We start from the raw sequence: 72,089 nt of genomic DNA on the forward strand, positions 1-72,089 counted from the left end.
TAAAATAGAAAATGAGAAGTAACATGTATTATAAAAGTAGTTATATAAAATAAATATAGCCACTTTTTCGTCAGGTATAAAATGGAACTTTTTGCATAATCAGTGGGAATTCAACGTACAAGTTTCCTGAGCAATTGGGGCAGAACTTTTCAATGAGACATTTAAGAGGCCACTAAAACGTGCGACTTTGAACTCTCATTGGCAAGCATCTAAAAAGAAATTCTCATTCACAAGGAATATTCAATGTTAGACCAGTCCTTCAGATAATTACGCTTGAAGTCCAAACTAATTAGCATTGATTAATCTTACATCTAGAATTTTTTGGGGGTCCATGGAATGTATATTAAAAAAATGCTCGTTTAGTACTTTTTTTTTACGGTTTTGAAAATTAACATTTTGAAAAAGAAAAAATAAAACTGTATTCAGAAAAAAAAAAAAAAGAAGAAGTGAATTTTCAAAAAATTGAGGTCAATTTAGAGATACTACTCCTATGGTATACCCTTAAAATGTAAAGTTATCTTGTGTTTTATTTTGTGATTCTTATTTACCTTGTGGTTTGTAATTTATAAGATGTTTTGCTTAAATTTAATGGAATTTAATGATGCGGTAAGTATTGGAAGCACACATAGCATAGATTGAATTTTTTAGGGGGTCTACAGTCTTATATGACACTCAACTAGCCAAGTATTTGGGAACAACAATCTCTAACAGTTTTTTCTTTCTTTTTTTTAAGAAAAAAAGATTGGAAGTTAGGAAATCTCTAACACTATTAGAAACAGTTGAAATTGATTCAAATTTAAATGAAAGATAATATTTAAACAAATGAAAGAGATATAATTAAGTCACCTAATTAGGCTAAGCAAGGAAAATGCTTTCCAGTCTCAGCTCAATCATTTTCTTTGTAGTAGGTTTCGCTATTACCCGATGGTCTTTGGGTTAGACCAAATGGGTCTTCTTAGTTGAATTGTAGCTACTTTGTTTGTTGAGCTAGGTCCACCCTTCTATTTATATAATATGAAAGAGTGGATGTATCTAGGCTAGGCTGGGTTACAAATCCAAAAAGTAGAGTATAGTTTTGTTTCCCTATCTTGCTAATGTCATTCATATAATTTAATTCCTATTTTGGAGTCCCATAAGACTTTGTTCCTCCATTATGAAAAAGTTTGCTACTGTTTCTACCACTAATTTAAACACATCCTAAGGTTGAGAAGGCCATGTTTCAGTGTGTGGACCTGATCATTTCTTTGTCACACTTTCGTCAGCTGTGGATTTTATTGCATCATTCTTTTGCATGTGATTGGTTTTATACTTAAGTGCGAACCTTTATATCTAGTATGTGCATGGTTCTAGAATTATTACAAATGGATATCAGATGTGAAAAGTGAAAACACCGGTTTAGACAACAATTTCGGCTAATAACAAAATTTAAGCAAATTTTACAAAAATCCCCAATTAGTTAATTAGCTAATTGATTAGTAGCATGGACAAACATAAGAACAACAGAACAGCGCGTGCACACCCCCCCCCCCCCCCCAAAAAACCCAAAAAAAAAAATCTCCCACATCCGAACACCGTGAAGTGTTTACGAAGAGAAAAACTCACAACAGGTAACAAAAACTCTCCAAGGCCTATAGCATCAAACAAATTCACCAAAAAAAAATAGTTGTGATATATATATTACGCATACAAACCCTCCAAAATCTAAGAGTAGATGTCTTTGAGCTCCCCATTCCTACCAGTAATTGATTTAACCAATCCTTTCTCCTTACTAGCTTGTTCTTCCCTAAGTTAAGCAGCAATCTGCAAGTCCAAGAACTTAGACACTTCAAGGCCTCTTGAAGATTTTGTGAGGATTGTTACTGTAATTCCCAATGCCAAACAATATTTTTTATATGCCCAGCTTGCTTGAAATTCATTTGATATGCCATTTTTGTTTGAGCCAAATTCCTTCTGTAGCAACTCTTCTTCCAACAACAACACCTCTCATCTCAAGTACAATACAACCCAAAAGTGTACAAAATACATGATATCAACCATAAAACAATACAATGAAATTGTCACGAAATATGCCAACAGTAACATCCTAACATCAGATTATTTGAGATTATTTGATAAATAAGTCGACTTTCTAACTTACCTTATTTTAAAGGAGGGAAATAACTTAATAATTTTCAAAAATGCTAAAATTTTCAAAAATGCTAACATTATTATAGAGTTTTAAACTAGTCAAGTATTAAAAGTTTAAAAGTATTCATTTAATATTATTTTGAATACAAGCCGAGCTCGAGCTTATCATGAAGTTAAATTACATGTCCAAACTTGATTCATTTTCTTGCTAAACAATCTTGAGCTTATTTACGAGTTACTTGATTAATTTATTCTTTTCTCATACATACTAAACTCTACAACTAAAACTTTTTACCCCTTTCACATATTTATCCTAATTATGGTCTGTTTGGATACCATTTATTGCTGAAAACTAAAAATATTGTAGCAAAATAAACTTTAAATGTGTGAATAGTACCGTAGGACCCAGTTTTAAAGTTGTTTTTTTGAAAAAAAAAAATGTATTTGCGGGTCCCATGAACAGTGCACAAGACCCATTAAAAAACGCTAGACGCGCAAAATGTGGAACGCTTGTCGCTATCCAAATATACACTTAATAACTAAATTATAGGTGAAATTATATTATTTAAGTTAATTAGATAAAATGATTTTCACTATTGAACTTATAAATATATTTTTATACATGTATACATATAAGTGTATAACATTATGTATACTTCAATTGAATCTCGTGCTTATGAGTTTGTTCTCAAACACATGATCTAACTTGAAAATCTTGTTTAATAGTCCATTTTGTGTTGTGTGTGTGTGAACATAAACAAATTAGACTCATTTGCACAATTTAGACACAAGTTTGACTCATTTTCTAAATAAACAAACATAAATAAGCTACTATTTTTATTTCAAGAATTATTTATAAAAACTCGGAGTCCTACATAATTTGTTGTAATCGGAGCAACATCTTTTTCACTTATTCCCACATTATACACACATCAAGTTATGTCAACAGTTTTGCAAAAAATTGTAGAAAGCATTGTGTCTCTTACATGTTTTCTTGATTAGATGGGTTAAAAAAAACCATCAACCTCCACCCAACCCAATCTATCAACTCAAACCCCTTAGGTTGATATGTTGGGTGCACCCCTTAAGTTAGCTAGTTTAGAAAGAATGATTTTCTTTTATGAAAATATAAAAATTAGATTTAGCAATGTGCCAAAAGCGTAACATTTAAAAAATGGTGAATATAATTATTTAATCATTATTCTAACACTCTCCATCACGTGTAAGCCTAAACTTCCTTTTAATGAAGTTAAATATATGAAATTTTTAATTTTTTAAATAGGAGGTACAATTAAGACAATGTTTAAACTCATGATCATCTGCTTTGATATATATTATGTGGGGAGTAGATTCAATTCTGGGCCGAGGCCCAAAGGGCTTGAAAGCTCATACTAGAAAGGACGGGCTAGGGCCATCCCTATGAATCATAAAGGGAAGTGTCCCCCCAGATGATTCCCGAGGAATTCTAGATATGCCACCAACATTGAAACTCTCATCCAAGGAAATAAACACGGGTGACCTCGGAGAATACAAAGGAGTGATCCCAAAGAACCAATTTCCTTTTCTTAAATCGAGGTACCATTCTCACTAAGTATACCTTGGGAAACTCCCTGAGAGGATAAGGATCACAAAGACTGTCACCTCCACATTAATAAGAGGTTCTCCACTTAATCTATGTCATATTAAATACATATAAGACAACATGAACAGTACAAACACCCCCCAAAAGTCTTGTTTCAGGATAAGAATGGAGGGAAAACCAATAGAAGAAGGGAAAATATCCTAAAAAGATCAAAGTAGGGGTAAGCCAGCTAGAGGGATAAGGGAAGGAGAATGCCTATAAAAAAAGAGGGTATGGCAACAAAGAAGGGGGCATGAGAAAAAAGTGAGACTAAGCAAGAAAGAACAAAAATAGGAGTTGAGAGATTCTTTGATCTTTAAGTCTCAGTACCACGAGAAAATAGTGTAATTGTTGTTGCTAGTAATATTAATACAATCTTGCTTCCATAAATTAGTTGTTTGAGTTTTCCATTATGGAGTTTTCACCTTATTCATTAGATAAATAAATTGTGTTACTCGGTTATCTAAGTATAAATTTTTCTTGAGGATTATCACAGCATCTTTTTGATAACTTCTGACCTCCACATATACCATAATAAATTAATGATTATTCCAACAGCTTAAATTTGGTCGCCCCCCTCTTCCCATTTTTGCTCATTAAATTTTTTTTTTTTTTTTAAAAAAGCTTAAAATTTAGGAAATATTGAATTTAATTATTATTTTTACACCACAAAATTTTCAGGAAAAATTAAATTAAAAGGTGCAAAGTTTATACCATGGTTCAAATTAGATCTCAAGTTTTTAATTTTGTCAATTATTGTCCCAAATTTATAAAATCATTAAGGCCTTGGTTTATTTCTATTATTCATTTTCCGTTATTTTGGGCAATAACAATAGAGGATAAAAAATAAAAATAAACGAATTCCATTGATTATACTCCACATTTTACCTAGGGCATGTTCATGAGTCAATTTGTCAGCCACTGAATAAATGGAGAGAGAGATCATACTTTGTTTAGACTTTAGAGTGAGAAAGTGATTGCAAGAAAATCAAATTTTATTACCTTGATAAAACTCAAAATTTTATCAACAATATTTATCTTTCCTCTACTCCATTGCTTTTTAAAATAACATGAATGAATTATGGAAACGGATATAAATTTTAAATTGAAATAATTTCATAAGTTAGAAACTTTAATCGGTAAAATTAAAAAATGAGAATCCAATCTTAAATAGTATATAAACTTTAAACTGTTTTACATAATTTTCCCAAATATTTAAAAACAAAACAAAACAAAATGGGACTATATATAGCCCGCAAGTGGAAGTCTAAAATATTGGTGTACTACAATTTTAAGGTCGGTCCGAAATGATTGGAACGTGTCCGGCTTAAAACACTTGTAGACTTTGCAGTACTGGAGTTATTAGTATTTGTACATGTGGCTATGTGTTCTTTTTTAATTGTACCCTTCAAATTTAGGAATATATTTCTGGATTTGAAAAGTCTAGCCAACAATTTTTTTTTTTTTTTTTTAGAATTATCTAGCCAACATTTGAATAGTCAAGTTTTGGAGAATCTAGACACCCTTACTAATATTTAGTTAGTTAACATACTAGTAGGCAAAAACCTCTAGCAAATATAGCTAACATCATTGAAGGAATATTTCAGCATAACTTCAGAGATTTTAGGCAGGTTGAGTCCCATGTTAGAAGACAAGGCAATCGTCTAACTCATATCTTGGCTTAGCATGCTAAGTATGTTGAATCTTATGTAACTTGGATAGAGAAAAATCTTAATGTTATTGAGTCCGCATTGGCTCAAGATGTAATATTTTTATCTTTTTCTTAATAAAGTTATGATCTTCTTATCAAAAAGGAAAAAAAAAACTTTCTTTTATATATATAATTACATAGATACATTACATATTCTCTAAAATTAAATTATTTTATAACTCCATTGGTTAGTTATTGTTAAGGGTTTTATAATTCAACTGATTTTTTTTAATATTTTCAAATTTCAAGGAAAATATTTAGAGTTTAAATTCTTATTGTAAATATCAAATTAATTAATACTTAACTCACTGCTTTTACCTGCTTCCGGTGAGGCGGTGACAACTACCACACTCTCTTATGAGTGGGAGTTTTGTTAATTGTTATAACTGTTTGATTTTGAGAGCAATTTAAAAACAGAAACAAACAAACAAAATAAACAAACAAACAAAACGTATTCAAGAGACGAACAGGGACCGATATTGTCTATATCAAAAGATAAGGTTGTTGAGGACTGTTGACTATTGAACCGTATATTTATGCATTAATAATTAGCTAATTTTTTTTTTCAGTTTGCGATCTGAATGAGAAAAATGTGTTAAAATTCCATGCTATAAGTAATTTAAAAATCAAACTTTTAAAGTTTTCAAAAAATAAAAATAAAAATTTAAAAAAAAAGTAATTTGAAAATAATTTGAGAAGTCATGACTCATGTGACAACTTAAATTAGAAAATCTAAAAAATAAAACTAAAAAAAGTCTATCACGTAACATGATTTTAACATAATAATCAGAAATAAATTTTTTAATGATGAGGTTATAAAGGTACATGTGTGGTTTATTTGTTTAAAAAGACTAAAAAAGTACAATAAATTCAAGAAATCTAGAAATAATTTGAAAATTATAGTGTGTTCCATTATATTTTTTTTTTAAATGCAAAACTCACCCTTATTTCACTAGAATTCATTTCATTTCTCTAACTTTACTTTTGTTCATTTCATTACTCTTAAGTTTTTTTTTTTTTTTTGATAGGTAAGTTTTAAGTTTGTTTGATTAAGAACTCTCCATCAAATTTTGTTAAATGTTGAAGTTAATTAATTGTCTAAATTTTTAAATTTTTTTTTTCAAATATTTTAATTTAAAAAATTAATTAATGATTGAAAAATATTTTCCAAAATTTTGTCAAAAAAATTTAAAAGAAGTTAACAAAGAGATTTTAATTAAATAAAATTTAAATTTAGAGGACTAAAATAAACAAAAACAAAATTAGAAAACTAAAATGATTTTTGATTAATCATAAATGCATTTTCTAGAAACCAACAACCTGGAATATGTCTCAACAGTTGTGGTTGCCTTATTCATTTGGTTTTTCTTTTTCTTTTTTCCCTTCTTTGTTTATGACTTGTTTTGTTTCTCTCTCTACCAAAAAAGGTTTTAATAATTTGAAAGACACATCTAACTAATAAAAAAACACCGAACAGGGGTAGGAAAAAAGAAAAAGAAATGGCGGGCTGGTCTGGTGGACATGGTCATAGGGACCATTGCTGGGGTTGGTGTTGGTCAAGCCACCGACGTCGGAGCATGCATGAGTACGAGTCTGCACGATTGAGACCTGAATAATATGTATCAGAGAACGTCAATATAGGATGACAAACTAGACCATTCTATTAGAGTACACACATAAAGTATAGGGGTACAACGACACCTACCCCAACCCCAATCAATTCATTCAATTAATTCTTACTTTTTCTATAGTCCCTCTCAACTTTCTAATCTTCCATTGATTATTGGCCAGGCATTTTGATTCTGTCATTTACCAAAATGCTAGGACTCTTGTACAGATATTACTGAGTTTTAAACTATTTTATAAACGTAAGGATGAAATTTAGAAACAGATGGATGGTTAGGTGATGTACTTTAGATTTATTAATTAAACTTTACTTTTGTGGTTTCATTATTCAAAGACTACATGATTGAATTTGAGTATTGTCAAAAAAGACGGCACTGATATAAAAATTACATAACATTTAATTCTATGGCAATATTTTCCTAATAGCATCCAACAATATGCTCTGTTTTTAATAGACTCAGCTTCTGTCTAGTGGCCAATGGTCACTGGACACGTTGGATACACGACACATGTCTAAGATTAGACACGTGTCACGTATTCAACGTGTCCAGTGGCACTGACCACTGGACAGAAACCTTGTCCGTTTTTAATATGGATCAAGTAAGTTTTCATCTTTGAGAGAAACTATGCTCTATTAGTCTATTTGGTTGGGGATAGAAAAGTAAAGAGATAGAAAATAGTCAGAAATGAAAAGACTTTGTTTCTCTCATATGTGTTTGGTTAAGAGGATAGAAAAAAAGAGAAATAGAAAACTTTTTTACTTGATTGAGAAGAAAAATGAAATGACAAAAAAATGTTATTTGTATAAATTTACTCTCATACTTCTATTAAAAAAAATTAATAGTTCATAAAAAAAATTTATTGTTCAAAAAAAAAACCCCAATGTTTGGACATGTGTGGAGGGAAGAGAGGTAGATGGGTAAACTAGTAAAGTCTCTCTTCGCCTCCAATTTTCTCCCCAGTTGGGGGAACATGATTTTGGTAGGTCAAAAAAGAAAACACTTGATCTCTACCATATTTTTTCCCATTTTCCCCTTTCAACCAAACACCCTCTTATACCATTTTCTCTCCCTCATTTTCTAACCCCCTTCCCCCAATTTTGCATCCCAATGCATTTAAAGTCAATTTTCATGGAGAAAGAAGTAGGGACTTTAACTTTCAAAATAAATAAATAAAAGAGGAATGTCCTTTAAAACAATGTTGGCTACTATCTCCAATATCCTCAACATTTATAAACCATTTTAACCTAAGAGTGCCAACCTCTTTGAGCTCCTAACTTTAGTGGGAGATTCTCGATTAAAGCTGGCTGCTACATTAATGAACTTGGAGAGAGACTCCCAACTCATGGATAGGCAAGGAAATGAAGATAAGATTGGACATCACCCTCAATCTTGCTAAATGGTCCCCCAACTCCACGTTGGATCAAAATTATTTTTTATGTAGTTATCGAAGAGTATCCTGTGGTCTTAGAAGCTGTTTGTAAAGGTTAAAAAAATAAAAATCTGTCACACCTGGACAAAACAAATCCAATCCCAAAAGGAGATTGTCTCTGAAGGGGATGCTGCCAGGCTGCCAGCATTTTACTACCCCTTAAAGACCATTCAAACCTGTCTGCTTGGACAAAATATCTCCCAAATTTTATGATAGATATTTGTTACCCATAATTTGGCTAAGTGGGCCTTCGGTTGCTTTAAATTCTTGGAGCTCCCTGAGAGTGTTGTCTTTGCAGAAGCTAGAGAAGTTTAAGGTCCAATTTTTCTTGTCACAATAAATGCATTATCGTTCAAGAAAAAAAAAATCCCCCTTTGCGGTGAAAATTGTTTTAGGTCCTCGATTCTCATTGATTTTATCTGACACTAAAATTGACTAGTCTTACTTTGTTTACATTTCTTGGGTTTATGTTAATAACCATCATATTCAGTTATGAGTACTTTTTTTTTTTTTTTGGGAGATATTCAGTTAGGACTTAGGAGTGTTTTTTATTTATTTTTTAGCTTAGTTTTATAAATCAAATATTGCTATCCCTTTTTTTTTCTTTCTTTTTTTGCTGAAGTAATAGTGCTATTTTGACATAGATAAAAAACAGATATTAAGCTATTTTGTTTAGATGAAAAATTGTGTAAAGATAGTTTTTTACGTTTTCTAGTCTTTAGTAACATCAGAAAAAATGCATTAAAGGAAAATTATTTTTTTATCAATAAAAAAAATTATATATATATATATATATGTAACCTATTTTTAAAATATTGTTTTCTACTAAAAATTTTTTGAAAAACAACTCTATCTCACAGTAAATTAAATAAAGAAAGTTGGAAATTTGTTTCTCAAATCATTTAAGGTTGCTGTCAAATATAAAAAATAAGATAATTTTATAAAAAATACTTATGGAAAAATGACTCATTTCCTAAAAAAATATTAACTCGAAACAAACAAAGCGTTATAATAGTGTAATCAAATTGATTTTTGAGAGCACTTTGAATAACAGTACATGAGCAAGTCGTCAAACTGTAATTCCCATTATTAAGGGTCTATTTGGAATCCACTTATTTTGTTGAAACTGAAAATCTTTTACTGAAAATATTGTAGATAAAAGTAAACGTTAGTTGAAATAGTACCGTGTAACCCATGAATAGTACTAAAAAATGCAGTGAGACTCATAAATAGTAGCAAAAATAAGCAAAATAGTAAAATAAGTTGGCAAAATAGGGTCTGTTTAGGATCCATTTATTTTGCTGAAACTGAAAACTTTTTACTGAAAGTACTGTAGATAAAGGTAAAAATTAGCTGAAATAATATAATAGGACCCATGAATAGTATCAAAAAGTACAGTGGGACCCATGAATAATAGCAAAAATAAGCTGAATAGTAAAATAAGTTGACAAAAATAAGTGTTGCCAAATGCACACTTCATCATGCCAAACAGACACTAAAGTATCGAAGTCCCTGATTATGATAGTGTGGTTGGAATTTTATTTGAACGTAAGAACATTTTTCTTTGAGTGATCTTCTGAAAAGTATTTGACTGCAACTAGCAAAACAAGAAATTCATTGCACGTTACTACAGTTTCTAACATTTTTCTTACCACTACCGCATGATAAATTGATAGTAGTATAGAACAATTTTGATGTTTAATTAAATTGCCTTCAACCATTTCAATTTCATTTTATATATAAGACATATTGAAAGTTCAAATAGTGTATAAAACACTATGAACGTTTAGACCCTCAATTTACAAATTACCAATTCAAGCTTAATGTTAAAAAATTAATGTGCGGAATATGAACATAAGCTTAAAACAGAATTGATAAACAATCTAAACTAAGTAAAATCACATCCACAGCAGAAATTAAATAGAAAAGATTAAGGGAAGAGAGATGCAAACACAAGGATAACACACGATGTGTTATCGAAGAGGAAACCGAAGCCCTCGGCATAAAACCTCTCCGCCACCCTCTAAACGGTAAATAATCTACAAAAGAATGTAGTTGGGATATATGAACAGCAAAAAACCCTCCAAGCCTAATCTACCCAATGTACCTAAGCCCTCCAAGCTCCTACTCCAACAAGGTTACGCTGAACTTATTTCTTCTTTAGCTTACCGGATTCCACTACTTGACCATAGCATCAACCAATATGAAATTGGTCTCTTCTTAACTGTTTCCCAAACACCAAATGGCCTTCTCACAGATATGGGTATGGTGAGAAAAGGTTTTGGTAATATACCTCTTAAGGATTCGACAATGGAGAAAAAGAGAGTAGAGGAATTTGAAGAGTCTCTATGTGAAGATTGTAGATGAATCAATCTTGTTTTTCTCTAGGGTTTTTCCCTCAAAATTCTCTCTGGAAGCTCTCAAAATACCGTGGGTATAAGGGTATATGTATAGTAGGGTGAGAAAGAATGTGAAAAGTCAGTTTTTCCCAAACATGGTGGTTTGGCGACTTGACCTCGTGACTGGACTGAGTTGCGAGTTCAAGCCGTGAGCTAACAACCTGGCCAGCCTAAGACTTTTGTCTTGTAGTGCAACAGTTAGCATGACTCTTTAGCTCCCCTACACGCTTCACACGTGTGCTGTAGTTAGCGGCTTGCCAGTCGCGAATTAGCCACGAGTCCCAACCGCGAGTCTCTGTATCCTTGCACAATTTTGAGCATTTCTTCACACTCTCTCACTTACTACCCTTACATGATTCCCACCTAAATACAAGGTTACTAATTGCTAAAATACAAGTAAATTTGGCACGAAATAAAACCAACAAGATAGTTGATAAAATTCAACCTTAAGCATATTATATATGACCCAAGTGACCTAAACCAATTGTAAACTCATGTACTTATTATCAGAGCCGGAACTACACCCAAATGTTTTTAAAATTCTTCTATATTACATAAAATTGAGAATCCCTATCCAATTTTGCAAGGGCTGGCCCCTCCAAGAATAAATTTTGGCTCGCAGTTTCAAGCTTGATTTGTAAACTTGAAGCCAATAAGTCATTACAATTTATTAAGTTGCATTTACACTTGCTTTTTTTCCACAACAAATTTATCTTCCTAGAAAGGAAAAAAAAAATAAAAATCAAGACGAAGAAAAGAAGCTCCTAAAATTTTCCACAATGAATTGTATTCTATAAAAAAAATTAAAATAAAATAAAAAATAAAAAATAAAAAAACTATTGTCAAGCATAACTTTCAAAGAAGATACCAAGTCATTGTTTAAATATTTGGTATACATGTCCATGGAAAACTACAGAACTTTTGTATACTCGGTAGAATATAGAAAGATTCAAAACTTACATTTAAGATAATATATATTAGGTGTAACTTTAATCTAACATATATATATATATATATATATATATATTATAGATAATATAGACAAAAGACACAGGGAATGGAGGAGGAAGTGGAAAGATAAGACTTACAACACTAAACACTTACAAAATGGCACACACACACACACATATATATATATATAAACAATTGTTTGAATTCAATTAAATAACTTAAAGTATAATAACTAAGAAAATGTAGATAAGTTTTAACTCGTTCGTTAGGTATTGTACCTTAGATTCCCACTTATATTTAACTATGTAATTATAATAAATCACATAATTGAATTTAATTAGTATTAGAGAAGCCTATTTTGTTGTTATTGTATTGATCAATATATCTATGTTTTGAAAATGGAAACTTATGGTGCTAGCTCACAACACCTAAGTAATTATATCTAAATTTAAATAAACAAATAAATTAAAGAGAGCAATATTTGTAAAATTCACATTGAACGGATAAGAATTACATAACATTTAATTCTATGGCAATATTTTCCTAAGCATCTAACAATATGTTCTGTTTTTAATATGGATTGAGTAAGTTTCAGTGGCGGCTCCAAGAATTTTGTTTAGGGGGGTCATTAAAAAATTTTAATAAAAAAGAACTTGAATATATCAAATTATCTACAAAATAAAATTAATACATGAAGTTTTACAATTTTCTTCTACAAGTTTTCAAATTTTAAATTGTCATTTGATAGTTCATTATGAGTATCTATGCCCAATGTGGGTAGCTTTGACTATGAGGCTATGACTATTTTATTTTGTTAAGTCTTTCTAACATTTTTATTTTTATGCAGTTGTTATTATCTATTTGTTATTGTTTTTATAAAATATTTTAAACTAAATGACTAAACTAAACCCATTAGCTTTGTATTAATTATTGAGGCACACAATCACACTCATTCATATATAAACTTATACATTTTGCGTCTACTTAACCAATCAAATGCTTGGACAATCACTGACTTTACAATTTTTTTCTTAAATTTTACTAACGTTATAAAAAACAAATTTATTATAACATGATAACAATACACACACATGTAACAAATTATCTCTATTTCCTAATTATTAAATTATATAAATTTATATTATATTTATATTGTACACACAAATGTCCACATACATCATAATTCACACAAATAGTATTATAACAAAAAATAATACACACAATCAATATTAGACACACTCACACCCATGATATAAATTTATAAAAAAAAGTGATACTTACAATTCACAAACACTGACTCTTTACTCTTAGAGTTAGAAATATTTGTGATAAGGGTGTGCAAAATTTAAATCAGGATGTGCAAAAATATTTTTAAAAATAAATTAAAGTATTAAACTAACAAATATATATAAATATATATATATATATATATATTTTTTTTTTTTTTTGAAGTCAGGGGGTTCATTTGAACCCCCTGAATATAGAATAGCGCCACCCTTGGTAAGTTTTCATCTTTGAGAGAAACTATGCTCTCTATTAGTCTATTTGGTTAGGAGATAAAAAAAGTGGAAGATAAAAAATGATCAGGAATGGAAAGATTTAGTTTCTCTCATATGTGTTTGGTTGGGAGAATAGAAAAATTGAGAAATAGAGAACACTTTTATTTTGTTGAGAACAAAAATGAAATGACAAAAAAAAAATATGTAATTTGTATAAATTTACTCTCATACCCCTATTACATAAAATAAATAAAAAAATTAATAGTTCATTAAAAATTTTATTATTCAAAAAAAAAAAAAAAAAAAACAATTTTTGGACATGTGTGGAGGGAAGAGAAGGTAGATGGGCAAAGTCCCTCTTCACCCCCAATTTTCTTCCTAATTTGGGGGGACATGATTTGGTGGGCTAAAGAAGAAAACGCCTAGACTCCACTAATTTCTCTTATATTTTCTCCTTTCAACCAAACACTCTCTCATACCATTTTCTCTCTACTTTTCTCTCCCTCATTTTCTAACCCCCCCCCCCCCCCCCTCTCCTCCCTCCAATTTTCATCCCAACCAAACACATTTAGAATTTGTTTAGGATCCACTTATTTTATTGAAACTGAAAACTTTTTTACTGAAAGTACTGTAAATAAAAGTAAATATTAGTTGAAATAGTACAATAAGACCCATGAATAATACCAAAAAGTGCAGTGGGACCCATGAATAGTAACAAAAATAAGCTGAATAGTAAAATAAGCTGGTTTTTTAATTTGGAGCCAAACGCACACTAGTGTTTGTTTGGCTAGTTTATTTTTTGCCAACTTATTTTACTATTCAGCTTATTTTTGTTACTATTCATGAGTTCCACTACACTTTTTAATATTATTCATGAGTTCTACTGTACTATTTCAACTAACATTTACCTTTATTTACAGTACTTGCAGCAAAAAATTTTCAGTAACAACAAAATAAGCGGATCTCAAACAGACCCTTAGAGTCAATTTTCATAAAGAAGAAGCCTGTCCTTCAAAACAATGTTGGCTACTATCTCCAATACCCACAACATTTATACACCATTTCAACCTAAGGAGGGCCAACCTCTTTGAGCTCCTAACTTTAGTGGAAGATTCTCAATTAAAGCCAGCTATTACATTAATCAACTTGGAGAGAGACTCCCAACTCATGGATAGGCAAGGAAATGAAGATAAGACTGGGCATCACCCTCAATCTTGCTAAATGGTCCCCCACCTCCATGTTGGATCAAAATCATTTTTGATGTAGTTATTGAAGAGTCTTCTATGGTCTTAGTAGCTGTCTATAAAGGTTAAAAAAATATGAAAATCTCTCTCACCTGGACAAAACAAATCCAATCCCAAAAGGAGATTGTCTTTGAAGGGAATTCAGCCAGCAATTTACTACTCCTTTCAGCAAAAAGTTTTCAGTTTCAGCAAAATAAGCAAATCTCAAACAAACCCTTAAAGTCAATTTTCATAAAGAAGAAGCCTGTCCTTCAAAACAATGTTGGCTACTATCTCCAATACCCACAACATTTATACACCATTTCAACCTAAGGAGGGCCAACCTCTTTGAGCTCCTAACTTTAGTGGAAGATTCTCAATTAAAGCCAGCTATTACATTAATCAACTTGGAGAGAGACTCCCAACTCATGGATAGGCAAGGAAATGAAGATAAGACTGGGCATCACCCTCAATCTTGCTAAATGGTCCCCCGCCTCCATGTTGGATCAAAATCATTTTTGATGTAGTTATTGAAGAGTCTTCTATGGTCTTAGTAGCTGTCTATAAAGGTTAAAAAAACATGAAAATCTCTCTCACCTGGACAAAACAAATCCAATCCCAAAAGGAGATTGTCTTTGAAGGGAATTCAGCCAGCAATTTACTACTCCTTTCAGCAAAAAGTTTTCAGTTTCAGCAAAATAAGCAAATCTCAAACAAACCCTTAAAGTCAATTTTCATAAAGAAGAAGCATGTCCTTTGAAACCATGTTGGCTACTATATCCAATACCCACAACATTTATACACCATTTCAACCTAAGGAGGGCCAACCTCTTTGAGCTCCTAACTTTAGTGGAAGATTCTCAATTAAAGCTGGCTATTACATTAATCAACTTGGAGATTCAGCAAAAAAAAAAATATATATATATATTTATATCAACATGGAGAGAGACTCCCAACTCATGGATAGGCAAGGAAATGAAGATAAGACTGGGCATCACCCTCAATCTTGCTAAATGGTCCCCCACCTCCATGTTGGATCAAAATTATTTTGGATGTAGTTGTTGAAGAGTCTTCTGTGGTCTTAGTAGCTATCTATAAAGGTTAAAAAAACATGAAAATCTCTCTCACCTAGACAAAACAAATCCAATCCCAAAAGGAGATTATCTTTGAAGGGAATGCAGCCAGCCATTCACTACTCCTAAAGGACCATTCAAACTTGTCTATTTGGACAATATCTCCCAAATTTGATGATAGATTTGTTATCCATAATTTGGCTAAGTGGGCCTTTGGTTCCTTTAAATTCTTGGATCTCCTTGAGAGTGTTGTCTTTGCTGAAGCTAGAGAAGTTTAAAGTGAACCAAGTTTCTCTCCAAACTAGTTTGGAAAGAAATTTTTTAAACTTCTCATATATTTCATTTTTTTAGTGTGAATTTTGATGTTAAATTTTATATTCCTTATGTTCTTAACATGCATATCAAATTTTGCTCAAATTAGATGTTATTTACTATTTGATCAATAAACTTATTTTTTATAAACAAGTTTAGATCATAAAAACTTGAAATTTTTACATTTATTTGATGACATAACAATTGATCTTTGATTTTCTTGAAATTTTGCAAGTATTAAGGATATAATAAGAACATGCATTCCTACAGTAAGATTTTCAAATTTCATATTCAATATAAAGATATATGAAGAATTTTAAGGGTTTTTCTCCAAACTAATTTGAAGAAAAACTTTGTTCGGTCCAATTTTTTTTGTCACAATAAATGCATTTTCATTAAGGGAATAAAAAATCCCCCTTTGTAGTGAAAAACGTTTTAGGTCCTCGATTCTCATTGACTTTATCTTACACTAAAATTAACTAATCTTCTTTTTTTTTTTTTTTAATGAAAGTTTTTTTTTGAGGAAATTTTTTTTAATGAAAGTTGATGATGAAGAATTGGTTTACATTTCACGGTTTTATGTTAATAACCATCATATTCAGTTAGAAGTGTTTTGTATTTTTTTGCTTAGTTTTATAAATCCAATATTGCTACCTGTTTTCTCTTTTGCTTTTTTTGCTGAAGCATTAGTGCTATCTTGACATAAATAAAAAACAGATATTAAGCTATTTTGTTTCGATGAAAAACTGTGTGAAGATAGTTATTTACGTTTTCCAATATTTAGTAATATCAGAAAAAATGAATTAAAGGAAAATTATTTTTTATCAACAAAAATTTAAAAAAAAAAAAAAAAACTATAGCTTATTTTTAAAAGATTGTTTTCCACTAATTTTTTTTTTAAAAGAGACTCTATCTACTATCTCACAGCAAACTAAATAAGGAAAGTTGGAAAAAAAAAATTAACTCATTTAAGATTGCTGCCAAACATTAAAAAATAAAAAAGGATAATTATTTAAAAAAATACTTATTAAAAAATGACTCATTTTCTAGAAAAACATTAATACGGAACAAACAAAGTGTTATAATGATATAATCAATTGATTTTTGAGAGCACTTTGAATAATAGTACATGAGCAAGTCGTCAAACTATAATTCCCAATATTAAGTTTCGATGTCCTTGATTATGATAGTGTGGTTGGAATTTTATTTGAACATAAGCACATATTTCTTTGAGTGATCATTTGAAAAGTATTCGCTATTGGGCTTTAAGGAACCTGGCTGTGTTTGATCCGGATTACGACCCGTCCCAAAATAATATTGTTATGGTTTTTAATGGGAGATTTTTTAAGGCTTAGTCCATGGAGCGGAGGCTTGGGCTAATATAAAAACTGTTGTTTTGAAGATTAGGGATTTATGTTGTTTTTTAGAGAGATAAGTTGAACTTCTGCATCTTTTTTTTTTTTTTTTTCCTAAGAATAGTGAAATCCCTGCAATTCCACGGACGTAAGTAAATTGCCAAACTATGTAGATACTATCTTATGTGTGATTTTTTTTTTTTTTGGCAGATATTTTTCTCTATTTTTGCATCTCACAAATCTGGAAATTTCATATATATTCCCATCATTCACCTGCAATTAGCAAAACATAGAATTCTTTGCACACTAGTACGGTTTCTGACATTTTTCCTTACCATTACCGCATGATAAATTGATAGTAGTATATACCAATTTTGATGTTTGATTAAATTGCCTTCAACCATTTTAATTTCATTTTATATATAAAACATATTATGACCCAAGTGGCTTAAACCAACTATAGGCTCATGTACTTATATACAAAGGCAGAACTACACCCAAATGTTTTTAAAATTCTTCTATATTACATAAAATTATGAATTCCTATCTGATTTGGTAAGGGCTGGCCCCTCCAAGAATAAATTTTGGCTTGCAATTTCAAGCTTGATTTGTAAACTTGAAGCCACACTATTTAGTCATTACAATTTATTAATGGTCTGTTTGGATGGAGGGGGGAAGGAGAAGAAGTGGAGGAGGCAGAGTAGTGTTAGCTAAAAATAAGCTAATTTTGTTTAAATCTACTGTACTCTACTCTACTGTACTCTCCCTCCCTCCCCCTCAATCCAAACAGACCATAAGTGTGCATTTGGCTCCAGCTTAAAAAGCTAGCTTATTTTACTATTCAGCTAATTTTTGCTACTATTTATGAGCCACATTGCACTTTTTGATACTATTCATAAATCTCACTGTACTATTTCAGCTAACTTTTATCTTTATCTAAAGTACTTTCAGCAAAAAGTTTTCAGTTTCAGCAAAATAAATAGATCCCAAATAAACCTTTCAGTTGCATATACACTTGCTTTTTTCCACAACAAATTTATCTTCCTAGAAAGAAAAAAAAAATCAAGAAGAAGAAAAGAAATTGCTAAAATTTTCCACGATGAATTGTATTCTATAAATAAAAATATATATATAAAAATAAAAATAAATAAAAATAAAAAAACTATTGTCAAGCATAACTTTCAAGGAAAATACCAAGTCATTGTTTAAATATTTGGTATACATGTCCATGGAAAACAACATAACGTTTGTATAATCGGTAGAATATAAAAAGATTTAAAACTTACATTTAAGATAATTTTGTAGGCATGTAAGTTTTGTTTACAACAAATATATGAGTTATGACTTAGTCGAGGAGTAAAAAATTTAACTTTTTATAAACTAATACACGAAGACATACATACATACATATATGTGTATGTGCGCTTTTTTTTTTTTTTTATTGCAAATCAATATGATGACTTAGGGTTCGTTTGGATACAGCTGAAAACTGAAAAATATTATAGCAAAATAATTTTTAAATGTGTAAATAGTACCATGGAACCCATTTTTAATGGAAAAGTTACTAAAAAGTGAAATTTGTGGGTCCGTAAATAGTATACGATGTGCACTGATTGGCTGAAAAAAGTTAGAAAAGTCCAACTTTGCAGCTATTGTTCATTGAACAGTGCATGAACAGTAGCCGCAAGTCTCAAAAATGCGTGAAAAAAAAAAAAGTGAAAAACGCAGACACAAACGCACTGGTTTTCAGCCCAATCCAAACTAAGCCTTAGTCTCGGGCTCCAATCAAGAATTCCTAGTTTCGCCCCTGCTTGTAGAACAAGCATATTAACCTTAAGTTAGTTTAGGGTTAGTCAAATATTTTCTAATATATAAATCCTACATTGGGTTCATTGTAATACAAGTGCCTAATATCAATATATAGTCGTCAACCGTGTATGTAGGCAATTAAGCCAAACCATATAAATCTTGTGTATGATCTCTCTTTCATCTTTCTACCCATCTTTCAAGCATTACACACAATCACACAACAATTTCAACGCTATAAACGAGTTTCAACTTCTAACATGTTCTAGAAGAGTTTATGTTTACTTCCAGTCATACGGAAAGAATGGTCTCAAATGCTATCTTCTTTGTTTCATATGAACCAACTTTCACTCTCTTTGAATTAGACCACCATATTCATGCATTTATTTGTGTGAACACTGAACAGGGATGGGAAATCTCTGTCGAAATGGTTGAAATTACCAAAATTCGTCATAGATGTGATTCTGAACTAATTACTATGTCAAATTTAAAAGTAAACTAGAAGTTGATTTGACAGTGTCACAACTCAAAATTGACAGCGATATATTGTGGAAGTCAAAACTTAACCTTGTGATATAAATGTCTAAAATTTGACTTTAAGTGATTTTACTTGTTCAAATTTTGACTTCACACTTTTCATATGAGATTCGGTAAGTTTACCCAGTCACATTCCAATAGCAAATAATAATAATAGATATTGTTTCCAAAACTATTGGTTGAGTTTTTTTTTATATAATTCAATTGTTGGAAGATGAATGATTTGAACCAAGAACATATATATGGTAATACCATGAGGTGTTAGTATTTTTTTTTTTTTTTTGAAACACCAAAAAGGCTAGTTAAGTTAAAGATTATGAGCAAAACTATTGATTGAGTTCTAACTTTTTTTTTTTTTTTTTTAGAAACAAATACACACACAAAGGAGAGGAAAAGGGGTTCTAACACAAGGTCTCTCTCTTGGTCCAACCCACCCTCCCAAAAGAAAAAAACATTATTTATATTAACTAAGGTTTACATTTCATATAAGAGCGAACGTTATAAATTGAAACTCAAAAAAAAAAAAAGGTTTTCGTCTCATGAAACTGATCAAATGAATCTTTTTTCTCATTTTTCTAACCTTTTTGGAGAAACTCACTTATTAAAGATAAACACTATATAATATTTTCAATTTGCTAATAAGAAAAAGGAAAAAATAAAATAAAATAAACAAAAATCAATGAGCCCTGAAACATACTATTTTGTCACACTTCTTCTTCTTCACTTTTTTTTTTTTTTTTTTTTTTTTCTCATCTTTTTTGGGTCTGAGACAATACTAATATTCCCAGTCCACCCTACTACTCTTAAAAGTGAAAGCCCTAAAGCCCAAAACCTTCTCTTTGACCAATTAAGAGGCCCAGACCCCGAAGTGTAGTTCACGTCTGGGCTCCATTTTTTCTAGTATACTTGGGCTAGGTGATTTTTGGGTTTGAACCATAAAATTCCCACCTTCGACCCCAAAACAAAAGTAAAAGTAAAAATTAAAACTCAAATTCGTTGTGTTGAAATAAGGTAGGCTTTACGGCATTAAATTTGAGACACTATTTTTTTTTTTTTTTTTGGGGTCATGAGTTAGCACAAACTACTATTATTTTTCAGGCCTTTTAATTTTTTTTTTTTTTTTTGACATAGCCTTTTAAATTTATAGTCCTATAAAAAGTACACGTGCAATATTAGAGAAAACATTCACCTGCCACTTTTACATAGAAGTGAATCTCATCACGAACCTCAATGTAAGGATCCTCCCGCAACTTTGGGCAAGATTAAGGGAAAAAAGAGAGGCCTTACGAGTCACAATTTAATTGTCATCCAAATTTTCTATATAGATTACACCTAAGCCCAGGGCCTTTTCCAATTTGATGTTTGAAGTGATGGTAGTTACATCAACGGCGTTCTTAAATTTCTTTATTGAAAACATCAAAAAAGGTCAACTAGTTAAGTTATAAGGCACTCGGTAAATTTGAATAGAAGTTTTCTCCTAAAATTAAGTAACACTATTGAGTCACAAGCTTCTAAACTTTTTTTTTTTCTCCTTTTTTATTTTAATGAAAAAAAAAGAGTTTATTGTGTGTGTACATGTATACAGTATACACACACCATGATGGATCAAAAATATTAAGACAAAGTGACCCAAGGTAGGCCCAGAGGCAAATTAAATAAATTAAAAAAGAAGGTAGGCCCAGAGACTCTCAAGCAGGCCCACTAAAAATTTCAGCATCACGTGAGGTGAGAAAGAAATGATAACAAAGGACCCCAAATCCGAAATAAAGAAAAAGGGAAGAAGATAGCATAGGAGTATAGGACAATAGGACCCTTTTACAACAGAAGCAAAAGGACAAAAATATTTATCCTATCAAAATATATATATATATATATAAAAATAAAATATTTAATAATCAAAGGTGGCTTTGGTCTTTTGATTTAAATAAGAAAGGAATATTATAATATAAAAAATATGCGGGAAAATTAAAAAATTAAAAATGAACCAAGGTTTAATATTGGTGGCTTCTAAAGAAGCAATAAAGTTATAAAAAAAATGTTATCAATAATATAAAGAATGTTTTCTGTCATTTTTGGGTCCGTTTAATACTTTAATTTGTACGAATAGCATTTTTAAAAATAAAAAATAAAAATAACCTTTACCAACCAAAGAGCTTTAATTAGGTATGCTATAGCTTACAGTAAAACGAGTTTTGGTTCTAGTTTAGTTCAACTGATACAAATTTTATTGGTATATAAGATTTCTGGTTCGAATCTCATTTACACTAAAAGGAAGCTTATTAATATCTTGGCATGAAAGTAAAATGCATTATAATGAAAGAAATATCATTAAGTTTACCTCTCCCGCAAGAGAGAGAAGGAAAAATACAATAAAAACCATCGCTAATTCCAAATTAATTTGCTTGTGTTATTCTTTTTTCTTTTTCTTTTTTTTCTTTTTTGACGAGTGACAAACTTTCTTTATTACTTTGTTCGAATTTCCATGAAATATTAGTTATAACTTGATAAAAAAATTGGTAAAAAAAAATACCAAAACACAAACAAACAAATGAACAACAATAAAAGTCATTGCTAATTTCTCTTTTTTTTTTAAGAAGGCTGCAAATTTTATTAACAAATTTTCACCAAATTGTCTAAAACTCTAGCACTGACGTATAAAGGAACATCATCCGTCCACAACGAGAAACCATTGACATGTCTAGCATGCAAATTTAGTCAGGTGAGTTCATTTTGTTTTGACTAGTGACAAATTTTATTTATTACTTCTCTCGAATTTCCAAAAAATATTAGTTATCAATATCCTGATGAAAAAATTGGTAGAAAACACACACAAGAAAGAAAAGAAAAAAAAAAATGTTTCTGCAATGTTGATTGTGACTTCCATGACCATATATGATAAAGGAATAAAGCAAGATTCTATTCTTTAAGTCTAAATTTTTAAAAAAATAAAAATAAAAAAATCACAGCTGTAAGTAAAAGTCGTGACCCCTCACTAACCTGGCTAATTCTTTGCCATGATGGAGATGATGAATGACACTTGTGCTGTAAAGGAATTGAGCAGAAAATAAAAACCAAAAGCATATTAGGAAAAAGCAAACATTACCTTGATGATTCTCGTCATGTCGGCGACGTTTAAGACATGCCATCATTGCTTCTCCCTTATGCTTTTTCCCTTTAACAAATGCACACAAAATCATATTAATACACAAAGTCACAAACTTGAGACATTGTCATATATACTACTACCTAGCTTCACTCACCACCACCCTTCTTAATCCTAATGGCAATGTCACCTGAACATATGTCCGAAAACCCAATTGATTTCCGTGCCCCGCCGCCTTCTCCGATTGCCAGTGGCCGAAGATCTACCGTCACCAATGATGACATCCTCACTGAATTCCTCGAGCACTCTCTACGTGTCCCGGACCTTGTCTTGCCTGACAAGGCCTTTCCCCGCCAAAAGTTCATTGAAAGCCCCTCTGTTATTGATCTCCAATCCTTGGTTTCCAAGGAAAGTGATTCAATTTCAAAGATTTTGGATTCTCTAGCTGGGATTGGGTGCTTTCAGCTAGTGAATCATAAAATTCCGGGTGAAACTATACGTGCAGCACTGGCAGCCGCCACCGGGGTTTTTTGGGTCCCACAGGAGAAGAAGGCGGTGGTGACGAGGTCGTTGGAAAGGCCTTTTGGGTTTGAGGAGGGTCATGGAGAGGAGGGTGAGAGTGATTTGAGTGAAGAGTTTGTGTGGTGTAGAAATGAAGGTTTGAAGTTGGAAATGGAGGGAATTTGGCCAGTTGGGTATTCAAATTTCAGGTAATAACTGCTTTTTCCTTGTGTAGTTTTGCATTTCTGGTCATTGTTTTTGGCTCTATTTCTTAAATACATCTCATCTCATTAATCATCCAAATCAAAGGAATAAGATATCGTCAATAAATGGAAATGAATAAGGCCTATCACGCCAAGAGTTTTGTAGTTTAATGGCATTACTTGATCTCTTTTATCATAAGATCCAACATTCAAATCTTCATTCATTCATTTTAAGATTTCATTTATTCCATGCTCTCCCCACTCCAATCGTGACAAACAAAACTTTAAAAATTTGTTGTTAGATAATTAGATTTTGAAGAAATAGTTTTCAAATTTCATACTTTGCCTACTGTTTGTGCATTTGCAATCAATTGGAAAGATAAGGTACCTCAAGAAGTTGGCACAAGTTGTGCATTCTTCTCTCTCATGCGGCTGTAAGAGTTGCATTAACCCCTGCAAGAAGTTCAATTTTTGTATGATGTTGTTTAGTAAATAGTAATCGTTCTACATGTTAGAATCGAATTTGATTGATGGACCGGTGTGTAATATGACAAAATGATGAAGCCTTTAACCATACTAGAGTTTTAATTATGAAATTTCTTAATACGAATGGGGACAAAAAAAAAAAGGAGTAGTAATTGCATAAAGCGAAAGTGATTTTGAGGTGCAAGCTGAAAAAGTGAAGCAATACAAGCCATAATGATTTTGCAATTGGTTTAACCCCACTATGATTTACATTTAGCTAAGAGAAAATCCTGTTATACACGGTGTGTGTAAAACACACTCTGTATAACATTAACAAACACAGTTCTTTATCTAAATACAAGGGCCCATGCAATAAGGATGTTTGCCATTCATTTTCTTAACACTGACGCATGCATATAATTATTACTTGACGCATGCAAATTGTGGAACAATGTTTTATTATGCCAAATTTTTTTGTAATCTGCAGCCAGAAAATGGAGACCCTTTTACTGGATATAGAGAAAGTTGCTGAGAAAATTCTAGTAGCCCTTTGGGAAAACTCTCTAAGAAAATCAGTGTATGGAAATGAAATGACACAAGAGCAAGAAGTTGGGTCAGTTTGTTGTCTCTACAAGCATAGCAGAAATGTTCCATCTGATCGGTGGTATGATGTGATTAGGATGCTGATAAGGGGCACTGATTACTCTCATGCCTTGTGCTTGCATTTATGTGATGGGTCTTCAGAGTTTCATGTTTACTCCAAGAAAGGTTGGGTCTCTTTTACCCCAGAAAAAGATGCCCTCATTATCACAGTTGGAGACCAAATCCAGGTAAATTTTTTGGCTGTACATTTGGGTTATTAGTATGAGTGGAACTTTAGTTTGGAGACGCAAAACCAGGTAGGCCTACCAAGCAACAAAAGCTTGTAAATAATAAATTTATCTTGGCCATAAAGAGCTAGCTAGAGCATGAAAAGACATCATTTGAGCCGTTGACATAGCATAAATTCATTGCACAATTCTTAGACTGCAGCCTAGAAGGCCATTTGATGGAACATGATGAAAATTCACTGCTGACAGATCCACCCTTTCATTATGTGATGCTCTATTTGTACAGTTTCTTTCATCATGCTGTAGTATAATGGTATTAAAAATTCTAACCATGTCACGTTGTTCACTTCTTACTACTATTATTATGGTTATAATTAGTGGTAACCCCCAACCCATCATCATGACTCAAAAACAAACCTTGTTTTACAGCCATTTTAATATCTTAAACTTTTCTGGATACTATATGGACATGGGCTAATCATAACATGGGAAAGATTTTTTAAATAGTGAGGAAAATGATGAAAATTTATATGAATCTTTCTCACTGTAAATTAACATGGATATTTCTATTTTAGTAATCATATATTTCTATGTTCCTCTCACAGGCATTAAGTGGTGGGCATTACAAGCATGTGATAGGCAGGCCAATCTATCAAGATGAGAAAGAGGACTCAATATCAATGGCTTTTCTCTGTTCCCCTCCAAGTTCCACCACCACCACCACCACCACCACCACTACCACCAGCCACTCTAGAACCAACAAGGACAAGACCATTTCACTGGGTCAACAAGCCTTGGCGGCTTTAATTTTGACTCTTATATACCAACTTTTCGTTTACATTTGTAAGAAATTTTGAAGTTGTCATCACTCATCATTCCATCAATCAATGATTTATACATATAGTCCACTTTGTTGTTTTACACTGTCGGGGGCTGAAAAAGTTTTCCTTCCGACAAATGAGATTTGTGTTGAATTGGGGGCCTAAACCAAAACTCGACAATGGGCTACAGCCCAAAGGCTATCGGTAAAGCTTTTGAGAAATTTGCCTTATATTATGCCTTGGGCCTAGGTTAGGACTAGCAAGGATTATGGGATGGCCCAAAACATTTCCTACACCAAACACGTCAACACAATAGTAAAGCTTATCGCAATAAAATAAAATAAAAAATAAAAAAAATACCCCAGCAGTAAAATATTCTAGCGCTAAAATATTCCAACAGTAAAGTATTCCAGCTGTAAAATAAGACAGTTCATAAATTAAGGAGATTGTCTATATCTCCAAAATCATCATCCATAGGTTCTAGTGAAAAAAAGTCCTCCAATATAATAATATGAAAGAAAAACTCTATAGTAACAATTACATTAGTAAAGGAGTAAACAAACACTATGGGTTCCATTATAGAAAGTAATGGAGAAAGTTTAGTGTGAGATGAAGGAAGAGAGAGAGAGAGATTCCAACTAGCGTAACAAGATCATTATTATGCCAGGGTATGCTCATAAAAATAGTATATGTAGTAAGTAATGAGGGTCATTTTGGTAGTATGAGTAGTGAGAGAGAATATTTAGCAAAACTGCTGGAACTTTCTACTGGGGGATGGATGAGAGCTTATGAGTGGAGGTGTGAGGGGTATTTGTGAGCTAGGAGCTGAAGAGCTTAGTTTTTAATTTTGAAACTAAGGGTCCGTTTGAATACAGTTGAAAACTGAAAACTGAAACTAAAAACTGAAAAAAATTGTAGCAAAATAATTTTTAAATGTGTAAATAGTACCGTGGGACCCATTTTTAATGAAAAAGTTACTGAAAAGTGAAATTTGTGGGTTCGTAAACAGTACACGATGTGCACTGATTGGCTGAAAAAAGTGAGAAAAGTCAAACTTTGCGGCTACTGTTCATTGAACAGTGCATGAACAGTAGCTGCAAGTCTCACAAACGCGTGAAAAAAAAAAAAGGAAAAACGCAAACGCAAACATGGGTTTTCAGCCCAATCCAAACATAACCTAAGAACTCAGAACCTCACTTAGAGCTTAAGAAAATTAGAGAGAAAGGAAAATAGAGAAGTGTATGAGAGAGTTGTTCTTCTCTATTGATGTGTCTTGAGGTGTTGGTGGAGAGCTCTATTTATAGTTGAGTTTAAGGGGGTTTTTAGCAAATAATCTCTGCCAAAATCAATCTCAATCTTCAGAGAATCCTTTCATAGGATTTGGCCAAGAATGGTATGTTCAGTTTTAAAGTGTTCTTGCTGTTTTGGATAACAACAGCTGGAATCTAACTTAGCACCTCAGCCAATGGGATTATAGCATGAATTAGGCTAATGATCTTGGTTGTCTGTTGCTAGCATTAGGGCTTCCTAGGATAGATTATGTCACCCCAAGCTGGAAACTATGCGGGAGATCTCCTTGGTACCTTCCAAACCACATTTCCCTAAATTTCCCCATTAAGGTTCATGTGCTTGATTCATGAACCAGAAAATACACATTTTTGGCATGGTGATGAGCTGTTTATAAGTGATTCCAAAAGCTTCCATGGTCTGTTCATGGCTGCCCCTTGTTCCTTGACCAATTGTGTTGGAGAAGAGAGAGAGCATGGCTGGCTTCAACCTTACAGCTTTATGTCTTGTCAACACAACTTTATGTCACATCAGTAATCATGAAAATCAGCTTGTCAAGGAAGGGTGTCACATCAGTAATCATGTGTCCCCTTCTAATCTGATTTAACAAACTGAAAATGATGGTAGTGGGCCCTAGCTATCAGCTTAGTTGTGCTAAAACTTGACTAGTGGCTAGTCTAACCACTTTAGTTACTCAAGTGAGCTTTGGGCTATGTTTGATTCTGCAGTAATTGATTTTTGGAAAATGTTTTACACCATTGATGGTATTTGGTGTCTTAGGAAATTACGCTCAAACTGAAAATACATTCAGTTGACTGTAAAATACACCCCCCTTAAAGTGTAAAATGTTTTACACATTGAAATTACCTTCAAAGCATTTCCACTCCTCACAAAAATCCTCTTCTCACTCACTCTCATCACTCACACCATGCCCAAGCTGAAGGAAGGAGAGAAGTATCGCCGATGAAGCCTAGAACCAACCGTTGACCCACGGCCTCAACATCGTGCCTGCAAGCCTTGCTGTCGATGAAGGTAGTTTAGGCACTTCTCTCTTCCTCCCCCGACTCATCCCTCTTCCTCCACCAACCCATCCATTTTCCTCCACCTCCACCGATCCATCCTTCTTCCCCCCTTGACCCACCTCCACCAATCCATCCATTTTCCTCCACCAAATCACCTCTACCTCCACCAACCCATCCCTCTCCCCGACCCACCTCCACCAACCCATCCCTTTTCCTCCACCGACCCATCTTCCTCCTTTCTTTTTACTCAAGACCCATATTCTCTAATGAGATCTAGGTTTTTATGGGGTTGTTCCCATTTAGAGTATAATGTTTTTTTGTTTTGTTTTCATGATTTGGTTGAGGTAATAACAAAAAAAATTTCTTGGGTTGCAATTGATTTATTTTTGTATGTCAAAAATTGAAAATTGTAACTAATCCATTGGTTTGATCAATCAATCCATTGAAAATTATAATCAAATTGTATCAAAGGTATTTTTTGACATTTTCTCTGGAAAATGTTTTACATTGGAGAACCAAACACCAAAAATACTTTTTCGATGTATTTCCTAGAACACAACCAAACAGATGAAAATGTTTTCCTTTCCATAAAATATTTTCAATTTTTCAATTGAAAATATTTTACACTCAAAAAATATTTTACATGTTGCCAAACATAGCCTTGGTTGCTAAGATTAGCACATGGGCTAGGCTATTTCAACTAAGCCTTGTTGTTTGGCTTCTTTGGGCTTGTTTATCTCTATAAAATGAGTGGTTTTACCATGGGTAATATACATGGGCTCTTAGAGTTTTTTTATGGAAGAAATAAGCATAGTTCCCATAAATTTTGTAGAAGACCTAGTTTTGAAATATGTGTAATATGTCATAGGTAATTTATGTTTCCCATGAGTTAAGGAATTTAGTATGTCAAAATATGTTTTTGCCAAAAAATAGTTTTGGGCTTTGAGCATAATATAATTCTTTTGTCAAATAATATCTAGGCTTTGGTAGAACAATTGTTTGCCGAATAGTCTTGGGTTTTTTGGATAGAATGTGCCAAAATAGTATTTGAACTTTTTGTAAATAGTTGCCAAAATAATATTGGATTTTTATAAATATTTGCCAAAAGAGTATTTAGGCTTTTTGTAAATAGTTGCCTAAATAGTATTTGATCTTTTTGCAAATAGTTGTCAAAATAGTATTTGGGTTTTTTGTAAATAGTTTGAGATTTTATAAAAATATTGTCGTGCAACAACGGGCTTTGTAAAAGTTGCCAAAATAATATTTGGGTTTTTTGTAAATAATTTGAAATTTTATAAAAATATTGTCGTGTAGCAACGAGCTTTGTAAGAGTGTCATGTACCAACAGACTTTAGAATGCCGTGTAGCAACGGGCTTTAAGATCCCACGTAACAACAGGCTTTAAGATGCCACGTAATAATAGGCTTTAGAGGTGCTGTGCAATAACAAGCTTTTAAGAGAGTTTTGTTGGGCTTTTTGGGTTTAGCCCACAAGGTAAATGAGTTTGGGCTTTTATAGAGATGGCAAAATTTTATGGCCCAATTTTGATAATAGTATGAGAAGTATTTATGTAGGCTCAAGTTGGGTAATATAGAAAATATTTGTGAAAGCCCAAGTTGGGTAATATTTGTGAGGGCCCAAGTTGGGTAATAACATGGGGAAATATTTGAGTAATATGTGAGAAGTATTTGGCTAATATGTTGGAAATATTTGCGAGGCCCAAAATAGTTTATGGGCTTGGATGGGTATTTTTGGGAGTGGCCAATGAAATTAGGACCTCAAAAATTGAACCTCAACATACACTAACAAAGAAATGTCACTTACTGATGTTTAACCAGGAAAAATGGCCAGGTAACAAGAGTTGTTCAATATAGATAACGTAAGTACTTGGTTGGTTGTATTGAGTTTAACCATCACATAGCATCTCATGGAGCTAGCCAAGGCAAAAAAGTAACTACTAATTAGATCCTTTAATCAGAATAATCACTATACTTCAATGGTAACCAAGTCCCTAAATTGGCCTGGTACGAGTACGAACTTTGGGATAGGAGGCAGCCACTGATGAAATTGAGGCATCACTATGGTTCAATGATAATGAGCTATCTAACTTGGTCAAATTTCTTGGTCACAATTGAAGAGCCAAAAGCCAAGAAAATGGTTTCTAGCCCGCTTCTAGACATTGATCTAGGTCGATAGCATGGTCTAAGTCTCTAAGAGGTCCATGACAATAGCAGATTCATATACATGTGGAACAAAATAACTCCCTAGTATTGATAAGAAAACTTTAAAAGAAAGAAAAAAAAAAGTTCTATGGTTAGTAGTTAATTTGCCTATTCTATTAGTATATAGGCTTACAATAGGTAACATTCAAAAAGTCTTAGATGATTATGCACATCAACCTCCCACACTAGCACCGCCCCATTCATTTGGTTCCATAACCGCATAAAAGATGTACACAAGTTAAAAAGGAAATTTGATTCCTTCTTGTAATTCAAAGATGGGCTGTGAATAATATTGTGTAGACCCTACTTCAATATCCATAGGGGACCGTGAATAATGTGTTGGCCTGCTACATATCCTCCCAAGCTCAACTTTTTCCTGGTTTAAGGCAAATGGATTCAGGCAGAATTAATATATATAGTTTTCACACAACCAAAAATCTATAGCAATGATCAGATACAAAAGTATTTTTGAAAGTTTCACACACATGCACACACATAAGTGAGAGAGGGAGAGAAATTTAAACAATGTAACTTGCCATATATTACCTCAGTGTGATCATGGTCATAGCGGACAACAAAGATGCACCTGCAGCCCTTACTGTCATTGTCATGTGGCATCCTTTTGATTTTAACAATATAGGCATCACAGTAAACTGCATGATGTTCTCTTTCCTGTGAACAGGCCGTTGAGACAAAAAGAGAAGATATCTGTAAAATCTGGGGAAAGTTTTTGACTAACTAACAAGCTCCCTCCATTATTTCCTTCCCAAGTTAAGTAGGACTGATAATTATGAAACTTTGTTGTTCTAGACATTTGAATATCTGATGCAGAACACAAATGGAATATAGGAAATGAAAAAAGTAACAAAAGAACAAATCCTAAGATTCACCACCTGGGGGCATTTAGCATCCCCACCAAACAAAGAGAACAAAGGAGGAGACAAATTCTCAACTCATTATAATAATTCTTATTCAACATCATCTCCCCTTTTCATTATTACAGGAATACTAGTTAAACAGGGTTTAGGGATTGCACTAATATAGAAAATACCCAATCAAATCCCTTAAAACCCTTAACATGTAAAACCCCATTCAAAATTTAAATTCAAAAACAAAATTAATTTCACATTCAAAAATAAAATCTTAAATGATTTTAATGCTCCCTGCATCAATATCTAAGAGCTCATCATTTTGAAGGCATCACGTTTGTTTGGACATGAGGACCCATGATTGTAAGTTTGTAGCACAACTTATGGATCATATCCAACAAACAAAATCAAATAAAAAAGCCTACGGAAAAGATTACCTGGAAGCATAGCACAAGATCTCCAACCTTCACCTTATGACAGTCAGAGGCTTCTAAAGGAATAGACCGCTCTCGCACTCTATTTTTAACATTCACCCATTCATCATCCTCCTTACCAAAGCCAGCATATCGTACACGAACTTCCTGTGATATATAACACGATTTCACACCTTTACATAGATTAGCCAATATCATGCTTTATGATCTTGATTTGTTCCACAGTATCTCATATCACTATATAATTGCATGCAAGAATTTGACAGATATTAATTTTGTGAGGACTAATTAATCCCACACAAAATGGGAGTTCACCAAGTGTACCTTTTTGCATTGAGTATCTATGCTATAAGCTAATTGAAGAATGAAGCTATTTTTGTTATTCCAACCTGATTTTTTCTTTTACTAACACTTATCCAGATAAATTGTATGTGCGAGAGAGAACAGTAAATATTCTGAAAATAAAAAATAAAAAATAAAAATAATGCTTGATAATTTTACAATCTGAACCACAACAATTTCTTGCCAACATGTTTCTATTTTTATAGGAAATGTACCCAACGTAAGAGACCCCTGACAATTGGATTCCTATTTCCCACAGGCAATCATCATTCTTTTGCACCAACAGGGTAGCTTATCGATATCAGCTAGTAAGATATACAGTTATATACAAACAACTCTTTCTTTTCCCTATTGAAGAGAGAAGCTAGTTATGCTAAATGCAACAAGAATCAAATTCGAAGAAGAAAACAGACAAATGCATCAAGAATCAAAGCTTATACCAAATTGGATAAATTTATCTCTAGATTAGCCTCACTTATATTATCCTAAATTCAAATCAGGTTAAATACCAATAAGGATTCCAGACTAGCTCTTGCTTGAAATAATCCAAGCATCTGTTGCTCATGAAGCATATTTATGCGACAAACACTACAAAGCAGCCTGTTTTATTTAGCACATAGATATGGAAGAGTTTTTTTTTTTTTTTTTTTTTTCCAAAGATATTAATAATTGAAAGGGACCTATGTTAAGAAAATTTTTATTATCCCTAAAATATATAACAACAAAGATGATGATGATGATGAATCTTACAAGTTCACCTGTATGAAGAACCCTATAACTGAGGAACGAAGCAACATCATACCTGGAAAGACATAAAAATGTTAGGTACGATTACAATATCAATTCAAAGGAGATTACAACATTCACAACCAAGATTATATATTTTGAAATTGATTCCATCCTAGCTGTAAAAATAATTGTGATTTTCTTGAGTTTACATTTTAACATCATGGAAACCAGAATTCTCGGAACCACTACTACTTGAATCTTTTTGAACTTATTAAGTTTTTTAACAGAGTTGTATCAAAGAAAGAATCTATGCTTTATTCTGAATTAATTAGAATTCAGCATGAAATCCTAGAAAAAACCGTTGCAAATACGAACAATAAACTATCTTAAAAGATCTGTTGGCCTATTAAGTCGTGAATTCATACACAAAGTATGCTAAGTGATGTCGATGCAACTCCAAGCAAGGTAGGAAGAATAGATTCATGCTTCAAAGTTTGGGGTTAAGGGAAATAGAGATTGAAGCTCGTAATGATTTAGAAATATTTAAAGGTAATAACATACATATAAGCAAGCATGCATTAAAAAAAAAGGGTAAATTATACCAGTGATTGAAATAAAGAATATTCAAGCAAAAGCTCCAAGTAACTTTACAAGATATTATAAATCCTTAACGAACCTTCACTTGTCCACAAATGTAATGTTTAACCAAAACCATTTCTTTCTTAATGTTATCTTACTTTCACGACTTCTTTTTACTTTTACAATACATTTTATAGTTTATATTTTCCAAGTTCTGAACTAACAGCAACGTGCAACTCATTGTTACAGTGTCAAGTGCTCATATTGGACCTTTAGAAATATATTGTACACATCATCATGAAATCTTTAATGTCAAAATATAAAGAAATAGTATCAGCACGAAGTTTGAACTATGTAATTATGTTAACACATGGAACAAGCAAAATATTCTATAACTTTATATAATCTATAAATGAAATATACACATAAGAAGGTAATGTGAACTTTGTTTTATTCTCTTACCTAATTTGAATTTCATGGAAGAAGGAAGACATTCTTTATATTATGCAAATAGCAGTAGTATATTCCAGTTATCATTTCATATTGACATACCTACCATAGATGATTTTGAGCAAGTACAGGAGGGGCTACTGCTTTAGTGGGACTCCATAACAACCAAGGTAGTCAAAGGCAAAAGGTGACCTTAAGATGCCAAGGCCTTGTATCGCCCGAGACATGAGGTGACAAAAAGGCACTACTTCGAGTAAAGCAAGGCGCCAAATTTTTTATATATTTATTATACATATAGAATTTAAATCATACATAGATAGTGTATTGAAATATTATAATGACATGATTTAGACTCTATTTGTTATTCTAACAATAGGTTTTACAACAAGCTTCTATATAAATTAATTAATCTAACAATAAGTTTTGCAACAAACTTTTGTAAATTAATTTAACTAACAATAGGTTTTATATAACATGCCTTTTTAAATTAATAAGGTTTTACAAATACAACAACCTACTATAAAAAATCTAAAATTTAAAAGAAAAAAAAAAAACCCTAAGGCTCTTGCCTTAGTGCCTTTTTCATGGCTTAAGTCACTGCCTTACTTGCCTAGGCTGTAAAGGCAAGTGCCTCACTAAAGGCACCTCACCTTAGAGCCTTTAAGGTGCCTTAGTGGCACCTTGCTTGCCCGGGCGACTAGGCGAGCACCCAGCTCACCTTTGACTACAATGATAACAACAATTATAGGTTTTAAAAACAAGTATAACTACTCAAAGAGAACAATAGCGTGTAAGGGTATTGAATTTGCAATCCATATTTGTGAAGTTTAAAGTTCAAATTTTAATTGATATATCTTGGGGTTACCTGAACAAATGTTCCTAGAATATTATCCTGCTTATCATTTCTTATAAACAGCAAGTGGTCTATGATGCCCTCAATTATAGCAGACAAATTACCCACATAAATCCAATGACCAACCTACCTAAATTTAATGATTTCAAGTTGGGCACATTAGAAGGAAAAAATCAAGAAACACTTCTCAACATATTTTTAAATATTACTAATTTGGGCTGTAACCTGATTAATGAACATGATACACTCTTCTTCTTTTTTCAATTTTAATTAAAATCAGATTGGCCTACCTGTCACTACCATAATATGCCAAAACCCTTAATAGCTAAAGTTACATTCTTCATGCATCTAACCTCCTCGAGGTCTGGAAATCCCACAGAATTACAAGCATTACATACATAAACAGAAATTGGAAGAACACATAAGTACTCCAGCAAAAGCCATTACAATCAAAAGGCACACTGAAGTAACGATTTAACACCATTGAATTATGTTTCTAAACTGGTTCTTGTATAATAAAAGGAATATAATGATGCCAAACCCTATGCACAAAGACATACAAGTATTTTAAATTTTATATGCCATATTGCTATGTATAAGAAAAAGTATATATAACGCCAAATCCTATGCATGAAGATGTACAATTGTTTTAGAAGTTATATGCTATGTATATAACACGTAGTACATATTTCATATAACTAATAAGCATGTATACATTTCAAGATAAGGTTTTGAATTTCTCAATTAAAAGATACATTCTCACCATGCATTATCTTTCGACGATTTAGCTTCATACCTCAACTCTGAAAGATCTGAGGCCTTTCTAACTGCAATAATAATTGTTATCATAAGCTTCTCTAGAAATGTATATTGAGAATGCATTTTAAACCATAGTAGACCTCCATGGCTTGACATGAGGATAACATACAACATTAACACAACAAATAAAGCAGCCAAAAATATGTTCCACTAGGTATTGCCAAAAATAACCCCTCCCATATGGTCGTTGAGTGATAAACAGTAGCAGACATAATAAATAAAAAATACTGGATAAGACATGGAGAAATAGGAAGAATACTTAAAACAAACAAAATAGTTTATTTTTATTAAGATAAAAAGAAAAAATATATATATACAGTACTCACACAGTTAATTGAGATGAGTGTAATACAAATAAAATATATTCGAAATTGAACTAATTAAATCAATTTGCAAAAAATGCAACATCACTTATACAACTGCAGAACCGACTTAGCCAGTGCATTAAGAGATTGGTACTCAAAATGCTTAGAAAAGGGCCAGAGTAAACTTGTGAGCACCTTTTCATAAGCTAAACCATAGTTCCCAAGTTGGGGCCAACATGTTGGTAAGGTACTCAGTTTAGGTTGTTGAAGCACCAGACAATTATACGTGACCATGTATCAGCAAAAAAATTTTAATATTACAATCTATCAATTAAGGCACGGGCACTATTGAGAATGAACCCTAAACCACCCTATGTTTATATGCCACTCCTGAACCAACATACTATGACGAATTTTGTCAAGCTTTAGGCAGATGAATCCACATCAAGAGATTTATCAGATTACAATTTTTTTTTTTGGTGATTACCTTTTCTTCTTCTCTTTGTTCTGAATTCAGTGATATGACAGCATAGAGAAAACTAATTTTTACTCAACAACGAGTGATATTTTATGTTGATATTGCAGTAAACAAACCAAAATATAGTTTTGTGATCAATCAAACTTATTTTTCCTGATAATTTTGTTTATATGTAATCACTATTTGAGCATTGAATCTCAAATCCCATAGAACAAGTATGGAACATAGTAATAATCATGACTATCTTGTCAACTGTTCCACCCATGCTGACAAACAAATTGACCTTTAGAAGTTGAACTTTGAGGGATATTGCTTGAAATAGGTGCATCTGAATGATCAACAAATAATTTCAGGGCACCAGATGAGGGAGTAGCTTTATCTTGCAACTGTTCTTGTTTGTTCAGGAACCAACTTTGTACCTACAACACAATGAGAATGATATAGTTATAAGAATTTCAAAAACGGAGAAAAAATTGTTAGAGTTTGAATTAAAAACCTGCTCCCATGTTATGGCAGATTTTCCCTTACGACTAGCTGAGCGACTGCAATGATAAAGCAAGCCAAGAAAAATATATGATATGAGGATTAGTTAAACCCTGTTATAAGGAAGCACATAAGGGGTGTTTCATTGAATTAGGCTAAAGTTAAGATACGAGTGAAATGGAAGTTCACCTAAAGCTGATTGCAATATCTTGGCAAAACTCCTGACCCAGTGATTGTTCCCCTACATCCTTGAATATTTTCCCCATTTCTATGATCTTTGAAAGAACAATAAATAATATTAGAAGTTAAACAAAAAGAGAGCAGTGTGATGGTAATATTTAATACAAAAATGCAAATTAAATGAACATAATGTCATAATCTATTCCAACCACTGGGGTTTAAATTGCCCCCCCTCCCCCCCTCCAGCTCCACCCTTCATAATCTATTTCAACTACTGGGGTTCAACGAATCTCAACATTTGATCTAAGGGTGCCAATTTCATTGCAAAAACAAAGGAACATGCTCATTTAGCCCAAATAGGAAGAGTTTTGCACACTATTATAATTGTGATGTTTTAGCAAGCTCTGATCAACCAAAAATAAATCCACACCACATCCTCTTTGTTTTAGAAAGTATCAGCTGGAAAACTAATCTCATCACCACCAGAAGCAACATAATATGAATGGAGGAAGGTCACACAATTTAACCATATATTGATCAGTATAGTGAACAAATCATACAATGCTAGAATATAAGATTTCAGTCTTTCAGAAATTATTTCTGCAAATCTTACACAATGCTCTGACACAGAAACATGTATTGCTCAAAAAAGAAGTTTATAATCGTTTATATAAATTTCCACCAAAAAATGTAACAGAATTACTAAATTATCAATTTTGGACGAAAGATCGTCCCTTCCCCCTTTGTTAAAATAATTAGCTAACCATCAAAACTTTGATGCTAGTGAAAGTGGAAAGTAAAGCACTCTATAAACTACAATTAATTTCCCTTCTGATAGGAGTGTCAGACTAATCAATTCAAATATATGTACCACATGGTAACTAATATCCTTTAAAGTGTAAGGATCCTCTTTAGTGTTGCACTTGCCCATTGATGTCCAATGTGCAAACAAAAGTCATACTGTGTTGTACCGTACAAGCCCTGTAACAAAAAAAAAAATTAGTGCATTCTACCTACTGAGTCCTTATCTGGTAATCTTTTTTTTTTTCTTGATAACTTGATAGTTGGGGGAGGGGGGATTTGAACCTAGATCTCTCTGTTGAAAACACCAAAAGGTGCAAACCAGTTAAGCAAAAAGGCAAGTCCTATCCCGGATTCTTCCTTTGTTTGTTTCAAACAAATTTCCATTTTCTTCTTTAGAGTTACAAGTACATTAAATGCTAAAAAAAAGGCCCTCTTCCTCTCAAGCAAAATAATAGTTTCAACTTTCAACCTTGATATGCTGCAGCATAATTGACCACTTGAAAATCATAGATTAGAGTATACTATACCTAAAAGCACATCCCCTATGATTGTTCTTCCTTTAAAGGTTGCCACTTGCCACCTACCCAAGCTTATAAAGCCTCCTCAGCCTAGTAGGGAAGGCCTTAATCAAAACCCATCTTCATATAAACCAATACCAAACCACTAGCCAATCACCCAGCAAAAAAAAAAAGGAGGGTCTTTCATTTAAATTTCGAAGTTCAAAGCTTGGTAGCAATATGTAAATCTGGAAGCTTAGATGGTTGAGATACAAAGTTGAATTGGACAGCCAAGTAAAACACTCAAATATCATAATACAAAGCACCCCAGCATATAAAAAAATTCAACCATTCGTATCATATAAAAGTGAAGCTAGGAAGGTGTTTACGGCTAAGTTGTTTAATTTCCAGCAGATTAAGATAAAAAATGACAGACCCATAAGTGGAAAAACAAAGAGAAGGATGACTCTACCTCAGCAAGAGTGAATTCAGAGAGAGAATCTTCCAAATCTTTTGACCCAAACCCCTCCATTGTTGAGAGATTGTAAAGCAGAAACAGAGAGTAATAAATGTTGTAAATTTTTTTTTTTTTTGAGGAACACAGAGTAAATGATGTAAATGAAATGACACTGTTAATAGTGGTTTTTGCATTCGGAAACAACACTTATGTGATGCGTGTCAGGCGGCATAGGAAAGGAAACAACGTACATGGCATCATATTACTTCAATACCCTTTAAACCATTTTTACCATCTTCCTTTCAATGATTTCTCATCTCTCTACCATCCTATGTTTTTTAACGTTCATCTTTATCTTTTGAATTTTTATTTTAAGGTAAATTGAAAATTATAAGTTTGGGAGTGCTTTAGATTTTATTTTCTAAAAATTCAAAATTTAGATTTTACATTCTAAAGTTTGGGAATGTTTTGATTTTACACCTTAACATTTTAGAATTTGAATTTTATCATTTAAATTTTAAGGGTGTTTAGATTTTACTCACTAAAATTTAGGGTATCTAGATTTTACACTCTGTAATTTCAAAATTTGGGAGTATAAAATCCAAACACCTCCAAACTTTAGAGAGTAAAATCCAAATTCTGAAATGTCATGGTATAATATATAAACACCCTAAACTTTAAGGTATAAATTCCAAATTCTGAAACTTCAGAGTATAAAATCCAAACACCTCTAAACTTTAGAGGTGTAATTTAATTTAGCCTTTTTTCTCTCATTTCTTTCCTTCTCTTTCATAGTTATTGATCTGAGTGGGACCATAGTTTAAAAAAATTATTTTTAAAAAATATAAATTAAATTATGTATTTTTTTATGCTTTAGCCTCCAAAAAAAAAACTCTTTTAAAAAATATTTAGACTCTTGAATTCAAATTTTAATGAGATTGAAACATTAAAAGAAAATTTTTATCATAAAACATATATATATATATATATACTATATAGATAAAAGTAGTGGCATAGTCAAAAATGTTGTTGATGCTCATTTTTGTCAATGGATACCCAAAAGCCCATGAAGAGGAAGGTCCAATAAAAAGTAAGGTCCAAAGGCCCACCAAGAAGACCGAAGAGCAAGAAAGATTCAAAGAAAACAGAAAAGAAACAAAAGCCTAGACTTACGCCTGGGCTGAGAGAGAAATGCATGGGAAACAGGGAAAGTGATCTGCAGTAGAATACAGATCAGCAACAGAATTCAAATCTGTAGCAGAAACATGATAGAAAGAAATAAGGAACAGTAGAAAGTGTCAACAACAGGAATTGCGTGAAGGAAAGAAAAACCAAACCAAAAGAAATGACAAACATAACAAGAAATGAGTGAAGAAATGAGACAAGGCCAGTGACAGAAAACACATAAAGGAAAAAAAAAAACAAAAACAAAAACAAAATCATAGAATAGACAAAAGAAAGCAAGGCAAGCCCGAGAGCCCATGCCCTCTTCCACAAAGGATAAACATTGGTAGAGTAGACATGCAACAGGACAAAACAAAACCAATCTGCAACGACAAAAACAATATGAGAATAAAAGAAGACAAAAATAGAGGATAGTGGAGCAAGCACACAAGGATCGGAGCACCACCAACTTGTACCCAGCCAATACAAGGGAAGTGGGCCCACGATCAAAAGATTTAGAGGGTGTGGTTTGGTGGTGGGGGAAAAAGAGTCTATTTTAGGTTTCCAGCCAAAGCTTCTTTTGGGAAAATGCCTTACTGGGATGGCATTTTGCCCAAAAGAGGTAGTAGACAGCTAGACCACCCAATGCATGCTACAAAGGTAGGTAGTGAGAGACCCAAGTCCTTATCCATTTAAGAAAGAAGGGAAAGGCTTGTAACAAGAACAAACAAAAAGGAATTTTGTCATGAAATAAGTAATGGTGGAGTGAGAATGTATTGAGCAAAAGTAGTGGTCGGGCAACTATTGGGTTGGTGGACAGTTCTGAAGGAATGCCATAACAAACCAAAAACATTTAGTGAAACCCTAGGGGTAAAAGGGAAAAATCTCATGGAATCAGTTTACTATAAAATGAGGAAGTAGCCCTAGATGGAAGGGGGATCGACCCATGGCAAAACAGTGGTAAAAAAAAAAAAAAAAAAAAGTGGTAAAAAGAAGAGAGAAATCACGGCAGAAATAGGGGCATGCATCAATAGACCATATTTTCCCTCCTTCTTCATCAAACTCACTCTTTGGAATCCCAAAATTAGTAACAAGTAGTCATTTAGGCTCATTCCCCAAAATACACAACTTTAATAGCAGAAGCCTATAACAAGGTTGTTCAAGTTTGAGTTTGAGTTCGGGTTCCTTTTTGGTTCACTTCTTGCGAGAAGACTCAATATTTTATCATTCTCACGAATATTTACATCTATTCAGCTGTAGCACCTTTTTTTTTTATCATATTTGCTACATCAGCCGTGGTATTTTTATTTGTTGTATTAGTTATTATGCTATCGCACCTTTTTTTATCATATTTGTCGTATTAACTATTGTGCTAGCTAAACCTTTTCTGTTGAAGCTTTCTTTTTTCTTCTTTGCTAATATGTGTTTTTCTTTTAATATGGAATAATCATTACTCTACCATATATATATATATATATATATATATATATAGGTGGATGCGTATAAGTATATACACGCATATGTGTGTGTTTGTGTGTATAGGTGGATACGAATATATTTGAGTATATGCTAACCCATGTAAACTAACATTTGCTTGATGGGTATTTTATTTGGGTTTTAGAGTTTTTCATGTGCATGAATTAGAAAAGTATTTCTATAGTAGAAAATGAAGAGTAGTCATTCATGTTGCAGAAAAGTACCGAAAGCTTTACTACATAGCAGAAAGTTAAGAAAAGTCAGTTTCACAATAGAAACTGGGGAAATGTTCCTTCTGCGGTAAAAACAAGGAATAAGCCTAGTTTACAGCGTCATTCCCTAGACTTTGGACTCAATGTCTATGCACAAACTGTTAGTGGCAAAATGGGACCTTGGAGCCCATTTTGCGAAAGCGTCAGCCCTAACTTCCTTCTTAGAAAAAGTCTAGACTAAATATTGTCTAATAACATCAAGACACGTGTCTAAGGTACAAGAAGTGTAAAAACAACCCTCGCCAAATGTTTTTCAAAGAAACTTATATATTTAATCTCTTGTAAACATTTATGGCTTCCTTAATTGGATGGGATCGAGAGATTGTACTTATATATGTTTAATCTCTTGTAAAGGTTGGACTCTATAATAACATAAAAACAATGGAAAGAAAAAAAAAATTCTTTCAAAATTTAAGAATTTAAAATTTAAAAAAAAAAAAAAAAAAACTCTTTTTTTACGAGGAAAAAAAAAAATCTTTAAGTGCTTGACTATGATTTTTTCTCTTTTAAATGCAATATGATATGATTTTTATGGTTAAAAGTTCGTGACATGTTCTACTTTATCATCATAGAAAAAAAAAAAAAAAAAAAACCTTTTTTTCTTTCCATTTTGTTATTGTTATTACAGAGTCTAACTTTTACAAGAGATTAAATATATATAAGTACAATTCCTGGATCTAATCCAATTAATGAAGCCATTAAATGTTTACAAGAGATTAAATATATAAGTTTCTTTGAAAAACATTTTTGACTATGCTACTAATTTTATTTATGTAATATATATATATATATATATGAGATAAAATTAAAGGGCATTTTGGTCCAATTGCAAAATGACTTGATCTTTCCATCAAAGCTGACACACGCCCCACACACCGAACACCAAATCCTACACCTCATTAGGAATGACAACAAGCCGGGTTTGGGCCGGGTTTTTGCATACTCGAACCCGACCCACGGGCCAAGACCCGCGACCTGGACCCAGCCTAATTATTAATCAGGTTTTTTTTTTCCAAGGCCCAGACCCGCCCCACCGGGTCCCGTTTAGCCGCTTGGGCCCAAATCTAGCCCAACCATTTTTTTTTAAGCCCATTAAGATGTTTTGCCATATTCAAGCCATATATGGCAGCCAATTCAAGCCATTCAAGCCCATTAAGATTTTTTTGTATTAAGATTTTTGGCATTTGGGCCACGTTATATGGCAGCCAAATTAATCCAAATTATAGGTTAATCATAAATCAATCAATCACAACTAAAATCACCAACTAAACATAAAAATAAAATAAATCCAACAAGTCCAAGAACTAAGTATCACAAGTCCAACAAGTTCCAGAAATTAAAAAACTACAAAACAAATCCCACAAGTCTAAGAAATTAAAAAGGCTAAGAAATTATAAAATGTCTTATCCTCCACAAACCAACAAATTAAAAAGGCTAAGAAATTAAGGCTAAAAAGGCTTAGAATAATTACAAACCAACAAATTAATCCAACAAGTCTAAGAAATTAAAAAGGCTACTAAATTAATACAAAATGTCTAATCATTCACAATTGTGACACAACTCCCATCCTCTTCATTAGGCTCCCCATCATCAAGAATTGATTGAAGTGTATAATCTCCAGACATAGATGAAGAACCTACAACAACAATGAATTAAAAAATGGAATTAACTTCATCAAATTGTAACTAGCAAATATAAAAATACAATTTTGATTTTATAAATAGAAATTAGACAATTGCTAACCGTTGATTTCACTCCATAACCAATTCTGAGCACACATCATTGCCTCTATAGTCTTAGGATGTAGCTTATTATGGTATGAACTTAAAAGTCTTCCACTAGTGCTAAAAGTAGATTCTGAAGCAACAGTTGTAACAGGAATGGTTAAAATATCTCTTGCAATCCTTTGTAAAGTAGGATACTTGAAACCATTACATTTCTACCATCCCAAAATATCAAAATCTTCACTCCTCTTCAACACTCCCTCATCAATGAAATGATCAAATTCCATTCTAGCACTCTCATGTTTCTTTGAACTACTTAAACTATTGTTCACAAACAAATCAAAAGATGACATTGCCCCACTCAACCTAAACTTTATTTGTGCCACAGGGTTTGAAGTACTTGCAAGAATATGAGAACTTCTTTCATTATCTACAGGGGACTCATCTATATCTCCATACTCATCAAGCAGATCATAACAAAGATTCTTAATTTTTTCAATCTCCAAATCGAAATTATCACCATAAATGTTAGGATGATAAAACTCTAATAACTTCATCTTATATCTTGGATCTAAGATAGCAGCAACAGCTATAACAACACTAACATTAGCCCAATAAGAATTAAATTTAGTAATTAAGCATGCTTTTTGCCATCGTACTTATCATCTCATTTGAATTCAAACTCCATTCATTCAATGCAATTTTCAACTCATGCACCAAATTAAAATACATATTAGTTGTGGGGTACTTAAGACCAGAGAAAAACTCAGTCACACTATGAAACAACTCCAACCTTCCACAAATATCTTTGGCTAACTCCCAATCATAATCATATGGCAAACAAGTATAAGATGTTTCACGTTTAGCCAAACGCGGGAAAATATCTTTATAAATCAATGCAGTAGAAAGCATTAAGTAAGTTGAATTCCAACGAGTTTTACAATCTAAAACTAACTCTTTGGTGCATTGAACACGCAAGTGACGTGCATTTTCTTCAAATTTCTGCCTCCTTTTTGGTGATTCAGTCCAATAAATCACACTATCACGAATCCTTTCAATACCATCACCAATAAGAGACAATCCATCTTGAACAATCAAATTCAAAATATGTGCAGCACACCTCATATGCAATCTAGACTCACCCAACATAAGAGAACTAGTATCAAACTAATTCAAGAGAAGTCTTATCATGACATCATTAGTACTACAATTATCAACAATTATTGTGAACAACTTCCTATCAATGTTCCACTCTAAAAAACAATCAACAAGGACTTCAGCAATGACATATTTCGTGTGGAGAAGAAACATAAACAAACCTAGAAAAATAATATGAATAATTATAACATAACTCAATAAACATTCAATTTAACATAACTCAATAAACATTCTAAATGTAAAGTCTTTAACATTCAATTTATAGATAAAAAAATTACCTTAAAACCCGGCTTTGCAACGTCCAAGTATGATCAATAAAATGAGTTGTAATGACCATAAACCCTCTCTTTTTGTTACTTGAAGTCCACATATCAGTTGTAATTGCCATCCTACTTCCATTCTTTTCTGTCATCTTCAAAACTTTCTCCCTCTCATTATCATAGATTTTAAGAATGTCACTCTTCAAAGTATTTCTTGTGACAAGTTTAAACATAGGTTGAAGATCAGCCACAAATTCTCTAAACCCAATGTGGTCAACTATTGAAATGGGATATTCATGTAGGATGACCATACGAGCAAGCTTATTCCTAACTCTAACTGAATCAAATTGGTAAGTATTCAAACTCATAGTTCCATCCACCTTATTTTGTTGTTTAATTAAGACTTGTTGTTGCATATCCTTATATCGTTAAACTTCATCCGTGGATATCTTGCTAAATGATTACGCAAATGAGTTGTACCTTGATTAAACTCACCCAAGTAAAGTTTGTTACAATGATGGCATTGGGCTTTACCTTTTCCATCAACTTTCTTCCTTGTAAAATGAGCCCAAACATCTGAGGTAATCTTTCTTTTTTTTACTTGTATCCAATTCCTCATTTGTAAGCTCCTGCTCTCCCTCTTCCTCTGTCCCTTCTTGTTCCTCTACCTCTAAGTCTTCTCCCACTAAGTCCACCATCGGGGATTTTGGATTCCTAATTGGTTCAGAAATTTGGGAGTTAGAATCAAAACAAATTATCACAAATTTATTATTACACATACTCATTGATTAATAGGCATAAATTCATAATTACACAGATCCACAAATTCTATCAACGCAATTATAATTAAACATGATTAACTACAAATTCAAACACTTACTCATTGTTTAATGGTTATCCTGAGGGTGAGCTACCAGGCGACAATGGCGAGGGTGATCGTGAAAATGGCAAAGGAGACCGCATAGTTGGCAAGGAACAACATCCGGTTCTCAAGGGAAAGCCACTTGGCGAGGAAGAACTAAATTTGTTTGTGTCTTCCATCTCCGTTTTAGGCTATGCATTCCCAACAAACACAAAAAATAATAAAAAATTTCTTCCATTAAACAAACTATGCAGATATGAAGGGAAAGAACAGGGGAACAGAATGCTTTGAGACTTGAATCAGGTAAAAGATATGTGTACAAAAATTCACTACCATATTTCACACTTAGTTTCACTGATTTCAACATCCCCAATTTATTATTTATCATCAAATCCAATCCTAATTACCAAAACAAACCCAATAACACCACAAACACCTTAACCCATAAACCAAACCCTCACCCACCCAAAACCCAAATAAACATTATTATCATCACAACACTGAAAAAAATTCAAACAAATTCAAACAAATTTTAATGAAACACTGAAGAAAAAAAAATCCAAAATTTTAAAACAAAAAATCCAAATTAGACTACTTTCCAAAAACTTAGCATTGACATGAAACCGAGGAAAGGAGCCATAAGCAACAACAAATTTTATTCCTTATACAGCTTTTGTTTTTTCTTCTGCTAATAAGAAGCAAATCACCTATAATCTTTTTCTATTCACATACCAAACCAACACAAAGAACTGAAAACTGAAAAACCCAATTCACATATCAAAAATCCGAAACAAATGAGATAAGAAAAGTCTGCAAATTTTTGCTTACCTGCAACAAGATAGGCAAGCGAGACAAAGAAAATGAAGATTGAAGGAAGGAACACAACCATCCATTTATGTTTTATTAATCTGAAATTTAAATAATAAAAAATTTATTTTTCCATTATTGAGAAAAACTCCATTAAAGCAACTATCTAGCTTAGTTGTCCTACTAAAACTGAAATTTCTTTTTGCAAAAATTATAACTACCAAAACAATATTCACAAGATCGTCAAAATGCAACCAAAACTCACACACACATACAAGCGTAGAACTACTATATATAGTGAACAAGTTGGAACCTTTGATGATTTGCTACCACTTTTGAACAAGTTGGTACCTTTCTCGGACTGAGGGTGTGTCGGAGTGACTAAGCTGAGGGAGAGGGAGTGTCGGATTGAGGGAGGGAGGCATGAAGGAGTGTGGGAGTGAGAGTGAGGGAGTGTCGGAGTGTGGGACTGAGCTGAAATGAGGGAGAGGGAGTGTCGGATTGAGGCAGGGAGGCTGCTAAGTTCAGTTGTTGCTGAAGAGAAATGAGGGATTAGGCTTAGATTATAGGTGTATATATATATAGGGTATTTTTGTAATTTCAAGGGTACCGGGTTTTTATCCGGGCCGGGTTTCGGGTTGAGTCTCGGGTTTTTTTGATAAAACCCGGACCTGACCCAAACCCGCTTCGGGTTTTTTTTTAAAAAAAAAATCCATACCCGACCCTATTCCTAATTGGACTGGGTAAAACCCGGCCCATTAGGATCTGACCGGACCGGACACCCGCAGGTCGGACAAAAATTGCAATCCCTACACCTCATGAACATTACAATTCTAGCAATAGAATTGTTCCGTGAGATGGTATATTGCTGCTGGGGTCTGGATTTCTGTGGAATACTATATTATGGGCCGATTTGTTTGTAGCCCAATGAATATGGGGGAGTCTGTGGAAGACTTAAAGGTAATAAAGCCCAAGTTGATGTCATTAATAATGGCTTGGATTTGGAGTGATATCGTGAGATGAAAGAATGGCCCATTAAGCAAGCTTTGGATTCGCCTAAGTTTTAAAGATGTACTACAATACATGTCCAGTTATAGCATGGGGAGTTTTGAAATTTTGTAGTGGCTAGTGGCTACTAAGATTATGATATGACCCAATTATTAATTCCTTTTTATTTTTGAAAAACTAATTCCATTCATTTAAAGTGAGGCCATTGGAATTATAATGGGCAGAAGAGACTTATTCTTATTGTATTAATTTGAAAACTAATTTGTAAGTGAAGTGACCCTTTTTGCTGACAAAAAAAAAATTTGAATCTTCACCTTTATTTTGAGGTAAATAGTAGGCTCTAGTTAGCTTAATTAGTAAGTTTTTTCGTCATCGTATAAGAGATTTAGAATTTGATCCTCCGCTTACACTAAAAATCAATTTATGTCTCATCTATATATAAAATAATAGGTGAAGCAGAGAGAGTGCGAAATTGAATTCCAAATTAGAACTCTAATTTTGTGCCATGTGTCTAGAATTTGAAATTGAAGTTGAATTTTGCATCATGGGGCTAAATGTATGTGGGCTCATTCTCATTAAAACCATTTCTATGTATCGAGTCAAGTGGGTTATTGTGCTAATTAAGTTTTTTCTTGATTTCGTAGTCAAACGTGAAAACCAAAGAGATTAATATCGGTGATAAGAACTTGGTTTGGGTACATTGCATAACTTCCAAAAAGATAGCAAAGCCAGAGTTTGCATCTTTGTTATAAATTGCTTACAAAGTTTGCATCTTTACATTTGCACTGAGTTTCGGATTAAAGTGCTTTCTTCTTGGTTCTGACATTGAGTTTTGTTTACTATTCACTTACAAAGTTTGCATCTTTACATTTGTTATAAATTGTTAATATGTGATTAGATGCACATTATGCCTAAAATTCACTATCCTTATATTTGGCTTTTTGTTCAGGTTGGGCACCTATAACAATGAAGAAAGCACTGCTGTGGACCGATGGATGATACTTTTTGTAGACTGCAAAGGAACTTAGTGATCAATGAAATCTCACGCGAATTGGAGAGGACCCGGCTATAGATATCTGAATGGCAAATGTGAGTCACTATGTTTTTAAAATGTTCAGTGAAGATAAAGGTTATGAACAATGTAAATTTTCCGCAGAGAAATTTATTATTCTATATTTACGCAAGTTTGGTCGCCTTCTTGGAGTGGATCACTCCACCATGTCTTTCTACTGGAATTTTTTATTTAGATGGTTACAATTTAATTCGAAATTTTATTTGAATTTTCCTATTGTTGTTACTATCATATATTATCATTCCAATTTTACTATACACGTGTACAATCTAATTATTTTTAATTTTGCTATAATGTGCAGAAGCCAATGAGATGAAATTAATAACACATTAAACACTCGTGCTTTGGGAATCGGTAGTACCAATCTAAATCCATTGGACCTGCTTCGTGATAATACAACTATGAAGGATGTATAAAGACACGCACAAACCCATCTCTCTATAAAAAAATATTGGAGAGAATTTCTTTTATCAGCCATGGAACTTCAGAGGTTTTTTTTCACACAAATGTCCATCATGTTACAAAATGACCCATCTTAAAACTACAAAATGAGTACAACTTTGAGGATTTTTTTTTAAAAAAATTTTAAATTTTTTAAGCTACGAAAATTTCAATCACCAATAGAGATTGAAGATTCAAAAGCGCGAATGGATCTTTTGGATAAACATTGTCACCAAGGTTCATCTTTCTGTGTAAAATATATATATTGCTAAGTTTTGTTCATGAAATTTTCTGGTTAATAATATGAATTTAGACTTAACTGAACCTTTTAAACATGAATAAACTCATGATTAATAATATATTCATTCCTGTGCGGTAGCACGGGGCTACATACTAGTTTTGATAATAAATAACAATGATTAGAAATGAACATTATAGGTTCAAACTATATTTTTTTAAAAAAAAAAAATTGAGGCAAATGAATGTTTAGGAAGTCATAGTTAATGCTTCATTAAAGGAGCTTCGAACTAATTGTCCATTTCATTCCTTATGAGCTTCTATTATGATGTCTTTTACCCAAAGGATATTATGAGCTTCCTTATGAGCTTCTAATTGTCTTGTGCTCCTCCATTCCTAATCTGATAAAGGGTAAAGTTTCTATCTAGGGTTTTTGTCCTTTAAAATACAAATATATTTTAAAGGACATGTATCATGTTTATTTCGCATATAATGCGCTAAAGTACGGGACACAATATTGCAAACTCTCTAATAAGAGCAACCACACATTACAATATTGTTTAAGTATATTGCGACAAGTCCAAGAGATATTTTCTAGGGGATTGGCTTTGAATGGGGATTTTTCTTTCAAGTACTTAGCTTTTATGGCTTGAACCCAAAATTTTGGTAGGTGTTTTTCTTTCAATTACTTGGCTTTTCATGGCTTGAACCCAAAGTTTTTGGCAGGTGGCTTTGAGACTACCCATCCTAATTAACTTGGCTGCAAGAACGTGTTTGTATCAAACATTTTTCTATGAACGAACACAAAATAGCTTTTTTTCAAATGTTACATGACGGTAGGGGGTATGGATCTATATTTTGAAATTTTTAAAAGGTAAAAAAAGTTAAAATATCCCCAATATTAAGGTCGTAAATTGCAATTTAATCTTTAAATTAAAATGTTTTTTATTTGAAGGATTAATAAACACGATATTTGTTTATGGTTTATAATTTTCTATTGGCTTTTAAAAAATGTAAAAAAACCAAAAATACATTTGACGGTTGTTTAAGCTAATTTGGCTAGTTTTTGAAATTTTAATTTTAACTAGTTATTGTAATATTTTTTAGGCCAAAATACTTTGGTCTTTGAATTTTCAATGAGTGCTATTGGCCTATGAAGTTTCAAAAAAGATCACTATTAATCCTTTTGTTAAGTATTGTTAGTTCAAAGCCAAATTAATTGAATCTGAGCCCTAAATTGAAACGAGGACTCACAATTCTATTCCTTTCAATGCTGCTAAAACCATGTATTATTAGGAAATGGTAAATGCTATAGTAGTGAAGGGTTGGCTACAAAGCCCTAACTCCTAAGTTAAGAAAACTGAGATCTACTATTTTGAAAAAGTGAAAGGTGATATCCATGACTGTTAAAAGAAATATAGAGATGAGAGGAAGAAAACAGGTTACACAATCTTGTGATAGCTATTCTAATAGTAGGACTAAAACGATTATAGTATTTTCAGTTACATGCCCAAAGATAGAGGACATTATTTTTTAAGTTGGTTGATGTATCAGGGTCACGATGATGCATGTTCTTCTAAAAGTTGGAGTGGAAAATGATGTTGAAAGACGAACTTGTTTCAATTTAAGGCTTAGATTGAATTGATTTGGTTTTATATAGAGAAATACCCATTTCTAATGAGTTCAGATTTGGGATTTTGTTAAGTCATAGGTTTTTGTTGTGGCAATACTAATGTGGAGTTTTCTAATATTAAAAAAATCATGTCACCTAGAAAATGCAATATCATCGTTGCTATGAGTCAGAAAATTCCCCTCCCCCATTCGGTTGAAGCTTTGGCTGCTAGTGCTGCAGTCCAGTTTGCCAAGGATTTCTGCATTCACAAGATTGAATCCGAGGGCCACTCTTTGTTGGTCATTTCTGCACTGCAAGATAGCAGACCCTCGTCTACCTTGTATGGTCACATTATTGAAGAGACTAAATTACTAGCGAGTTCTTTACAATGGTTCAATTTTAAGTATGTTAAAAGGGAGGGCAATTGTTTAGATGTTTGGGTAAAAAAGCTATCAGAAAGCTGTATTCCAAAATAATTTAAATTTAAAAAGTTTGCTTACCTTTTTCTCAAAAAAAAAAAAAAAACTACATAAATAAAAAGACTAAAATCAATTAATAAAATGAACGATAATACTCATTTAAAACTTTAAAAACTAAAAGCGGTATTATTGGCAGATGCACAGTATATTCCAACATCTTTATCATATTTTTTCTTTACACGGTTCTGATTTTAAAACGTGATCAATGAACCCAAAAAAAAAAAAAAAAAAATTAACCTTCCGGACTTTTGATCTGTACCATTGAAATTCCAAAGGCTGCATGAGGTTGAGCCCACCCAGGTACCAATCGACCAATAATGATTGATTGAACCCATTTACTTCAGTGTAAAGCAACCCTAAATATCAATGCACCCACTCCTCTTTCTGTAGTGCATATTCAAAAGTTTATCACCCAAAAAAAAAAAAAAAAAAACAAAAACAAAAACAAAAGTGCATATTCAAAAGAATCAAAACACTATACCCTCCTCTTTCACTCACACACACACCTCCCCTTATATATCCCCCTCCGGCCTCCCCCCTCACTCTCATAACCAAATCAAATCTCTTCTCTCTCTTCTCTCTCTCTCAACATTAAAAAAAAAAAAAAAAAAAAAAACCTCACTCTTCAATCAAAAAAATAGATTGAAAGAAATGGAACCTAATGTACCAGTAATAGCAGCCAAGAGAATATGGAGCATAGCTCGTGTAGCTTTTTTCATGCTGAGAAAAGGCATATCAAAGCGAAAGCTAATGCTAGACCTCAACATGATGATGAAACGTGGCAAGATCGCCGGAAAAGCCATTAGCAACCTCATGTTCCACCACCACCACCATGTGTCCTTCTCTGCCCCACGAGAGTACGAGTTCAGCTGCAGCAACACCCCCAACTACGCCTTCCACATCAACAGCAAGCGCCGCCACCACCACAACAACCACCACAGCCACTTCTTCACGTGTGCTCACGCGCCGGCTACTTTAGATGATGATGTGGCCACGGTTAATGCGGCGGAGGCCATGGTGTTAGAGATGCTGAACAATGAAGCAGTGGTGGAAGCTTCCCCGGCGCTTCCGGGCTTCGGACGAAGCCCCATGGTGAGACAGTTGAGGATTACAGACTCTCCCTTTCCTTTGAGGGATATTGATGAGGACTCCCATGTGGACGAAGCTGCCGAGGAGTTTATACAGAGGTTTTACAGGGAGTTGAGGCAGCAAAACTGAAGCTAGGAGGTTGTTTACAAAGTGAAGGATGACTATACCTCAGATAGAGTGAATTCAGAAAAGGAATCTTCCAAATCTTTTGGCCCAGGCCCCTCCATTGTTGAGAGATTGTAAAGCAAAAGCACTGAGTTAATTGTAAATGAAATGCCACTGTTTAGTGGTTTTTGCTTTGGTTTTGTCATTTGTGTATTTTATAATTTATTGCTGCTGGGGTCTGGATTTCTGTGAAAAACTATATTATGGGCCGATTTGTTTGAAGCCGAATGAATACGAGGGAGGCAGGGCAAGACTTATAGGTAGATAGCCCAAGTTGATGTATTGTGATATGACCCAATTACTAATTCCATTCCTTTGAAGCGAGGCCATTGGAATTATAATGGGCAGAAGAGACTTATTGTATCAATTTGAAGACTAATTTGTAAGTGAAGTGACCCTTTTTGTTGACAAAAAAAAAACCTGAGAATCTTCACCTTCATTTTTAGGCAAATGAATGTTTAGGAAGTCATCAGTTGATGCTTCGTTAAAGGAGTTTTGAACTAATTGTCCATTCCATTGCTTATGTTCTTCTATCTGAATCTATGATGTCTTTTACCTAATGGATGCTAGGGGTCTGTTTGGATTGAACTTATTTTTACTAAAACTGAAAACACTGTAGTAAAATAATTTTTAAATGTGTGAATAGTGTCATGAGACTCATTTTTAATGAAAAAGTTGTTGAAAAGTGATATTTGTGGGTCCCGTGAACAGTGCACGGGACCCACTGATGTGATAAAAGGACGAAAAAGTAAGAAAAGTGCGGCTACTGTTCATAAATAGTAGCCGTTGTCCCCTGCTGCAGCTAACAAAAAAAAAAAGAAAAATAAGAAAACGCAACTCACAAAACGCAATGCACGTTTCAGTGCTATCCAAACACATACTAGGAGTGTATTTGAATAACACTTATTTTGCTAATTATTGCTGAAAGTATGATAGATAAAGGTAAAAGTTAGTTGAAATAATACAGTGAGGCCATAAATAGTGTCAAAAAGTACAGTGGTGCCTATAAATAGTAGGAAAAATAAATTAAATAGTGAAATAATTTTAATTTTTCATCTGCATCCAAACGCACACTAGGCTGGAAAATGAGACCTTGGATCCTTTCAGGGTGAAGTTAGGGAGTGATGGTACCCATCTATTGCTACAAATGTCTGGTGTTCTTCCAATCTAGACCTGATAAAAGGTAAAGTTTTGATCCAACGATTTTTTCCAAGTTTTGTGCGATGTTAGGGGTATGGATCTAAATTTTAAAACTTTAAAGGAGAGAGATCAAAATATCCCAAATATTAAGGTTGTAAATTGCAATTTAATCTTTAGATGAAAATGCTTTCTATTTGAAGGATTAATAAACACAATATTTTTTTATATTTTATTATCTTCAATTAGCTTTATAATTTTTTTTTAAAAAAATACCAAAAATACATTTGAAAGTTGTTTAAGCTTCTCTATTTAATGTTTTTTTTTTTTTTTGCTAATTGTAAAAAATTTTAATGTCTTTATTTTTTTCTTAACTAGTTATTATATTGTAATAGTTTTTAAGCCAAAATACATTATTATAAGTCCCTTGAGGGGGTGTTTGGTTTGTGTTTCCAAACAACCATTTTTAGTTTTTAAATAGCATTTCACGTATTTTCATACATTTTTTTCACCCACACGTATTTTCATAAATATTTTTAAATAACAATTTTTACTTTTTAAACACATATACCAAACGAGTCTGAAATTTAGCAAGTGAGCATTTTGGTCTTTGAAGTTTTCAATAAGAGCTATTGGTCAATGCATGAAATTTCAAAAAAAGAGCCGTATTCATTATTTTGTTACCTGCCCTTAGTCTCCTTACCTATGTCGGGCTATGTGGCTCATAGAGCAATGATGCGATTTTTTTAGGTGACATGACAACATTTTAAATATTAAATCAATCCAATTCAATATTGCCACATCACCAAAAAAAAAAAAAAAAAACCATTATGTTATAAATATATAACTTTTTTAGAAAAATAATTACAACATACTACTAACCTCACAGTTCCTAGACTCCCAAATATTTTGTGCATGAAAAAGTGCTAATTCAACTATAAGGCCTTTGGCTATAAAGATATAAACTTAAATTCATTAGAAATGGATCTTTCCCAATTCAAACCTAAATTAATTGAATCTTTTCAAACAAGGACTCACAATTCCATTCCTTTCAGTGCTGCTAAATCTATTTATTTTCAAGAAATGGTAAATTCTATAGCGGAGTGTGGGGTTGGCTACAAATTAAGGCCCTAATTATGAAAACTGAGATCCACTCTTTTAAAGAAAGTGAAAGATGATATACATGACTGTTAAAAGAAATATAGAGAAGAGTGGAAGAAAACAGGTTGCACAATCTTGTGTGATAGCTATTCTGATGGTATGGCTAAAACTATAGTATTTTCAGTTACATGCCCAAATCGGACACTGTTTTTGAAGTTAATTGATGTATCAGGTCGTGAAGATGATGGTTCTTAATTACTTGTTTGAGTTGCTTGAGCATGTTCTTATGTGGAAAATGATGTTAAAGATGAAGAGATTGTGAGACCGCATTTCAATTTAGGGCTTAGATTGAATTGATTTGGTTTTGAATTGGGAAAGGCCCATTTTTAATTGGTCTGGATTTGGGATAGATCACAAGTTTTGTTGTCGCAATACTAACACAAAGTTTTCTAATATTAAAAATGTTATCATATCGTCTAGAAAATACAAAAACATTACTTAGCTATATAAATAAGGATACTAAAGTCAATTAATAAAAAGGTGCTCATTTAAATCTTTAAAAACTAAAAGCACTTGCTTGGTATCTTTGAATAATAACAGTATATTTTAACATCTTTTTCATGTGCTTCTCCCTACACGATTCCAATTTTAAAACGTGATCAATGAACCCAAAAAAAAAATCACATCCGGACTTTTGATCTGTACCATTGAAATTCCAAAGGCTACTTGAGGTTGAGCCCACCCGAGTACCAATCGACCAATAATGATTGATTGAACCCATTTACTTCAAAGTTTAAAGCAACCCTAAATATCTATGCGCCCACTGCTGACTCACTTGGGAAATATCATCTATAGTGTATATTCAAAAGTTTATCACCAAAAATAATAAAAATAATAAAAGTAGTGCATATTCAAAAGAATCAAAACACTATTACACGATATACCCTGCTCCTCTTTTACACTCACACACACTTTCCTTTAAATACCCCCCTTCCCCCCCTCACTTTCGTAACCAAATCAAATATCTTCTCTTCTCCTCTCTCTCTCTCTCTCTCTCTCTCTCTCAAAAAAATAAAAATAAAAACCTCACTCTCCAATCAAAAAAATAGATTGAAAGAAATGGAACCTAATGTACCCGTAATAGCTGCCAAGAGAATATGGAGCATAGTGCGTGTAGCTTTTTTCATGCTGAGAAAAGGCATATCAAAAAGAAAGCTAATGCTAGACCTCAACTTGATGATGAAACGTGGCAAGGTCGCCGGAAAAGCCTTTAGCAACCTCATGTTCCACCACCATCACACGTCCTTCTCGGCTCCACGAGAGTACGAATTCAGCTGCAGCAACACCCCCAACTACGCCTTCCACATCAACAATAAACGCCGCAATCACCACCACAGCAACTTCTTCACATGCGCTCACGCGCCGGCTACTCTAGATGATGATGTGGCCACGGCTAATGCTGTGAAGGCCATGGTGTTAGAGATGCTGAACAATGAAGCGGTGGTGGAAGCATCGCCGGCGCTTCCGGGCTTCGGACGAAGCCCCATGGTGAGACAGCTGAGGATTACTGACTCTCCCTTTCCTTTGAGGGACATTGATGAAGACTCCCATGTGGACAAAGCTGCCGAGGAGTTTATACAGAGGTTCTACAAGGAGTTGAGACAGCAAAATTGAAGTACTATATTACAACGTAGGTATGTACGTACATACGTACGTACTTACTCTTTGTTGAAAAGGTTTCGGGCAGGAATATTATGGCAGCTTTAATATAACTATTATTACGGCTATATATATATATTTGGCAATTCCTATTGCTGTTGATAACAAAATAAAAGGTTAAGTTTTTATTTTTTTATTTCTTCTTTTTTCGTGTTCTTAATTTCTAATTATGTTGTTGAATAATCTTGTAAGTATGTCATGTTGTAACCCCAAAGAAAAAGGGAAAAAAAAAAATAGTGGAGGATTGTACAAGGAGTGAGTGATGTGCATACTTCTGCAGGGTATTTCCAAGTTTTGCTTTATGAAATGAAATCAAATAAAAGATTTATTCTAGACAAATTGACTTCATGGTACTGTATCAAGAATATGTTTGATATTTATGGATGATATTTTTCCTCAATTTTCTTTTTCGTTTTTTGTTAATATCTCATCCTTGATTTTAATTTTTTTTCACAAATTTTCCAACCATGCATTCTTCTAATTATAAAATTAATTGTCAAGGCACTACAAATTGCAGTGATTATTTATTTCCTTCTTTAACTTTGTCAGAGATACATACAAATTAAGAATCTAAATATTTTGGTAGAGCTAGATATTTTCTTAGGAGAATTTTCATTTTTCCTGTCATCGTAATAAGGGATATACTCTTTCTTCTTTGTCTTGCTTTGGATTTTTATCATTTTTATTGATTCCGAATCAAGCATGCTCGAATTTACCGAACCATTTTGATGAAATATCTTTGTACTACGTATATTCATGTGTACTGTGTACATGAGTATCTTATTATTACTATGATTTTATTTAAAGTAAGAATCGCTAGCTTTTACAGCCTTAATACCAACTCCTCCACTAACATGTTCTGATGTGATTCCACTATGTTAAAGTGAACCTATTTAGCTGGCCCATTCCAAAATATTATTAATCGTCACCTTTTCCAAGTTCTGCTTTTGTTTTTTTGTTTTCTTTTTCTTTTTCTTTTTAATTTCTTGTCCTTTTATCTTTTGGTTTTCCAAGTTTTATAAGAAACCCATTTCCTTTCAGGTTGAATGTTGGTCACTTGGGATTGAATTGGTACTGAAGGGCACCATATGGCTCTGGTGATTAATTTAAGTTTTAAGGAGATTCACAAAATCCAAATTAATCTTATTATTGGGTTGCATTCTTTGGTAGCAAAACTTTACCAAGGTCTAGTCACAAGTAGCTTTCTAAGCGTGAAGAAGACATCCTAGATTGTAAAAATATTTTTTAAATATATTCTACACTATGATAATAACGTGCCCCTTCTTTTTTTTTCTTTTAATAATTTAATAGTTATGACAACAAGAGAAAGATAAAAACTTTATATATCACTGAACTATAAGATTTTTGACAAAATATAACTATTTAAAAAAAAAAAATGTTCTTATGGTTCGTATACAAGTTCTCTTCTTGGAAGAGATGGACGGTACCATCAAACAACAAGACTCTTGATTATTTTCAAAAAATTGTCTAGGTTCTAAATCTAATCGTACATCCATGTGCATATATAGTACATATAACTATAAGTTGAAAGTAGCTTGAAATTGATATCTAAGTCACTACAGAAATGAGAAAACTTGACCCTGAAAAAACCAACTTTTTTTTGGTGTGAGTATGAGGTATCAAATTTACTATATTTATTACATGAGAACCCATTAATCTTTTTTTTTTTTTTTTTTTTTTTTTTGAGAATCAACCCATTAATCAATATAGCATCATAAAGAAAGTAAGAAAGCTGCAGATGGGGTAGTGAAAAAAATAAAATAAAGATGAACTTTGAACTTAATCTGACTGATTCAATACACTGTTTCTGGTGTATTACCATAAATTCTGCTACCAAATAAATAAATAAGAGTTGAAAAGAATAGTTGTAAATCATATTATGTTACGAAAACCACATATATATCATGGCCTAAAAAGTCTTCTTAGTTCTTAGCTTAGTTTTCGCCTAATTATATTCGAATTAAAGTCCCAATACATGTTGATGTAACCAATAACATTATTCAAATCCAACTGAATGATAATTTCTTGCGGGCAAAGATCTGTCTTTTTGATATACATTAGTCGTGGGCAAGATCTACTTGCAAATAGTTTTAACTTTTTTTCATATATAATGAATGGTGGCAGCACATTAAGACACTTAAAAAGCCAAAAGTTTAGGTGATGTGTTAGGTGAACTGGTGAAGGTGAGAAATTGAGGCAAATTGTGGGACAGATGTCACTTTTTGAACTCACATTTAATTGCTTTTGAATTATGATATGATTCACATTTGTTCTCAATCAGAGCTTGACAATTGTGAATTATCAGCACAAGAATATAAATTATTCAATAAAATTATTTTGGTCCATGGTATTTTACGCTATACTTCATTAATCACGGTCGTATTCCTTCTTTCTTTCTTTTTTTTTTTCTTTTTTTTTTTTAATAAAATAATTAAAGTTTAAAATAAAAACAAGAAAATCAGACAAAGAGAAGAGGTCGTGATTAGTAAAGTATAATGCATTCCATGTAATTTTTATTCCCGTATATTTAATGTATCACGCATTCTTCTCATATAAATATTGATTATTTGGTTGGACTCATATGTGAGGTTCACTTTTTATGTGAGAAAAAGGTGTATGCACTAGGTGTACTAAATGATTTCACAAATAATACTAAAAATTTTATTACATAAACTTTACAAACTAATATGTCTCACGGATCATATAAAAGAAAAAAATAATTCAAGCATGTATTTATTTACTATTATGTTGTTGAAGTGATACCAAATATATTTATATTTATGAAAATTTGTAAGTCTTTTAAAGAAAGATTCATTAGTCTTTATCATTTTCCTCATCAACAATTATTTAGTGAAATTAATATAATAACTAACAAATGATGGCAGCTCCTTAAAAGATTTTCATAAGGCATTATGAGAGGGTAGATTGTGGTCCTGTGGAAAAGGGGAGGTGAGATTCAACTCATAAATATGAGGCATAAATGATACTATTAATTACCATTATATTTAATATATTTAATATCCCTTGTAGTTTGGCAAATTCCCCTCTTAGATTGACATATATTAGTAATAAACCTATAGATTTGTTCAAATAATGCAATAGTATCAATGGCATATTTATGGAGGGTTAAAAACTTAAAAATACCCAGTAAGAAATGAGGGCTAAAATTCTTTAAAAGATCATTTAATCTCTTTTGCATTGTGAATATGGTTCTTAACTAAGGATGTCAAGAATGTATTGTCCTATCTAACTCATCCTATTACGTGCGAGTTTCTCTCACCTTGAAGAGGTGATAGGACAAAGACAAGTTTTACTTGTCTCATCTCACCCTAAATGTGTATATATATTATTTAATATAAATTTAAATTGATTACATATATAATTTAATCATTTTATATATATTCTATTTATAATTTATTATTTTATAGACATTTTAATGTCATTCCTAAAACACTTGTTTTTATCCCTTTTGTCGAAATCACTTCATTAAAAATGGTAAAATATCTTCAACCCACCTTGCTATCCCAACTTACAACCGTGTTCCAACTATGTACAAATTTTCTCTCCTTCAAAAAGTAGAGTCGTAGACTAGACACCCATAATCCAATCTCTCCCTACCCGTTACCATCCTAATGAATGATTGCGAGTATTGAACCATTCAATGTATATTTATTAATGAATTTCTTTTAGCTAAATACTATTCATTAATGAATTAAATATAAAAATAAAGTAACAAAGTAAAAAGGGAAAGAGTTGACGATAATATGCTACACGAGGCTTCTTTAGTAAGAGTCGAACCCGGAAGTTTACTTGTAGATTTTATAATAAACAGCATTGGACAGGTGGGTCTCACTTGGGAAATTATTAGTTGGAAACTCCAATAATATAGCACAACGAGTTCGAGATACCGGCAGATAGATTGACCTGAAATCCTTCTTTGCTGTACTTTTAATATTTTATCCTATAGGTCCTCCATACTGTAGGCTAAAAAAAATGACAAAATTAACTAAAAGTATATTTCAATAATTTGGATTGTTAAAATGATTTCATACACATTGTTATGTGCAAGCTGGATATGCCAATGGCGGCCCTTATACTATTCTCATATTATGTAAATTTATGTTGAAGATATCCTCGTCAAAATGTGGTAGAAGATCACGTTTCAATTATATATTGGACCTCTTGTACATTTTTATTTTATTTTATGATGCCAGATACATACATGATACATGTTTCACTGTCGAAATTATGACATTTTTGTCACTATATACTTGGCTAGTTGGCTATAGCTAATCAGTCAAAAGACTCAAAACTGCCCTAACATGGATCTGAAACAAGAAATGTTTGCCAATCGATTAATCATTTATGGGAAAGGTTTTAATATTTTGTATTTACAAATTGTTTAATAGAGTGAGTTGCATACAATATAACTTACCCCAATCACCATCTTTTAAAAGTTATTATGATTTTTTAGTAGAGTTTATAATGTGTTTTTGTATTAGAACTTTATTCTCTCTTTTTTTTTCTTTTTTTTTTGCGTTTGTTTCTAAAAAAATTCATTTTGTAAATGAATTTGTTATAATAAAAGATAAAACATTCAAAAAAAATCTATTTTTCTCCAGTAGACCCAACATATATACTATACTGGCTGAATTTTTATGCTACAGGATGGGCATTTTGTAACTCAATTATGTTGTTTGGTTTCCTTTATAAAGAAAACCAAGACTAGAATCATTTTCTCCCCTTAATCTTAGTGTAACAACTAAATTAAAAACAAAAAAGAAGCAAGCCCATAAAAGAGCTAACCTTTTAAATGGTTTTTATCACTTAAAAACAAAATTAGTGGGGATAGCGGTTTTTGTCGAATTTGTGTTTACTGTTTAGTACTTTAGTTGCCTTTGGGTTGATAGATTTGTTTTTCGTCGGTTTCTATCAATGGATTTTATTTTTTATTTTCGCCAGTTGAATTGCTTTGGATTTGTTGTTGATTTGTTTTGATTTCCTTCGATCGGATTGTCTTGGATTTGTTGTTCTCTATTATGTGATATGAAGTATTTTTTAAAAATAAAAATAAAAATTTGGAAGAGAAGAAAAATGGAGTAAAAAAATGAAAGTGATACATTTGTCAAACAATTTTTTTTTCCTTTCTTTCACATTCGAAACCTATTAAAAAAAACACACACACACACGTTTTGAACAAATATTTGAAAAACATTTTTTCCCTTTCGAAAATACATTTTAAAAAGGATGAACAAAACAAGACCCTCATTTCCAACAATCTCAAAGCCCTCAAATATTTGATTTGTTTTTTTTAGTTCTCAAACCATAATGGTTATAGATATATTAACTACAATTAAATCAAGACACTTGTGGTTCATCCCCGTTTGAGATTGAAATGTGTGTGTGTGTCAGTGTGTATATATATATATACATGCACACATTTATAGTTTATCAAAATATATATATATATACACACACACATTTATATATGTTCATTTTATCTCTGTTCGATTTACCATTTAGATCTTTTCCCTTTGGTTTGCTCTGTCTTTCAACTTTCACTGCTCTCCTTAATTAATTAGAATGTAATGAGAAAATGAGCTTTTGCCCTTTTTTAAAAAAAAAAAATCCAGCATTTTGCCCTCCCTTTCCCAAATTAATTAAGGAAATGCCCATTTTTTGAAACTCGATTTTTGGAAAATCGAGTTATAACAAACTAAAAATTAAAAAAAAAATTATGGAACTCGAGTTCCTTGAAAAAATTCAAGTGGAACTTGAGTTCCATGAACTCAAGCACTTGTACTTTAGTCCATGAACTCGAGTTCCAAAAAAAAAAAAAATTCTAAGTCCACGTTCGCTATAACTCGATGTTTCAAAAATCGAGTTTCAAAATAAGGACATTTCAAAAATTAGTTTGGAAAAATGGATAAAATGTTGTATTTTTTGTGTGAAAAGGACATTTGTCCATTTTGGCCTAGAATGTAGACATATTTATTCATTTATCCTTGTTCAATGTACCCTTTTGATCTTTTCAATTGGTTTGCTAGTTTTGCAAGGCTCTCCTACATAAGAAAGAAGTTCCACTATTTTTTTTCCTCTTTCTTGAAAGAAAAAAGGAATCTTACCTACGTTAAGGAAATGAATGATTGTTCAAGAGAAAAGGTTAATAATGCTGAACAGACCAAAAAATATCTCTCTCCCACTCTATTTGGCTAAGACACTAATTAATTACAAGCTATGGTTACTTTATCTGCTATTAAATAGAAAGAATATTGGATGTCAAACTCAATAGCCAAACATCACTAAAACAAGGTGCCGTGTGCTCACAAGATATATTGCCTCCAAAAAAAACCATGAGCTTTGAAAGCTAATTGAATAAGGTGGGGGAAACAGAAAAAAAGGAAGCTTGCGAAAAGTTCTATTTCTTTCATGCTAAGCTTCCTTTTTAGTCCACTAACTAAAGGAGGCTCTAAAAACAATTCAAAGTAACCTTTCACTACCAAATGCTTAACCCATGAATGCCTGCATGCTCAATTGCTTGTGACCTTCCATTCCACGTGCCGATATTTTAGAGTAACTTTACGTGTATCCATAGATGACCATACACGTGGATAAAAATTGTGATGAACTTTCTTTCACTAATCTTAGTTATGGAAGCTTTTGTGTTCACTAAATTAGATATTAAGCATACATTAATACTAATGAAAACTTTATTGATTTTTATTGCATGCAATTTATGCTTTTTGACTTTTTTACTATATAGTTGCACCTTTCTATAAATTTTTTTTTTGATAAATATAAAGTGTCCAGACCTCTTCAAATATTTGACTATTCTCTCGAATGTATGCAATCTTTCTGCCTCACACGCACTAGATTATTACAAAAATAAATATTATAGGAGTGGTCCCAAGATGTTGACAAGAAATTTCGAATTCAAGATCTTATGGATATTATGAGTCCTTAGAAAGTACTAGGCCAACCCCTTAAAATTTATAATTCGAAATCTTTTTTTTTTGGGGTGGAGAATCAATTGAAATCTAAATTTCAACCCATCATATATAGATGCAAAATTTGTGGGGGTTAATACTTTATCTATTATTTGGATATATATATATATATATATTTATATATATAATGTTTTTGTTATGTACATATATGATTGTATGCACTAGTTTATTTACATGCATACGTAAAATGGATTACAAGTACAACTTTGTTTATTGTATAGCAATTAAATTAGGTTTACGTTAAAATAATACGACTTTGTTGGATTTTAAATCTGAATAAAAACAAGGCAAGAAAACGACCCCAAAGAAATAGTAGTTGGTGAAGGCAAAGGAAAAGTTAGTGCTCAATAATAATTGAACTCTTCAGGAGTACTCCAGGCTCCAGCACTAATAATAATCTTTGTCTTTCTCTCTCTCTCTCTCTATAGAATATGTGAAGAACAACATACTTCCCAGTTCCCACGATCTTTTGCCCAGCTGTTTTAATACTTAAGAATTAATTGTTCACCACATGCACATAGAAATTATTTATTTATTTTTAGTTTTTAACTATATGCGACAATTGGCATTCCATGCACATATTTAATGAATTAATGAAGACAAATACCATAAAAAATCGATCACATGACTACCTCATATCCTTGGTACGATGGTTACTCCACAAGTATAAGTGTTTATGAAGTATAGAGTGAAATTTGTATCTTGTATTAAAAAAAAAAAAAAAAAAAAACCATCGATCACATGCTACACGTGTAAGTATCTTGTTACTGAAAGAAATTTCTATTATCTCAGTATCAAATAGAAAAGTAAAAAAAAAAAATTGTAATTTTCACCTTAAAATTTTAATTTTATTTGATTTATTTCTTAAAGTTTAAAATTTTTAATTGTGGCCCGTAATGTTAGGTACCAAATGAAAATAAGTCATTCTATATAGGTATTAGGTACCAAATGAATATATTCACCTTTAATGTTGATGTGCCGGTTAAATTCCAACTTGGATATGGTGAAATTGTTGAAAACCGAATATTAAAGAAAAGAAAAGAAAGAAAAAATATAAAAATAAATTGATTAAGTGGATCAAGTAAAAGAATAAATTTTGATGTAACTCTATGAGGTTTCAAAACAACCTATAATAAAATTATTATGTGTTTTAGCCAAAATATATATATATATATATATATTATGTCGTTTTGTACTTAGCATGGCATTTAATGACCACATCATTATAAAAAAAAAAAAAATGGATGGAAGACCAAATTAAAAACAAGCCTAAACATTAGGCATTAAAATTCATAATTTTACACTCTAGGGATCAAAATCAAAATGACCTCAAATATAAAAGGTGCACTCAAATATAGAGGGTGCACTTTGCAATTTAATAAAAATAATAATAATGAATGAACACTTTATAATCTGGCCCTACTGAGAGAGAGAGAGAGAGTCATTATATTAATGCTACATTGAGTTTCCAAGAAGCAGCTTTTCTTTTTAGTTTGCCGTAGAATTTGCAGCTCGGTTTTAGAATATTAAGCAGAAAAGTTAGCCAAAGAAAAGCAAAATAAAAAGAATAAAAAAGCACTATAAAAGCTAAATTGCCCTTTCTCTTTTGCTTCGACTATATAATGCTTGTTAAAGCTAGGAGCTTTTAGAATTCATGCTTTTTGTGAACTTTAAAATAATATTTCACTCAATCTAAAGCTGAAACATTAGGTGCATTACCATTAAATAATACAGTCCTCATGACTTTCTTTTGATCACAAAGGAGGGCTGTTGGGAGTTGAGGTGGCAATTCCCCACTCAACTCACCTGTGAACTTACCCGGAACCTTGGCACAAATAATTGGAACCTAGAAGTCAAAAACTTCAAAGATTCAACTTTCTAGGCACCATGGATGGGTGTCTTTGTTTTAACTTAAATCTCAATTTATTTTCAATAATTCTCCCTCCATATATTAAAAATCCTAATACGCTTACATATTTTTCCCTTGTATTCTTTGTACTTTATCACCCTAAACTATACCATAAATTACACTTTGCATTCTAAACTATTCGATTACACGCTTTATACCCTAAATTATTACATTTGATACACTTTGCACTCCAAAGTTAGTTTTACTGTTAAGTTAAATAGAAATTTGTAACACATGACTTGTACATGATTTTTGTTTAAGTGACACATAGCTTAAAGATAAAAACACCATCTTTCCAATCAATTAAAAACAAAATCTCTCTCTCATGTGCGTAGCATCTTTCCTCCTCCCCAAATCAAAATCTGTCTAAATTCCCAACAGCTCTCATGCGTCAACTCCTCTCCTTTTAGCAAAAAAAAAAAACTCCTCTCCTTTCTCTCATTGTTCAGTTGCTCCACTAAGTAAAATAATACTAAGCTGCAAAAAAATGGAAATCTACATCAAGTTTTTTTTAAAAAAATAATAGGAAACTATCTAAAACATGAAGTTCAGAGACCGTTTGGGGAATAATATAAGGTAGACAAGACTAATATGAACTTTTAAAGAAGTATGTCAAGATTGAATCCATTCAAATTTTTATTTTAATATTGATTATTATAGATTTTTACCCTGAAAAATTACACGAAAACAAAAAATATTTTTACCTAAATTAGATTATCAGATGCAGGATCATGGCAATTTCAAAGCTTGTATAAAGAGTTTTTCCCTTTTAGGCATTTTCCAGGGGATTCATGACTTATATAAGTGTCTCACCAGTCACCACCATGAAAAGGTATTTTATGAGATGGTCTTATGAAATTTCGACCTCTCTCTCATAACATGTGTATATTCTGTTGTAAAATAGCGAAAGCTCAAATTATTAAGATTGATTGTGAAAATATTTTAAGTTTGTAAAAGATCTCCAAACTAACAATAGGAACGAAAAAAATTAATTCAAAAGAAAATAAACACAAAACACCAAGAATTACATGGTTTGGCAATAGCCTACATCCACGGGCGATGATGAACAAATTTCATTATATCAAATTTTGGATAATACAAATTAGTGTAGAGGCACTCTCACAAACCCAAATCTCAAATACACCCAAATAACTCTCTCTCACAAAATACAAAACCAAAGAACCAAAGGTTCACAAATACCAAATACGAATACCAAATACCAAATGCGAATTGCAAAATCAAAACCAAGCGGCAACAAACCTCTCTCACTATTCCAAATTACAACCTACAAATATCAATGAACCAAACAAAAGAGACCCTCTTTTTCTCACACCCACACAACCTTCTCTTCTCTATAATTGCCGCAACACACTGTTTATGTAAGATATCAAGTCGGCAAAGATACAATTCTTTCAAGGAATAGAATTTTATTCTCATATGTTCACGTGCAAAGTACTAATCCAAGTAAAGACAAAGTCTACTTAAAGTAGAACTCTATATCTCATATCTACTTTGCTATCATTCCAAACTAGTTAATATACATTGAGCACATGAGGTCCAAAACATCAATTCCAAGCTGAACTTGGATATCTAAGGCCGGTTGGGAATTCAGTGTTTTACTCGTAACATGCTATGAAAACTTCTCATAAAACAATTAGGAAATAGTGTTGCATTTGAAATAGGAAATCAAGGCTTGCATGCCACTCCAAAGCAATCATGGTTTATGTTGAATTCAAGCCACCAACTTCACATATTCCACATAAATAAATCTTACATTTTGTGAGAAGAGTGGTCTCATTTCATGAGATATATCTAGTTAGATGTGCAAGTTGGACCAAAAAGCTTTGGCAATTGTACATAAAATTATTAGGGCAACTTCATTTTTCATTACAAAATAGATTTTGATCTTTTTAAATAGGTCATTTTTAATGATCCTAAAAAACTTTGTTAAAAACAAAGTGACACATTGACAAGGTAGCTCCTCCACAAAAACTCCCATCTTTTTGAAAAAGGAATCTATATATATGCTATTTCGTATTTAATAAAGAGTCTTTCCTTTGTTAGGTTTATCAGATTTTCCATTTTCGCCTCAACAATCTAAAGCTAAAGTCGACCTCACCTCACCACCTAAAGTCGCCTCAAGAGCCCAATAACGTCCCCAACAAAAAATAAATTGATATTTCAATCGGTCATAGCTCATTGGTGAAAAAACTAAAGTTGGGGAATTGGTTTTGGCTTAAATGACCAAAACCAGTGTATTTGCATTAATATTTATTAGCATCATCACGGATTCATATCCTCTAAATTTCTTAGGGTATTCTACTAAATTGATTTCCTTAAATCTTAACTATTCTTTAATGATTTAATGATCTAAATTTTGTCATGTCAGCATTTCTTTAATAATCTTAATTGTTTTGTTTGTAACATTATTATATTAAAATATTATTAGTGGAATACTGACATGGCAGAATTTAGATTCTTAAATCATTAAAGAATTGTTAGTGTGGGGTCCAATAATTTGTGGCCCTAGCCCATTTTTACATTGGGGCCCAAGGCCCAAGCCGAGGATAGGTAATAAAAGTCCAAATAGTCTTGAGACTTAGCCGAGGATGATTCTGTCCTCGGCATATCCGAGGTCTTACTGGAAGGAAGGGCAAAAACGGTATAGGAACAGCTTGGAAAAAATCTAAAATATCTAGGTCAATAGAGAAGGGTACGCTGGAAAGTATAACGACCAGGGAAAACTGCCCTTACTGTCATTCAATACTCTGCACCTGACAGAGCCATACTCTCCAACTTTTTACAACCACCCCCAACCACTCTGGATATGAGCTGATGGGACAAGTATCAGTCTTGGAAAAGTCGATCCTACACGTGGACGAAGGATAAGGAACACAGGCTAGTATAAAAGGAAAAGTAAGCAATTCAGAGCAGGGGCTGGAAAAAATGGCCAAAAACCAGAGCCTCCCAGCCCGCCTCCAGGAGAAAGATTCCTAGGGCGAACACGATTTAATTATGTATGAATACCACCAAAAACCCACTGTCTTGTGACAAAGGCCTAACCTTTCAAATTCACGCTCTATAAATGATATTGTTTGGGCCTTTTTACGTGTGAACCCAACGTTATTACGGGTCGTTACAAATCGCGTCCTTACAATTGGCGCCGTCTGTGGGAAGGCTTGTGTCTTGGTACAGGTGATGGGTTAAGATAATCACTCACATCATTTCCAACAACCGGGTGTAGTGTTTTAGCACAAAATTCCACTAGAGGCTATGTTTCTTTACTAGGGGCTGCGCTTCGTAGCGTCAACCGCACGGATGGTTCTAGGGGCTTGGCCGAGGAGCTAAGTCCCCTAAAACCAAGGTCCCGCACCACAGTCGAGGGGTTAATTCCCCCAACTACTTATCAAAATCAAGTTTTGGACAGAACCAAGGTATTGCATGGTCCTCGGACTCAAACCTATGGGGAAACCAACTACTTATCAAAATCAAGTTTTGGACAGAACCAAGGTATTGCATGGTCCTCGGACTCAAACCTATGGGGAAACCAACTACTTATCAAAATCAAGTTTTGGACAGAACCAAGGTATTGCATAGTCCTCGAACTCAAACCTATGGGGAAACCAACTACTTAAAAATCAAGTTTTGGACAGAACCAAGGTATTGCATGGTCCTCGGACTCAAACCTATGGGGAAACCAACTACTTATCAAAATCAAGTTTTGGACAGAACCAAGGTATTGCATGGTCCTCGAACTCAAACCTATGGAAAGGTCAGCTACTTAATAAGAATTCTAAGTTGCTCAATCCTCGGATCAAATACCAGAAGAGGTTAAAGCTATGAAAGTTATTAGGAAGATGGTGAAACGCCTTATTACTCAACAACCTGTAGGGCCTGTCCATTTTTGGGTTATATGTCCTCGGATGATTATCTCCTACACCGCGCCGAGCATTCAGCGGTCATCTCGGCTATTTTGGGGTAAGTATTGTTTTCTCAGGTCGGCATTATTGTGCCAAACAACTCTATTAAGTTCATAATAATATCTTTTCCTTAGCAAGGGTTTCGACCCTAAGTGTCATTTGTTCAAGTTGGCATTATTGTGTCGAACAGCTCTCGTAAGTCCATGATAACGTCTTTTTTCTTGCTAAGGAATTTCGGCCCTAAAGTATTGTTTCCTCAGGTCGGCGTTATTATGCCAGACAGCCCTAATAAGCTCATCATAATATCTTTTCTTTTTCTTCTTAATAAGGATTTCAGCCCTGAGTATCATTTGTTCGATTCAGTATTATTAAGTCGGATAGTTTCAATAAGCACCGAGCAAGATCTTTTTATTAACTGGGATTTTGGTCCTAAGCATCATTCAGAGTATAGAAATAAAAAAAAAGAAGCCGCAAAGTAGTGCGTCTATTTATGACATAAGTATTTCAAAAAGAAGAGATAGAACATACGAAATAAAAGCAATGATGATTTTTATTAATATAAATGGGTATTACAGTGTACAAAGAAGGGCTTAAACAAGCCTATATAGAAAACGAGTTACTAAAACAATAAAAAAAAAAAACAAAAACAACAAATGAACAGCCAGAAATCTTTTTAGGCTCTGCTCCCAAGTCTTTCCAAATTCTACCCCATTAGCATCCATATTGAGAGGAGGACCTTCCTTGGGGGGAGAGGAGAAGAAGAGGAAGAAGGAAAAGCACCAGGATGGATCTGGTGGTGGAAAGAAGAAGAAAGAAAGGCAAAAGGAGGCACCAGTGAAGGAAGAGAGGAAGAAGCAGGGATACTTTGTCCCTGCGTCAGTCTTGACTTCTAACACACTGGTACCATGTTAGCTATGCTCATAAGAGAGCGGTTGGTACTGATAATAGGTGACCCCAGCTCAGCCGCACCAAAAGATTGACGCGACGAGCCCCTGCTTCGGATTTTGGCTGAAAGGAGGGTAAGAAGTATCTTGAGTATCTGCCATCCCTACCCTGACCGAGCCAATTTGAACTTCACAAGAACGTAGTGGGAAGGGTATGGTCTCTTTATTCCCACTCCTATCGTGGACGAATCACGATTCAAAGTGTAAGTAAGCGGATAAGGGAAACTCTGGGGGAGGCTAAGAGTTTTCAAACTTTAAAAGGATTGAAAGGTCTCTGTGTAAGTGAGGCAACCTCCTGCTTCCCTTCTTATATGAAGGGTAAAACGGGAGGCATTTAATCTGTCCAAATTTCCAAGAAAATCGGTAAACAAGAATATACCCATTCCACTTCCCCACGCGTCAATAACCGTCGAATTTAAATGGTCTCGTAAAAGGAAATCATTAAAGGCGCGTTTCGGATATTGAAGCGGCAGGAATGCATCATGAATGAATTCAAAGGAATATCTCATAGTCCGGTATGTTTCCTGGATAGGTGAAGAGACACCCACATTGATGAAGGGCAGATCTAAGCAGACCGCAATAAAGGCGTAGCATTACCAAAACCCTTCTCTCCGACCAAGAGGTCGGACAACAGGATTTTGAGGGGCTATTGTGGGGTCCAATAATTTGTGACCCTGGCTCATTTTTACATTGGGGCCCAAGGCCCGAGCCGAGGAAGGTTAGAGCCGAGGATAGGTAATAAAAGTCCAAATAGTCTTGAGACTCAGCCGAGGATGATTCTGTCCTCGGCATATCCGAGGTCTCACTGGAAGGAAGGGCAAAAACGGTATAGGAACAGCTTGGAAAAAATCTAAAATATCTAGGTCAATAGAGAAGGGTACACTGGAAAGTATAACGACCAGGGAAAGCTACCCTTACTGTCATTCAATATTCTGCACCTGACAGAGCCATATTCTCCAGCTTTTTACAACCACCCCCAACCACTCTGGATATGGGTTGATGGGACAAGTATCAGTCTTGGAAAAGTCAATCCTACACGTGGACGAAGGATAAGGAATACAGGCTAGTATAAAAGGAAAAGTAAGCAATCCAGAGCAGGGGCTGGAAAAAATGGCCAAAAACCAGAGCCTCCCAGCCCGCCTCCAGGAGAAAGATTCCTAGGGCGAACACGATTTAATTATGTATGAACACCACTAAAAACCCACTGTCTTGTGACCAAGGCCTAGCCTTTCAAACCCACGCTCTATAAATGATATTGTTTGGGCCTTTTTATGTGCGAACCCAACGTTATTACGGGTCGTTACAAATCGCGTCCTTACAGTTAGGATTTAAGGAAATATATTGGTAGAGTATCTTAGGAAATCTAGAGGATCTAAATCCTATCATCACATATGTTTCGCGCGTGCAATAAGACTTTTTATTTTTTGAGTTTACACATTTTACTTATGATAGTTTTATTTTATTTTTTATTTTAAGAAGAAATTGTATTAGTACTTGACTATTAATGTGAGAGAAATGTGGAGGTAGGAGAAAAATATTTTAGTGATACAAAAAAATGATACGTTTGTGGGGAAAAAAAAGCATTTTTATTTTCTATATTTTTTCAAAAAAAAAAAATTGCATTAGTACTTGACAACTAACGTAAGAGAGATATGCGGAGGTGGGAGAAAAAATTGTTTTTTTTTTTAATTTAGCTAAAAATTAGGAGTTTTTAAATTATTAATTTTACATGTCTAACCCTATGATTTAAACTTTAGAAACAGATGAATTTGAGAGTATTTTGGGCATCTAAATTGAGGATCTTAAATAGGAGAAGCCACTTAAATAGTAGTATAAATATAACCATACATGTAAATCTATTACAACAAAAAAGATATATCAAGTTATCAACAATTCAAAAATTCAAATACAAGAAGATTAAATCTCAGTTGTATACCTTGCTATCTTAAGATTCTGCAGTAGCTCTATTTTGTAGGAGATTTAGTTCTTATCTTGATCTTGAGATGATGAGATTTGACTATAGGGAATATGTCAGATTCCAAAATTCAACTAGTCGTTGCACCATTTCAAAATTTCACTCTATTCTGAAACAACACAGTTC

General features: G+C 32.8%; 4 protein-coding genes across 5 annotated transcripts; 3 read left to right on the forward strand and 1 right to left on the reverse strand.

The window, feature by feature from the left end:
* The first annotated feature begins 22,926 nt into the window (after window positions 1–22,926).
* On the forward strand, window positions 22,927–25,647 carry LOC115992936 (1-aminocyclopropane-1-carboxylate oxidase). Its single transcript, XM_031117181.1, has 3 exons — window positions 22,927–23,484; window positions 24,431–24,773; window positions 25,379–25,647. Exons 1-3 carry the CDS (start codon window positions 22,952–22,954, stop codon window positions 25,628–25,630), a joined length of 1,128 nt encoding a protein of 375 aa, XP_030973041.1. The 5' UTR covers window positions 22,927–22,951; the 3' UTR covers window positions 25,631–25,647.
* A 4,558-nt stretch (window positions 25,648–30,205) lies between these two features.
* LOC115991957 (protein SAWADEE HOMEODOMAIN HOMOLOG 1-like) lies at window positions 30,206–38,590 on the reverse strand. Of its 2 annotated transcripts, XM_031115951.1 has the most exons (10): window positions 38,420–38,522; window positions 37,518–37,627; window positions 36,656–36,741; window positions 36,480–36,525; window positions 36,267–36,402; window positions 35,145–35,208; window positions 32,521–32,572; window positions 31,432–31,575; window positions 30,672–30,797; window positions 30,206–30,501 (listed from the first exon to the last, which is right to left on the reverse strand). In XM_031115951.1, exons 2-10 carry the CDS (start codon window positions 37,575–37,577, stop codon window positions 30,364–30,366), a joined length of 852 nt encoding a protein of 283 aa, XP_030971811.1. In that variant the 5' UTR covers window positions 37,578–37,627; window positions 38,420–38,522; the 3' UTR covers window positions 30,206–30,363. The 2 variants fall into 2 exon arrangements, with proteins under 2 accessions (XP_030971811.1, XP_030971810.1); XM_031115950.1 differs by lacking the exon at window positions 37,518–37,627 and having other exon boundaries at window positions 38,420–38,590.
* A 12,954-nt stretch (window positions 38,591–51,544) lies between these two features.
* Window positions 51,545–52,364, forward strand: LOC115992613. Its single transcript, XM_031116835.1, has one exon. It carries the CDS (start codon window positions 51,628–51,630, stop codon window positions 52,192–52,194), a length of 567 nt encoding a protein of 188 aa, XP_030972695.1. The 5' UTR covers window positions 51,545–51,627; the 3' UTR covers window positions 52,195–52,364.
* A 3,131-nt stretch (window positions 52,365–55,495) lies between these two features.
* Window positions 55,496–56,494, forward strand: LOC115992070. The gene has a single exon (XM_031116115.1). It carries the CDS (start codon window positions 55,588–55,590, stop codon window positions 56,140–56,142), a length of 555 nt encoding a protein of 184 aa, XP_030971975.1. The 5' UTR covers window positions 55,496–55,587; the 3' UTR covers window positions 56,143–56,494.
* Window positions 56,495–72,089: the final 15,595 nt, after the last annotated feature.

This window comes from Quercus lobata, chromosome 5 (genome assembly GCF_001633185.2).
Source record: "Quercus lobata isolate SW786 chromosome 5, ValleyOak3.0 Primary Assembly, whole genome shotgun sequence".
Taxonomy (NCBI): Eukaryota; Viridiplantae; Streptophyta; class Magnoliopsida; order Fagales; family Fagaceae; genus Quercus; species Quercus lobata.

What these genes read in the sequence shown, in the direction of transcription:
- LOC115992936 (XM_031117181.1), top strand. Translation starts at nt 22,952, where the DNA reads ATGGCAATGTCACCTGAACATATGTCCGAAAACCCAATTGATTTCCGT. An exon ending in GTTGGGTATTCAAATTTCAG is followed by an intron (nt 23,485 to 24,430) that starts GTAATAACTGCT and finishes TGTAATCTGCAG; the next exon opens with CCAGAAAATGGAGACCCTTT. An exon ending in CAGTTGGAGACCAAATCCAG is followed by an intron (nt 24,774 to 25,378) that starts GTAAATTTTTTG and finishes TTCCTCTCACAG; the next exon opens with GCATTAAGTGGTGGGCATTA.
- LOC115992070 (XM_031116115.1), top strand. Translation starts at nt 55,588, where the DNA reads ATGGAACCTAATGTACCCGTAATAGCTGCCAAGAGAATATGGAGCATA.
- LOC115991957 (XM_031115950.1), bottom strand. Translation starts at nt 38,479, where the DNA reads ATGGAGGGGTTTGGGTCAAAAGATTTGGAAGATTCTCTCTCTGAATTC. An exon ending in GATATTGCAATCAGCTTTAG is followed by an intron (nt 36,526 to 36,655) that starts GTGAACTTCCAT and finishes TTATCATTGCAG; the next exon opens with TCGCTCAGCTAGTCGTAAGG. An exon ending in TCAAAGTTCAACTTCTAAAG is followed by an intron (nt 35,209 to 36,266) that starts GTCAATTTGTTT and finishes TTATTATTGCAG; the next exon opens with TTAGAAAGGCCTCAGATCTT.
- LOC115992613 (XM_031116835.1), top strand. Translation starts at nt 51,628, where the DNA reads ATGGAACCTAATGTACCAGTAATAGCAGCCAAGAGAATATGGAGCATA.